Source organism: Ranitomeya imitator, chromosome 2 (assembly GCF_032444005.1).
Source record: "Ranitomeya imitator isolate aRanImi1 chromosome 2, aRanImi1.pri, whole genome shotgun sequence".
In the NCBI taxonomy this organism is placed as follows: Eukaryota; Metazoa; Chordata; class Amphibia; order Anura; family Dendrobatidae; genus Ranitomeya; species Ranitomeya imitator.
This window is the reverse complement of record NC_091283.1, coordinates 333,820,734-333,892,822: the sequence shown is the minus strand read 5'-3', so window position 1 is coordinate 333,892,822 and position 72,089 is coordinate 333,820,734. Positions and strand designations below refer to the sequence as shown.

Sequence of the window (72,089 nt, the reverse complement as noted above, 5' to 3'; positions counted from 1 at the left end):
GCACATCCAAACATAGACTAAGTGTGAACAGGTGCTGAACCTAGAGTCGCCAACTCGTATATAGTTAAGTAAATAAGGCAGCACACTGCAGTGCTAAAACATGTAAACTTGAAAACATGAAATTTGAACTGCATTACTGCACTAGAAATATGAAAAATGAGAGCTTTTAGCACATAAAAATGGCCAATTTTATGTGTACCTGGCAGCCCCTTTACGGCATCTCTCTTATACCAGGTCCTACACTTGCCTTACCTCGCTGAGAATAAACGTCTCCATCTGAATGGGTACAAGTGAAACCTCTTCTTAGACTAAAATTCTCTCTCTCTGTGGAGGGGTATTGGACCTGCTGTAATTAAAACACCTGAAGCTAGGAGGCGGAGTGCACGATCAGAAGGCTAAAGAATACATTTCAAAAACCTGACCGGCACATCCAAACATAGACTAAGTGTGAACAGGTGCTGAACCTAGAGTCGCCAACTCGTATATAGTTAAGTAAATAAGGCAGCACACTGCAGTGCTAAAACATGTAAACTTCAAAACACGAAATTTGAGCTGCATTACTGCACTAGAAATATGAAAAATGAGAGCTTTTAGCACATAAAAATGGCCAATTTTATGTGTACCTGGCAGCCCCTTTACGGCATCTCTCTTATACCAGGTCCTAAACTTGCCTTACCTCGCTGAGAATAAATGTCTCCATCTGAATGGGTACATGTGAAACCTCTTCTTAGACTAAAATTCTCTCTCTCTGTGGAGGGGTATTGGACCTGCTGTAATTAAAACACCTGAAGCTAGGAGGCGGAGTGCACGATCAGAAGGCTAAAGAATACATTTCAAAAACCTGACCGGCACATCCAAACATAGACTAAGTGTGAACAGGTGCTGAACCTAGAGTCGCCAACTCGTATATAGTTAAGTAAATAAGGCAGCACACTGCAGCGCTAAAACATGCAAACTTGAAAACACGAAATTTGAACTGCATTACTGCACTAGAAATATGAAAAATGAGAGCTTTTAGCGCATAAAAATGGCCAATTTTATGTGTACCTGGTAGCCCTTTTACGGCATCTCTCTTATACCAGGTCCTAAACTTGCCTTACCTCGCTGAGAATAAACGTCTCCATCTGAATGGGTACATGTGAAACCTCTTCTTAGACTAAAATTCTCTCTCTCTGTGGAGGGGTATTGGACCTGCTGTAATTAAAACACCTGAAGCTAGGAGGCGGAGTGCACGATCAGAAGGCTAAAGAATACATTTCAAAAACCTGACCGGCACATCCAAACATAGACTAAGTGTGAACAGGTGCTGAACCTAGAGTCGCCAACTCGTATATAGTTAAGTAAATAAGGCAGCACACTGCAGCGCTAAAACATGTAAACTTGAAAACATGAAATTTGAACTGCATTACTGCACTAGAAATATGAAAAATGAGAGCTTTTAGCGCATAAAAATGACCAATTTTATGTGTACCTGGTAGCCTATTTACGGCATCTCTCTAATACCAGGTCCTAAACTTGCCTTACCTCGCTGAGAATAAACGTCTCCATCTGAATGGGTACATGTGAAACCTCTTCTTAGACTAAAATTCTCTCTCTCTGTGGAGGGGTATTGGACCTGCTGTAATTAAAACACCTGAAGCTAGGAGGCGGAGTGCACGATCAGAAGGCTAAAGAATACATTTCAAAAACTTGACCGGCACATCCAAACATAGACTAAGTGTGAACAGGTGCTGAACCTAGAGTCGCCAACTCGTATATAGTTAAGTAAATAAGGCAGCACACTGCAGCGCTAAAACATGTAAACTTGAAAACACGAAATTTGAACTGCATTACTGCACTAGAAATATGAAAAATGAGAGCTTTTAGCGCATAAAAATGGCCAATTTTATGTGTACCTGGTAGCCCTTTTACGGCATCTCTCTTATACCAGGTCATAAACTTGCCTTACCTTAGTCTAGGTTTGGATGTGCCGGTCAGGTTTTTGAAATGTATTCTTTAGCCTTCTGATCGTGCACTCCGCCTCCTAGCTTCAGGTGTTTTAATTACAGCAGGTCCAATACTCCTCCACAGAGAGAGAGAGAATATTAGTCTAAGAAGAGGTTTCACATGTACCCATTCAGATGGAGACGTTTATTCTCAGCGAGGTAAGGCAAGTTTAGGACCTGGTATAAGAGAGATGCCGTAAAGGGGCTACCAGGTACACATAAAATTGGCCATTTTTATGCGCTAAAAGCTCTCATTTTTCATATTTCTAGTGCAGTAATGCAGTTCAAATTTCGTGTTTTCAAGTTTACATGTTTTAGCGCTGCAGTGTGCTGCCTTATTTACTTAACTATATACGAGTTGGCGACTCTAGGTTCAGCACATGTTCACACTTAGTCTATGTTTGGATGTGCCGGTCAGGTTTTTGAAATGTATTCTTTAGCCTTCTGATCGTGCACTCCGCCTCCTAGCTTCAGGTGTTTTAATTACAGCAGGTCCAATACCCCTCCACAGAGAGAGAGAATTTTAGTCTAAGAAGAGGTTTCACATGTACCCATTCAGATGGAGACGTTTATTCTCAGCGACGTAAGGCAAGTTTAGGACCTGATATAAGAGAGATGCCGTAAAGGGGCTACCAGGTACACATAAAATTGGCCATTTTTATGCGCTAAAAGCTCTCATTTTTCATATTTCTAGTGCAGTAATGCAGTTCAAATTTCGTGTTTTCAAGTTTACATGTTTTAGCGCTGCAGTGTGCTGCCTTATTTACTTAACTATATACGAGTTGGCGACTCTAGGTTCAGCACCTGTTCACACTTAGTCTATGTTTGGATGTGCCGGTCAGGTTTTTGAAATGTATTCTTTAGCCTTCTGATCGTGCACTCCGCCTCCTAGCTTCAGGTGTTTTAATTACAGCAGGTCCAATACCCCTCCACAGAGAGAGAGAATTTTAGTCTAAGAAGAGGTTTCACAAGTACCCATTCAGATGGAGACGTTTATTCTCAGCGAGGTAAGGCAAGTTTAGGACCTGGTATAAGAGAGATGCCGTAAAGGGGCTACCAGTTACACATAAAATTGGCCATTTTTATGTGCTAAAAGCTCTCATTTTTCATATTTCTAGTGCAGTAATGCAGTTCAAATTTCGTGTTTTCAAGTTTACATGTTTTAGCGCTGCAGTGTGCTGCCTTATTTACTTAACTATATACGAGTTGGCGACTCTAGGTTCAGCACCTGTTCACACTTAGTCTATGTTTGGATGTGCCGGTCAGGTTTTTGAAATGTATTCTTTAGCCTTCTGATCGTGCACTCCGCCTCCTAGCTTCAGGGGTTTTAATTACAGCAGGTCCAATACCCCTCCACAGAGAGACAGAATTTTAGTCTAAGAAGAGGTTTCACATGTACCCATTCAGATGGAGACGTTTATTCTCAGCGAGGTAAGGCAAGTTTAGGACCTGGTATAAGAGAGATGCCGTAAAGGGGCTACCAGGTACACATAAAATTGGCCATTTTTATGCGCTAAAAGCTCTCATTTTTCATATTTCTAGTGCAGTAATGCAGTTCAAATTTCGTGTTTTCAAGTTTACATGTTTTAGCGCTGCAGTGTGCTGCCTTATTTACTTAACTATATACGAGTTGGCGACTCTAGGTTCAGCACCTGTTCACACTTAGTCTATGTTTGGATGTGCCGGTCAGGTTTTTGAAATGTATTCTTTAGCCTTCTGATCGTGCACTCCGCCTCCTAGCTTCAGGGGTTTTAATTACAGCAGGTCCAATACCCCTCCACAGAGAGACAGAATTTTAGTCTAAGAAGAGGTTTCACATGTACCCATTCAGATGGAGACGTTTATTCTCAGCGAGGTAAGGCAAGTTTAGGACCTGGTATAAGAGAGATGCCGTAAAGGGGCTACCAGGTACACATAAAATTGGCCATTTTTATGCGCTAAAAGCTCTCATTTTTCATATTTCTAGTGCAGTAATGCAGTTCAAATTTCGTGTTTTCAAGTTTACATGTTTTAGCGCTGCAGTGTGCTGCCTTATTTACTTAACTATATACGAGTTGGCGACTCTAGGTTCAGCACCTGTTCACACTTAGTCTATGTTTGAATGTGCCGGTCAGGTTTTTGAAATGCCTCCGGTCACCTGACCGCGACGTCATCGAAGGTCCTTCACTCACTGCATTCCTTAGGAACGGAGGGAGACGCTAGCAGCGCTGTGAGCCAGGGCCCATCCGAGGGTGAGTATATCCATGTTTTTTATTTTTATTCTTTATTTTTTACATGAATATGGATCCCAGGGCCTGAAGGAGAGTCTCCTCTCCTCCAGACCCTGGGAACCATCCAGGATCACTCCCTGCAGCCGTACCCGACATATAAGACGACCCCCGACTTTTGGGACGATTTTTAGGGGTTAAAAAGTCATCTTATACGCCGGAAAATACGGTACTTCCTTGTTTGTACATTGGTGCAGTCGTTCCCTCTTGGACACAATTTATCTGCCTCCGTATTTTTTCTGTGAACGCAGGAACTGCCTCCTGATCAGGTTGTCTGCAGATTTTTTTAACACCCAAATTTCACAACAAGCTGCGTTTTGGGAGAACATGAAAATTCCTGATGCAAACGCAGGTCCATGCGTCCCTATGTTAAGTGTAGGGATGCAATTTGGATCATAATGCACCAAAGCGCTAGTGTGAAGGCAGAGCCACCCGTGCGGCCCCGAACCAGGAGCCCCCATGTTATATACAGGCTCCCAATGCATTTTACTACCATTAGCACGCTATAACATAGGGCACAGCAGGCAGAGTCTCCATTATGTCTGCATCCTGCTCCCGTACAGTTTCAACACTTTCCCATACAGCACATCCCTTGCTTCCCAGCATGCTCAGTCCCGCATAACGGATCCCTGCACACGGAATCCGTGCGTGTCCTGGATCCGTGCTCCATGGTAATTCCAGACGTGTAGCCACGGATCCGTCCGTGTCCCTGTGCCTGCGTGCAGCGTCGGACTGGAGCACCTTGTATCCACCAGAGAAAATCATTCTTGGGGCCTACTATGTAGCTACATAGAAATAAATACATGACCACCAACTGTGCGATAAAACACGCTAATATCAGGGTATAATATAATGTAGTACACGTCTTAATTATGTAGCAGGGGTTGGGGCAGCCCCCTCAAACAAAATAAAGTAGCCCCCTCATAGGATACAATGTATCCCACTCACAGAATATAATGCAGCCCCCTATAGATAATAATGTAGCCCCCCCATAGAATATAATGCAACCAGCCTCAGAGTATAATGCAGCCCCCATAGGGTATCATATAGCCCCTTTAGAGTATAGTGCAACCCCCCTCATAAGGTATAATGCAGCCCCTTGATGGAATATAATGTAGCCCCCTCATAGGGTATCATGCAGCTCCCCCCATAGGGCATCATGCAGTTCACCCTCCCCATAGGGTATCAGGCAGCTCACCCTCCCCATAGGGTATCAGGCAGCTCACCCTCCCCATAGGGTATCAGGCAGCTCACTCTCCCCATAGCGGGAAGCAGAACACTCCATCTGAGCACGCGTGGCCTCAGGAAGATGGCCGTGCCCACCGATAAACCGCTGAATAGCGCAGATCGCGCTCTTTTTCTACAGCTGCGCAGTGCATTCGGCACTTGCGCATGCGAGAAGCACTACGCCATCAACGGAAAGATAAGCAAGATGCGGGGGAGAAACAGCGCTGTGACCACGCCCTTTTGACCAGACCAACCTGATTGACAGGCGAAAACGGCGACTTTTGTAAGGTATTTCGGCAGCATAGGTGGGGAATCAGGAGACAAAAAATACCCTATTGTAAAGCACAGCTCAGGCCCTATTTAACGGTATTTTTATCTCATACTGAAAAAACGGGGTGACAGGTTCCCTTTAACTGTTAACCCCTTCACCCCCGGAGCTTTTTCCGCTTTTTCATTTTCGTTTTTTGCTCCCCTCCTTCCCAGAGCCATAACTTTTTTATTTTTCCGTCAATATGGCCATGTGAGGGCTTATTTTTTGTGGGACGAGATGTACTTTTGAACGATACCATTGGTTTTACCATGCCATGTAACAAAAAACGGGAAAAAAATTCCAAGTGTGATGAAATTGCAAAAAAAAGTGCAATCTCACACTTGTTTTTTGTTTGGCCTTTTTGCTAGGTTCACCAAATGCTAAAACTAATCTGCCATTATGATTCTCCAGGTCATTACGAGTTCATAGACACCTAACATGTCTAGGTTATTTTTTATCTAAGTGGTGAAAAAAAATTCCAAAGTTTGCTAAAAAAATAAAATAAAAAAAAAAATTGCGCGATTTTCCGATACCCGTAGCGTCTCCAATTTTTGTGATCTGGGGTCAGGTGAGGGCTTTTTCTTTGCGTGCCGAGCTGGCATTTTTAATGATACCATTTTGGTGTAGATACGTTCTTTTGACCGCCCGTTATTGCATTTTAATGCAATGTTGTGGCGACCAAAAAAAACATAATTTTGGCGTTTTGATTTTTTTTCTCGCTACGCCATTTAGCGGTCAGATTAATGCTTTGTTTTTATTGATAGATCGGGCGATTCTGAACGCGCCGATACCAAATATGTGTATGTTTGATTTTTTTTTAATTGTTTTATTTTGATTGGGGCGAAAGGGGGGTGATTTGAACTTTTATATATATATATATTTTTTTTTTTTTAAATATTTTTAATCACTTTTTTTTTTTAATTTTGGCATGCTTCAATAGCCTCCATAGGAGGCTAGAAGCATGCACAACTCGATCGGCTCTGCTACATAGAGGTGAAGTACAGATCCCCTCTATGTAGCAGAAATGCATGACATAGGGTATACGTGAGTTCCGTGACCTGGAAAAAATTACCCCAACCCCCTTAAACAGATCTCTTAACAATCTAAAGAATAAACTTCTAACGTACTCAAAACAGCAGACGGAGACATATGTTGGATTTAATTGGCCACAGCAGCCATTTTATTAAATAAAAGATAACAGAACTTTTATGACAACCCAGAATAGGAGGGGCGGTCCTCGAAGCCCCAAAGTTATAAAAAACTCAGTATCCCAAAAACTCCACAATGTTCAGCCCAGGATGAGTCTTACCCCCAGCCATAAAGCACCAGCTCAGGGATAGATAACAACCAATCCTGGTCCACCGAACCCACCCCCATGCCAGGGGTCCATAAATCCACCTCACGCGGAATAACCGTACCGCGCCTTGTTAAATTCTCTCATGGGGTGTCCAGGACCTCTCAAGATCCCCACCCCATTGAACCACGATTTACCATTTCCACCGACTTCGAGGACCTCCACCCCCGCCAACTGCCGTGACAATACCCTGACAGCATTCACATAACAAAATAAATACATTTAGACGCCTCTTAAAACAATACTCCAAAAGCCCACATATGCCGACTTCACCCCCCCCATTACCCTAACCAAAAAAGGGAGGGTGGGCGGGAGATTCCTCACTTGTCACGCAGGCACCTAAAATGGATGCCTGCGTGAGGAGTGTGCCCCTTTTTATGTGCCCCCTCCCCACAGTCCCCTAGTTCCACCCCTTATTTTCAAAAAATGCCCCTAAAGCCACCCCTCAAGTTCCCAGTTAACCCCTTACCACCGTATCCCTTCTAACTGCTCCAGCTCCCCAGGTCCCACGTAACCCCGTCATGGCGGCCTCCCTTTACGTGCCGTGGGCCCCCAGTACGGCCTTTCTTGACATAGGGTATACGTGAGTTCCGTGACCTGGAAAAAATTACCCCAACCCCCTTAAACAGATCTCTTAACAATCTAAAGAATAAACTTCTAACGTACTCAAAACAGCAGACGGAGACATATGTTGGATTTAATTGGCCACAGCAGCCATTTTATTAAATAAAAGATAACAGAACTTTTATGACAACCCAGAATAGGAGGGGCGGTCCTCGAAGCCCCAAAGTTATAAAAAACTCAGTATCCCAAAAACTCCACAATGTTCAGCCCAGGATGAGTCTTACCCCCAGCCGTAAAGCACCAGCTCAGGGATAGATAACAACCAATCCTGGTCCACCGAACCCACCCCCATGCCAGGGGTCCATAAATCCACCTCACGCGGAATAACCGTACCGCGCCTTGTTAAATTCTCTCATGGGGTGTCCAGGACCTCTCAAGATCCCCACCCCATTGAACCACGATTTACCATTTCCACCGACTTCGAGGACCTCCACCCCCGCCACGAACACGAATGGCCTGACACCTTAGCCATTCATGTCCCTCCACACCTTCAAGCTTAATTCAATGCCACTACGGATAGCCAAACACCACATATCATTACCCACCGCGTTCAGGTGCACGCCATCAGCTCTCCAGTAAGCTCCTTGACCCGATTCCAAGTCCACATGTCTCACGGCCAACGCGCCATTCCTCACCATAAACCGAGATATGGCCCTGTTTATTTTAATCCGGGCCCTGTTCACCCCCTCGTGTGATCTAGCACCTCTCCATCTTTTACGGGGAATGATGTCGGACCACACCAACAACACTTTTGGAAACATGACCCAGAACCTCAGGATATCGAATTTGATATCCTTAATCAGCTCCCTACAAGACCGTTTAGCCAAATCATTCCCCCCTAAATGTATCACCACGATCTCGGCACTCTATCCAGTCTAACAAAACGATGAAATTCAGGTAACCATTCCTTCCACACCATCCCCCTTTTACCGATCCATCGTAAAGTCACTGTCTCTCGAGAAAGACCCAACTGACGACCGTCCGGACGAACCGCAGCACGCAACGCAGCCCATACAACATACGAATGCCCCATGATCCAGACGAGCATCGGATCAGGCCCTGCAACACAGAAAGAAAGGCAACAAACAATTAACTTAACACAGCTTCTAACTCACAATAGGTTTGGGCGAACATACGACTGGAATCTTGAAGATTCCCACCTCCGAATTCTCCGAACCACATCCTCACCAAGGCCCCACCTAGCGGCCTCAGTCGCTGCCCCGATCCTGAAGGAGTGACCACTATATTGTGTTGCAGGTAAGCCCGCTGCCGCCAAACATTTCCTAAAAACTGGAAATAAACTGAAAACGGGACAAGAAAGACCCATTTTCGTGCACCAAGAATGGCTCGTCTAACACCCCGCCCTTTGCCATGTACTTCTTCCCGGATGCCACCGGGCACACCGGGGATCCTTCAACATTGAACAACACCACTTTGCACCCTTTCCCATACACGTCCGTTTTGGAAGCCTTAATAAACACTACCACCTTATTCCCTTCGACATCCACGTTTTCTCTTAACAAAATACCTTTTTTACTAACGGACGGGCTAACCAACTCACCTAACCGAAATGCCCCAAAGAAGGCCAAAGAAAAGGCTGCACAGAACAGAACCACTTCCCATTCGGAAAAACACACCTCTTGCAACTTCCGCTCAATGGCTGAGAGCACCTCATAAGATACGGGTCGGCGACCGTCCGAAGCCTTCCAGCCTTTCTTCCAACCCCGAACAAATTGCCGAACCAAGAAGGATTTCGTTATATCCTTACCCCCCCTCCATTTAAGGTTGAAGGCTAGCCCCGCCAGAAACTTATTCAAACGTGTCACAGACCAACCTGCCTCCCAATGATGACCTAAGAACAACAACAAACCATACTCCTCCTCCATATCCTGGTCCATACTTGACATCCAGGATTCCCATAAGCTCCAAGCCTGATTATAATGAGACCAAGATGAATCCGCGAGCGATTTGGTAAATAACTCTGTTACGGCCCTCGCGGCAGGTTCCACAACTCCACTGGACAATCCCGGCCCGCGCTCTCCGCCTGTGGTGCCAAATCCCGGAAAAGCTGCCACTGAAATTGAGAAAGAGCAACAACTATTGGATCAGGCGCTGACAAGCTAACTTCAGATACAATCCATAAGTTAAACTTAAGACCCAGGAAAACCAAGTGCTGCAAGACCTTCACTACTGCAGGCGTAGCCGCTGACAACGAGTTTACCGCCGTCACCGTTCCAACATGCTCACAATGAAAAGAAATCTTCAAATTCCTCAATTTGTCACCCCACAGGGCCAACGCAACTACCCTGGGGAACAAATGCAACAGTAGCCGGTTGTTTGTTAACCCCTCCTCCTTCCATTCTTCCGGCCAAGCCGCTGCTGACCAGCTACCATGAAAGAAAAGACCAAAGCCACTCATTTCAACGACATGCACCAAAATGCCCAAGGAGGTAGCATCTGCCACCGGCTGAATCCACAGAGATCTGCCATTGTACTCGTCCAGAAAATCCGCTCACATCTTCAAATCGTCCCGAAACTCTTTCTTTATCCTGATGAAATGCAAAGGGGACTTTACCCCTACTGTTGCCAAGGATAGGCGGCGGCAGAACGCTCGACCCATCGGCATGATCCTACATGCAAAGTTCAGTTTCCCTAACAACGATTGCAAACTGCGCAAATTTATCTTCTTCAAACCAATCGTATTAACCACATCTTGGCGCAACGCGGTAACCTTGTCTGCAGGTAGCCTACATTCCATTGCTACCGTGTCGATTTCAATGCCTAGGAAGCTCAACACTGTCACCGGACCAACTGTTTTATCCTCCGCCAAAGGCACCCCGAAGTTTTTTGTCACACTCTCCATTGTATGCAACAAAATCGAACAATCTGCTGATTCCGCTGGCCCTATAAACAGAAAGTCATCCAGATAGTGCGAACATGAGCGTATCCCAGACACATCTTTCACCACCATTCTAGGAACGTGCTGAAGGCCTCAAAGTAAGCACATGAAATCGAGCAACCCATGGGAAGACAACGATCAACAAAGAAGCCGCCATCCCAAAAACAACCCAATAATGCAAACTGTCAGGATGAACTGGCAACAAACGAAAGGCCGCTTCGATGTCGGTCTTAGCCAGCTTAGCCCCCTTTCCACATGCTCTAACCCACTCCATCGCTGAATCGAATGATAAGTACGACACCGAACTCAACTCGGGATCAATACCATCATTAACCGAAGATCCCTTCGGAAATGACAGGTGATGGATTAACCTAAATTTATTAGGTTCTTTCTTAGGGACCACGCCAAGAGGTGACACCCTCAGATTTGCAATCGGAGGGGCGACAAATGGGCCTGCCATTCTTCCCAGAGCAACTTCCTTATTCAACTTCTCCGACACGACCTCCGGGAATTGTAACGCCGATTTCAAATTTTTTCTTTTTAAACTAACATCCTGCTCAACATAAGGGATTTTGAAACCCTCCTTAAAACCGTCGCGCAATAAAACTGCAGCTGACCTATCAGGGTATCTACTTAGAAAGGCCTCCATCACGACCCACTGCACCGGAGTCACCCCTTTTGTCAGCTGAATCTCCAACTTTTTGCCTGTTACCCCTGAAACATTTTGAAGCGCTATGCACCCCCCCCGCAGGTTGAACACTCGTGCCTATATTTACACTTGCTCCCGAATCTGCATATGCCATCATTGAAGGCGAAACACAGTCCCTTCTGCAAAGCCGCCGAGTGTCCTGACTGCCCTGAACTCCCGGCGCCCCCGTGAAAAGGCTGGCTAGTCTGACCTAAACGGGACGGGACCATAACTCTCATCCACAACGCTATGTCCTTGTGATCCCACCTGATACTTGGCCTAAAAGCCTTACGCTGACGAAACTGTTCGTCATAGCGTAACCAACCCTGTCCCCCATAGGTCCTGTAAGCCTCCCCTATGGCATCTAAGTAACAAAATAGTGCCGAGCAATTTTCCGGGGCCTTCTCCCCGATTACGCTAGCCATAATAGCGAAAGCTTGCAGCCAATTTGAAAATGATCTGGGAATCAGCCTATATCTCCGTTTCTCCTCATCTTCTTTTTTAGAGTCCTCCCTTCTAGGTCTATCCAAATTAAATCTCTCTAGGGGTAAAAGAGAAAATATTTCTATGTACTCCCCTTTCCAGATTTTTTCCCTAACCTCTTGTTTTAAATGTGCCCCTAACGGGCCCTCGAAGCAGACATAGACCTCCCCCCTAGCCGCATCGTCTAGTTGCGGTACATCCTCCTTTTCCTTATCCTGCAAAGCTCCCTCACCTGGTGCATCAATTCCTGACCCAGGCCCTGGTGCTGTTCCGTCCTTCTCCCTTGATGAGCTCCCCGTGTCTGCCGCAGGACCCGCACTGCTGGATGTACCCGTAACTTCAGACAACTGTCTAGACCCCTCAAACGACCCCGTATTTCCCAACCAAGCAGCTGACGGCAAAGACCCCCTGCTAAGACCGGACCCCCACAAGCCCGCTAGCTCCCCTAAACCTCTAAGGATTAAACCCATACCCCCGCTAGCAACTCCCGAAGTAATGTCACTATTCCTAGCTTCAGGGGAAACTATGCCTGGCAAATTAAAGATAGGGAAAATGTTCTCACCTAGCTGCCTGGGTGCTGTGAGCCCAGCAGCCGAAGATCCAGCTCCCAGCCGAAGGTGTCCTGCATCCCGACCGGCTTGATCCGCGATGTTGCCCGCCGAACTCCTGGCGGCCGTATCCGTGTCCTGGCGACTCGGTGATGCCGTCGACTGCCCTGGTGCTGCGGAAAGGGAAAAGGCCGAGCCAGCATCCTGCCGCCCGATGGAAGATGTGCGGCTCCTTGCCACGGATACGTCCCCGGCACTGCGTACCGAAGCGACGGAATGTCGCCTGCCGGAATCCGGAAAATTTCCGCCACCACCAGCAGAGGACGCAGATCCAGGAAAGTTCCGGCCATCACCAGCAGAGGGCGCAGATCCAGGAAAATCCCGGCCATCACCAGCAGAGGGCGCAGCTGCAGGAAAATCCCGGCCAACACCAGCAGAGGGCGCAGAACTTGCAATATCCAGGCCACCACCAGCAGAGGGCGCTGCTGCGTTGAAGACTCCAGAGCTGTGCACTGCAGAAGGCCGCACGCTGATGCCAGGGCCAGCCGACTGCCGCCCGCATAATCCTCGGCGCTGAGGGGCCACCGCACCTGACCCCCGTCTCCTCGGCTGTCGCTGCCTCCCACGCTGAGCGGCGCCAGCGGGCATGCTGACGGCCGCCGTACCGGCTCCTGCTCCTGCCGCCCCACGTCGCCCGGACACTGAAGGAGGGGAGGAAGGATCCACCCCCCGTTGTAGGCCCCGCCGCACTGGAGGATTCCTCCCGGCGCCGCGCTGTGAGGTGGAGGGAACAGCGCTGCTTACCGGAGGGTCCGCAGAGGGGCTCCTATTTCGGCGCCGGGCCCTGGGGATGATGTCCGGGCTTAGGCGCGCCGGAGGCCTAGTCCTCCGCGGCCGGCGCCCGTCCTGCGGTGCCTGCGATGGTGCTCCCGATGTCCCCTGGAGAAGGCTGTTAACGGATGCATTCAGCCAATCTGTCCCCTGGGAGCTGGCTGCCGTCCGGAGACGCTGGAGGATCGCTTCAACGTCCATTCTGGTAAGTGTGACAGAGATTCCTCACTTGTCACGCAGGCACCTAAAATGGATGCCTGCGTGAGGAGCGTGCCCCTTTTTATGTGCCCCCTCCCCACAGTCCCCTAGTTCCACCCCTTATTTTCAAAAAATGCCCCTAAAGCCACCCCTCAAGTTCCCAGTTAACCCCTTACCACCGTATCCCTTCTAACTGCTCCAGCTCCCCAGGTCCCACGTAACCCCGTCATGGCGGCCTCCCTTTACGTGCCGTGGGCCCCCAGTACGGCCTTTCTGAATTGCTTTGAACGCCGACCACAGGGTGGCTGTTGTGAATTCTGTTGTCAAGCTCCCTCCTGTGGTCATGAATGGTACTTCGGCTGGTTCTGTCCATGGGCTTCCTCTGGTGGCTGTGAGTGGAGCTGCTGCTTCTGAGTTTCCTTCCACAGGTGACGAGGTTAATTCGTTAGCTGGCTGCACTATTTAACTCCACTTAGATCATTGCTCCATGCCACCTGTCAATGTTCCAGTATTGGTCTAGTTCACTCCTGGATCGTTCTTGTGACCTGTCTTCCCAGCAGAAGCTAAGTTCCTGCTTGTTTTTCTTTAGTTTGCTATTTTTCTGTCCAGCTTGCTATTTTGATTTTTGTCTTGCTTGCTGGAAGCTCTGGGACGCAGAGGGAGCGCCTCCGCACCGTGAGTCTGTGCGGAGGGTCTTTTGTGCGCTCTGCGTGGTCTTTTTGTAGTTTTTTGTGCTGACCGCAAAGTTACCTTTCCTATCCTCAGTCTGTTTAGTAAGTCGGGCCTCACTTTGCTAAATCTATTTCATCTCTGTGTTTGTATTTTCATCTTTACTCACAGTCATTATATGTGGGGGGCTGCCTTTTCCTTTGGGGAATTTCTCTGAGGCAAGGTAGGCTTATTTTTCTATCTTCAGGGCTAGCTAGTTCCTTAGGCTGTGTCGAGTTGCAAAGGGAGCGTTAGGAGCAATCCACGGCTATTTCTAGTGTGTGTGATAGGATTAGGGATTGCGGTCAGCAGAGTTCCCACGTCTCAGAGCTCGTCCTATATTATTTGTAACTATCAGGTCATTCCGTGTGCTCTTAAAGGGAACCTGTCACCCCGAAAATCCGGGGTGAGGTAAGCCCACCGGCATCAGGGGCTTATCTGCAGCATTCTGTAATGCTGTAGATAAGCCCCCGATGTTACCTGAAAAGGGAGAAAAAGACGTTAGATTATACTCACCCAGGGGCGGTCCCGCTGCTGGTCAGGTCGGATGGGCGTCTCCGGTCCGCCGCTGCGGCGCTTCCCATCTTCTTTCCATGACGTCCTCTTCTGATCTTCAGCCACGGCTCCGGCGCAGGCGTACTTTGCTTTGCCCTGTTGAGGGCAGACAAAGTACTGCAGTGCGCAGGCGCCGGGCCTCTGACCTTTCCGGCGCCTGCGCACTGCAGTACTATCCTCTGCCCTCAAGAGGGCAGAGCAAAGTACGCCTGCGCCAGAGCCGTGGCTGAAGATCAGAAGAGGACGTCATGGAAAGAAGATGGGAGGCGCCGGAGCGGCGGACCGGAGACGCCCATCCGACCTGACCAGCAGCGGGACCGCCCCTGGGTGAGTATAATATAACGTCTTTTTCTCCCTTTTCAGGTAACATCGGGGGCTTATCTACAGCATTACAGAATGCTGCAGATAAGCCCCTGATGCCGGTGGGCTTACCTCACCCCGGATTTTCGGGGTGACAGGTTCCCTTTAACCACCAGGTCCATTATTGTCCTTACCACCAGGTCATAACAGTACAGGTGGCCCAAAGTATTAATGCATCTCAATAGAGGGATAAGAGAAGTTCTGAGACCATTTTTTTTTTCTTTGCAGTGTGTTTTGTCTCTCTTTTCCCCTTTACCTCTGGGTGGTTCAGGATACAGGTGTAGATATGGACATTCAAGGTCTGTCCTCTTGTATGAATAATCTCACTGCAAGGGTACAAAACATTCAAGATTTTGTGGTTCAGAATCCGATGTTAGAGCCTAGGATTCCAATTCCTGATTTGTTTTTTGGGGATAGATCTAAGTTTCTGAATTTCAAAAATAATTGTAAATTGTTTCTTGCTTTGAAACCTCGCTCCTCAGGTGACCCTGTTCAACAAGTGAAAATCATTATTTCTTTGTTACGTGGCGACCCTCAAGACTGGGCATTTTCCCTTGCGCCAGGAGATCCGGCATTGCGTGATGTTGATGCGTTTTTTCTGGCGCTCGGATTGCTTTATGATGAACCAAATTCAGTGGATCAGGCAGAGAAAATCTTGCTGGCTCTGTGTCAGGGTCAGGATGAGGTAGAGATATATTGTCAGAAGTTTAGGAAGTGGTCTGTACTCACTCAGTGGAATGAATGTGCCCTGGCAGCAATTTTAGAAAGGGTCTCTCTGAAGCCCTTAAGGATGTCATGGTGGGATTTCCCATGCCTGCTGGTCTGAATGAGTCTATGTCTTTGGCCATTCAGATCGATCGACGCTTGCGTGAGCTTAAAGCTGTGCAAAAATTGGCGGTATTATCTGAGCATAGACCTGAGCCTATGCAATGTGATAGGACTTTGACCAGAACTGAACGGCAAGAACACAGACGTCGGAATGGGCTGTGTTTTTACTGTGGTGATTCCACTCATGCTATCTCCGATTGTCCTAAGCGCACTAAGCGTTTCGCTAGGTCTGCCACCATTGGTACGGTACAGTCGAAATTTCTTTTGTCCGTTACTCTGATTTGCTCTTTGTCATCCTATTCTGTTATGGCATTTGTGGATTCAGGCGCTGCCCTGAATTTGATGGACTTGGAGTTTGCTAGGCGCTGTGGTTTTTTCTTGGAGGCCTTGCAGTATCCTATTCCATTGAGAGGAATTGATGCTACGCCTTTGGCCAAGAATAAGCCTCAGTACTGGACCCAATTGACCATGTGCATGGCTCCTGCACATCAGGAGGATATTCGCTTTTTGGTGTTGCATAATCTGCATGATGTGGTCGTTTTGGGGTTGCCATGGCTACAGGTCCATAATCCAGTATTGGATTGGAAATCAATGTCTGTGTCCAGCTGGGGTTGTCAGGGGGTACATGGTGATGTTCCATTTTTGTCTATTTCGTCATCCACCCCTTCTGAAGTCCCGGAGTTTTTGTCGGATTACCGGGATGTATTTGATGAGCCCAAATCCAGTGCCCTACCTCCTCATAGGGATTGCGATTGTGCTATCAATTTGATTCCTGGTAGTAAGTTTCCTAAGGGCCGACTGTTCAATTTATCTGTGCCAGAGCACGCCGCTATGCGGAGTTATGTAAAGGAATCCTTGGAGAAGGGTCATATTCGCCCGTCGTCGTCACCATTGGGAGCAGGGTTCTTTTTTTGTGGCCAAGAAGGATGGTTCTTTGAGACCTTGTATTGATTACCGCCTTCTTAATAAGATCACAGTCAAATTTCAGTATCCTTTGCCGCTGCTGTCTGATTTGTTTGCTCGGATTAAGGGGGCTTGTTGGTTCACCAAGATAGATCTTCGTGGTGCGTATTATCTTGTGTGTATTAAACAGGGCGATGAATGGAAAACAGCATTTAATACGCCCGAGGGCCATTTTGAGTACCTGGTTATGCCATTCGGGCTTTCCAATGCTCCATCAGTATTTCAGTCCTTTATGCATGACATCTTCCGAGAGTACCTGGATAAATTCCTGATTGTATATTTGGATGATATTTTGATCTTTTCGGATGATTGGGAGTCTCACGTGAAGCAGGTCAGAATGGTGTTCCAGGTCCTTCATGCAAATTCTTAGTTTGTGAAGGGGTCAAAGTGTCTCTTTGGAGTTCAGAAGGTTTCATTTTTGGGTTTCATTTTTTCCCCTTCTACTATCGAGATAGACCCTGTTAAAGTTCAGGCCATTTATGATTGGACTCAGCCGACATCTGTGAAGAGTCTGCAAAAGTTCCTGGGCTTTGCTAATTTTTATCGTCGCTTCATCAGTAATTTTTCTAATGTTGCTAAACCGTTGACTGATTTGACCAAGAAGGGTGCTGATGTGGTCAATTGGTCTTCTGCGGCTGTTGTAGCTTTTCAGGAGTTGAAGCGTCGTTTTTCTTCTGCCCCTGTGTTGTGCCAGCCAGATGTTTCGCTCCCGTTTCAGGTCGAGGTTGATGCTTCTGAGATTGGAGCAGGGGCTGTTTTGTCGCAAAGAAGTTCTGATGGCTCAGTGATGAAACCATGTGCCTTCTTTTCTAGAAAGTTTTCGCCTGCTGAGCGCAATTATGATGTTGGCAATCGAGAGTTGTTGGCCATGAAGTGGGCATTCGAGGAGTGGCGTCATTGGCTTGAAGGAGCCAAGCATCGCGTGGTGGTATTGACGGATCACAAGAATTTGACTTATCTCGAGTCTGCCAAACGGTTGAATCCTAGACAGGCTCGATGGTGGCTATTTTTCTCCCGTTTTGATTTTGTGGTTTCGTACCTTCCGGGCTCTAAGAATGTGAAGGCTGATGCCCTGTCAAGGAGTTTTGTGCCCTACTCTCCCGGTGTTCCTGAGCCGGCGGGTATTCTCAAAGAGGGGGTAATTTTGTCTGCCATCTCCCCTGATTTGCGGCGGGTGCTGCAAAAATTTCAGGCTGATAGACCTGACCGTTGCCCAGCGGAGAAACTGTTTGTCCCTGATAAATGGACTAGTAGAGTTATCTCTGAGGTTCATTGTTCGGTGTTGGCTGGTCATCCTGGAATCTTTGGTACCAGAGATTTGGTGGCTAGATCCTTTTGGTGGCCGTCTTTGTCGCGGGATGTGCGTTCTTTTGTGCAGTCCTGTGGGACTTGTGCTCGGGCTAAGCCCTGCTGTTCTCGTGCCAGTGGGTTGCTTTTGCCCTTGCCGGTCCCGTAGAGGCCCTGGACGCATATTTCTATGGATTTTATTTCGGATCTCCCTGTCTCTCAAAAGATGTCGGTCATTTGGGTGGTTTGTGATCGCTTCTCTAAGATGGTCCATTTGGTACCCTTGTCTAAATTGCCTTCCTCCTCTGATTTGGTGCCATTGTTTTTCCAGCATGTGGTTCGTTTACATGGCATTCCGGAGAACATCGTTTCGGACAGAGGTTCCCAGTTTGTTTTGAGGTTTTGGCGATCCTTTTGTGCTAGGATGGGCATTGATTTGTCTTTTTCCTCGGCTTTCCATTCTCAGACAAATGGCCAAACCGAACGTACTAATCAGACTTTGGAAACATATCTGAGATGCTTTGTTTCTGCTGATCAGGATGATTGGGTGTCCTTTTTGCCTTTGGCTGAGTTCGCCCTTAATAATTGGGCCAGCTCGGCTACTTTGGTTTCGCCGTTTTTCTGCAATTCTGGTTTCCATCCTCGTTTCTCTTCAGGGCAGGTTGAGTCTTCGGACTGTCCTGGTGTAGATACTGTGGTGGATAGGTTGCAGCAGATTTGGACTCATGTGGTGGACAATTTGACATTGTCCCAGGAGAAGGCTCAACGTTTCGCTAACCGCCGGCGCTGTGTGGGTCCCCGACTTCGTGTTGGGGATTTGGTTTGGTTGTCGTCTCGTTATGTTCCTATGAAGGTTTCCTCTCCTAAGTTTAAGCCTCGTTTCATTGGTCCGTATAAGATTTCTGAGGTTCTCAGTCCTGTGTCATTTCGTTTGACCCTTCCAGCTTCTTTTGCCATCCATAATGTATTCCATAGGTCGTTGTTGCGGAGATACGTGGCGCCTGTGGTCACATTCGTTGATCCTCCTGCCCTGGTGTTGGTTGAGGGGGAGTTGGAGTATGTGTGTCACGCCCGCACATACTTACCCATCTTCTTCCATCCAGCGGCGCACTCGCGATCCCGTTCCTCGCCGCTCTGCTGCTTCTTTCTCTGGCTCCCGGCGTCCAGCGTCTTTGCGCATGCGCGGTCGCGTCTCCTCCAGCGCTGAGCCCTCTGGGAGGTCGCGACCCGATAGCTCCGCCCCAACATGGCGGCGCCCATCGGCTATTTCTTCCCGGCGTCTTCCTAGGTAAGACGCCTTTGCTTTGTAGGTGCACTGTCTGCTGTCAGTGTCCCTATGCCCTAGGCTCCCCTGTACCAGTGTCTTTTCTCAGCCCAGTCTTTACTTTGTCTCAGTATCCTGCCAGTCCGTGTTCCTGCTGTGTCCTGCCTGTCCGTGTTCCTGCTGTGTCCTGCCTGTCCGTGTTCCTGCTGTATCCTGCCAGTCCGTGTTCCTGCTGTATCCTGCCAGTCCGTGTTCCTGCTGTACCCTGCCAGTCCGTGTTCCTGCTGTGTCCTGCCAGCCCGTGTTCTTGCTGTATCCTGCCTGTCCGTGTTCCTGCTGTATCCTGCCAGTCCGTGTTCCTGCTGTATCCTGCCAGTCCGTGTTCCTGCTGTATCCTGCCAGTCCGTGTTCCTGCTGTGTCCTGCCAGTCCGTGTTCCTGCTGTACCCTGCCAGTCCGTGTTCCTGCTGTGTTCTGCCGTTCCGTGTTCCAGTCATTTTCAGTTAAGTCTTGTTTTCCTATTATCCCCTGCCATCCTTATAGCCTGTGGTTTCCTTCTTTATCTTGGGTCGCCCCTTTGGCTCTAGCTGTTGTGTCTCCATTCCCTCGAGGTCCTGCTCCTAACACTCCCTGTATAGGGGGTGATTCCATCTGGTCCGCTCGACCCCGGGGGCTCTAGAGTCACGACCCAGAGGGTCCACTCTCGGATTTCTGCCCGAGTACTTACAATGTGGTGGAGAAGATTTTGGATTCTCGTATTTCGAGACGGAAACTCCAGTACCTGGTCAAGTGGAAGGGTTATGGTCAGGAAGATAATTCCTGGGTCTTTGCCTCTGATGTTCATGCTGCCGATCTGGTTCGTGCCTTTCATTTGGCTCGTCCTGGTCGGCTTGGGGGGCTCTGGTGAGGGTTCGGTGACCCCTCCTCAAGGTGGGGGGACTGTTGTGAATTCTGTTGTCAAGCTCCCTCCTGTGGTCATGAATGGTACTTCGGCTGGTTCTGTCCATGGGCTTCCTCTGGTGGCTGTGAGTGGAGCTGCTGCTTCTGAGTTTCCTTCCACAGGTGACAAGGTTAATTCGTTAGCTGGCTGCTCTATTTAACTCCACTTAGATCATTGCTCCATGCCACCTGTCAATGTTCCAGTATTGGTCTAGTTCACTCCTGGATCGTTCTTGTGACCTGTCTTCCCAGCAGAAGCTAAGTTCCTGCTTGTTTTTCTTTAGTTTGCTATTTTTCTGTCCAGCTTGCTATTTTGATTTTTGTCTTGCTTGCTGGAAGCTCTGGGACGCAGAGGGAGCACCTCCGCACCGTGAGTCGGTGCGGAGGGTCTTTTGCGCCCTCTGCGTGGTCTTTTTGTAGTTTTTTGTGCTGACCGCAAAGTTACCTTCCCTATCCTCAGTCTGTTTAGTAAGTCGGGCCTCACTTTGCTAAGTCTATTTCATCTCTGTGTTTGTATTTTCATCTTTACTCACAGTCATTATATGTGGGGGGCTGCCTTTTCCTTTGGGGAATTTCTCTGAGGCAAGGTAGGCTTATTTTTCTATCTTCAGGGCTAGCTAGTTCCTTAGGCTGTGTCGAGTAGCATAGGGAGCGTTAGGAGCAATCCACGGCTGTTTCTAGTGTGTGTGATAGGATTAGGGATTGCGGTCAGCAGAGTTCCCACGTCTCAGAGCTCGTCCTATATTATTTGTAACTATCAGGTCATTCCGTGTGCTCTTAACCACCAGGTCCATTATTGTCCTTACCACCAGGTCATAACAGGTGGCGCTCAAAGCAATCGGCCATCAACAACCATAGAGGTCTCAAGGAGACCTCTGGTTGTTATCGCAATGCACTGCTGACCCCCGATCATGTGACAGGGGTCAGCAGTGCGAGCACCTCCGGCCGCGCGGCCTGAAGCGCTAGTTAAATGCCGCTGTCAGCGCTTGACGGCGGCATTTAACTAGTTAATGGGCGCGGGCGGATCGCGATTCCGCTCGCGCTCATTGCGCGCACATGTCAGCTGTACAAAACAGCTGACATGTCGCGGCTTTGAGGTGGGCTCACCGCCGGAGCCCACCTCAAAGCAGGGGATCTGCCAGCTGACGTACTATTCCGTCAGCTGGCAGAAAGGGGTTAATAAAGTTGGTATGTAATGGGGTTGCATTGCCATATTCTGTTTGACCTGCTGGGATTTGTAGTGCTGTGCACAGTGGCGTAGGAAAGGGGGTGCGGGGGGGGCGGGCCGCCCCGGGCGGCACAATGCAGGGGGCGGCACAATGCGGGGGGTGGGCCGGCGGTGGCTGAAGAAGAAGATGAGAGAGAGAGCGCTATCTGCGCTATACCATTTGCTGGTGGGGCGGCGGCGGCCATCTTACGGAGGCCGCGCGTGCGCAGATGATGGTAGTGCTTCCCGGGGCTTCAGGAAAATGGCCGCGGGATGCAGCTGGAGATCGCGGCGGCCATTTTCTTGAAGCCGTGTGCCCGTGTGTTCGCATCTTATTATTACCCGCCGGCCCTAACTTTCACTTTAACTTTCACTTTCACATCTCCTGAGGCGGCTGCCACTGCAGCGATTCCAGGAAGGCTAACGCTGGGGATCTCTGACTGGCTGCACAGCAGCAGCAGCTACAGTAACAGATCACATCACATCGGATTCGAATCGGATCAGAAGATTCATTCAGTCAGATCATCAGAGGCAGACTCGCTGCGCTGGGGTCCTGGGGATCTCTGCATGCACAGCAGCAGCAGGCAGCTACAGATCACATCAGATTCGGATCAGATTCATTCAGAGCATCAGACTCTCAGGCATGCTGCGCAGCTGCAGTCCCTAACAGGTATTTTTAAGCACAGTTTTTATGTGGAATTTAATATTGGTTTGTGACTTTAGAGAGGGCCAGGCATCTAGGGTTTATGTACCACTTCCTTATGGTACTATCTAAATGTATATTGTATGTTGTGACCAGTGCAACACTAAGGCTACTTTCACACTAGCGTCGGATTCGGCCGTCGCATTGCATCGGGCCGAGATTCCGACGCTAGCGTTTGATGCGCCGCACAACGGGTGCAGCGGATGCATTTCTCCGACGCATCCGCTGCCCCATTGTGAGGTGCGGGGAGGTGGGGGCGGAGAGTTCTGGCCACGCATGAACAGTCTGAAAAAGCAGTCCGTCGGCAGCAAAAAACGTTACATTTAACGTTTTTTGCTCCCGGCGGTCCGCCACAACACGGCACAACCGTCGCATGACGGTTGCGACGTGTGTCAATACCGTACGTCGCAATGCGTCGCTAATGTTACTCTATGGGGCAAAACCGCATCCTGCAAACAACTTTGCAGGATGCGTTTTTTCCCCTAAACGACGCATTGCGACGTATTAAAAAAAACGCCAGTGTGAAAGTAGCCTTAGGCTGGCTACTTTCACACTGGCGTCGGAATCTCCCCGTCGCAATGCGTCGGGGAGAGATTCCGACGCTAGCGTTTAACGCTTTGCACAACGGAGGCAGCGGATGCATGTCTCCGGCGCATCTGCTGCCCCATTGTAAGGTGCGGGGAGGTGGGGGCAGAGTTCTGTCCGCGCATGGGGGGGGGGCGCCAAACTCGGGAACAGCCCCGGGCGGCAAAAGCTCTAGCTACGCCACTGGCTGTGCACCACCAGCAGCAGAAGTTGATACCAAGGTATAGTAGCATTTATACATTTCTGTTCCAGGTTGTGTTGAAATAAACTGATTTTACTATTCCGTATGCTGTGTTTATATATTTTGGTGTGTGTACAGTGTGTGTGTGTGTATGTGTGTCTGTGTGTACAGTGTGAGTGTATGTACAGTGTGTGTGTGTAGTGTGTGTACCGTGTGTGTGTGTGTATACAGTGTGTGTGTACAGTGTATGTGTGTACAGTGTGAGTGTATGTACAGTGTGTCTGTGTAGTGTGTGTACCGTGTGTGTGTGTGTGTTTACAGTGTGTGTGTACAGTGTGTGTGTGTCTGTGTCCAGTGTAAGTGTGTGTGTATACAATGTGTACAGTGTATGTGTGTCTGTGTGTACAGTGTGAGTGTATGTACAGTGTGTGTTTGTGTAGTGTGTGTACCGTGTGTGTGTATACAGTGTGAGTGTACAGTGTGTATGTGTGTCTGTGTCCAGTGTGAGTGTATGTACAGTGTGTGTGTAGTGTGTGTACTGTGTGTGTGTATACAGTGTGAGTGTGTGTGTGTGTACAGTGTGTGTGCAGTGTGTGTGCAGTGTGTATATACAGTGTGTGTGTGTGTGTACACAGTGTGTGTTAGCACAGTGCTTGTAACATGCCTTTATTTTTACAAATTATAATCTTATACAGCGCCAACACATATCACAACACTAGACTATACAGGTGTATAATGAGGCTCTCACTGTACAGGCAAACACCTGGAACGAGGACAGAGGAAAATCTAATTTTATTAAAAAAAAAAAAAAGAGGCGGACTGCCCATCACTACTGAGGCCTCTGATCATGTGACCCCCTGACTCCTCCCCTCTGGTGACCTCATCACAGGTCCTGTGCACACAGAGCAGCCATAAACCTGGAGTGCCAACCTGCCAGTGGAGGTAGGTGGTGGAGATTCCCCATTACTGGGCGCAGGGGGACATTAACCCCTTCAGCACTGAGGCACTTTTGGGGTCTCTGTGTGGTGTGAACAGTGAGGTAACACAGAGGTGTAGCTGGGGTTTGGATTCAGGGGGGCGAAACTTCTGAGTGGGCCCCTAACCAGGTAAGCTTGATTACAACTCGGTGACGCCCCCTAATAGTGGAGGAGAACCTCAGCAGATGACCGCGCTGTTACTGAAGATAATCTCTATATAAAGACCAATATAGATATTACCGCCATATGGTCAGTGGTAGATACCAGCCCTACAGAACATATAAGAGATCACAGCACAGTTACAGATAATGTCTTACAGCTGATGTTGTTTCTGATGGAATCATTCACTTTTCCCGTCTTTTCCATCTGGCCCAGACCGACATGACAACTTCTTCCAGCCAGAACTCGTCTGCAGAGAATACAACAAAGACACATTTCACTTCTCATATTCCAACCCCATCACCATCTATCCCAACCTGCACAAACTCCTCATCCTGCTGATACCCCAATACTGAGCCGCTGCTGCCATATGTGTCCCTATTACTGCACCTGATACCCCAATACTGAGCCGCTGCTGCCGTATGTGTCCCTATTACTGCACCTGATACCCCAAAACTGAGCTGCTGCGGTATGTGTCCCTATTACTGCACCTGATACCTCAATACTGAGCCGCTGCTGCCGTATGTGTCCCTATTACTGCACCTGATACCCCAAAACTGAGCTGCTGCGGTATGTGTACCTATTACTGCACCTGATACCTCAATACTGAGCCGCTGCTGCCGTATGTGTCCCTATTACTGCACCTGATACCCCAAAACTGAGCTGCTGCGGTATGTGTACCTATTACTGCACCTGATACCTCAATACTGAGCCGCTGCTGCCATATGTGTCCCTATTACTGCACCTGATACCTCAATACTGAGCCTCTGCTGCCGTATGTGTCCCTATTACTGCACCTGATACCCCAATACTGAGCCACTGCTGCCATATGTGTCCCTATTACTGCACCTGATACCCCAATACTGAGCCGCTGCTGCCGTATGTGTCCCTATTACTCCACCTGATACCCCAATACTGAGCCGCTGCTGCCATATGTGTCCCTATTACTGCACCTGATACCCCAATACTAAGCCTCTGCTGCCGTATGTGTCCCTATTACTGCACCTGATACCCCAAAACTGAGCTGCTGCGGTATGTGTCCCTATTACTGCACCTGATACCTCAATACTGAGCCGCTGCTGCCGTATGTGTCCCTATTACTGCACCTGATACCCCAAAACTGAGCTGCTGCGGTATGTGTACCTATTACTGCACCTGATACCTCAATACTGAGCCGCTGCTGCCATATGTGTCCCTATTACTGCACCTGATACCTCAATACTGAGCCTCTGCTGCCGTATGTGTCCCTATTACTGCACCTGATACCCCAATACTGAGCCACTGCTGCCATATGTGTCCCTATTACTGCACCTGATACCTCAATACTGAGCCGCTGCTGCCATATGTGTCCCTATTACTGCACCTGATACCTCAATACTGAGCCGCTGCTGCCGTATGTGTCCCTATTACTCCACCTGATACCCCAATACTGAGCCGCTGCTGCCGTATGTGTCGCTATTACTGCACCTGATACCCCAATACTGAGCCGCTGCTGCCATGTGTCCCTATTACTGCACCTGATACCCTAATACTGAGCCGCTGCTGCCGTATGTGTCCATATTACTGCACCTGATACCCCAATACTGAGCCGCTGCTGCCATATGTGTCCCTATTACTGCATCTGATACCCCAATACTGAGCCGTTGCTGCCGTATGTGTCCCTATTACTGTACCTGATACCCCAATACTGAGCCGCTGCTGCCATATATGTCCCTATTACTGTACCTGATACCCTGATACTGAGCCGCTGCTGCCGTATGTGTCCCTATTACTGTACCTGATACCCCAATACTGAGCCGCTGCTGCCGTATGTGTCCCTATTACTGTACCTGATACCCTGATACTGAGCCGCTGCTGCCGTATGTGTCCCTATTACTGCACCTGATACCCCAATGCTGAGCCGCTGCTGCCGTATGTGTCCCTATTACTGCACCTGCTGTGTGGTTCTCTGTGCCTTCTAAATTCAAAAGCAACCCTCTATAATATAGTAATAGCGGGTGCAGGTGCCCTAGAAAACAGTACCCACATTTTGCCCCCTAGAAAGTATTAATGCCCCCTATGTGCTCCTTTGACAGTCACAGTAACCTGAGTTCCACTATAAAAATAAGTGCCCACTTTACATTTTACAATGTCCCGAGTCTCCCCCCTGTACAGCTCCCCTATACACAGGATGAAGCTCTCTTATGCAGTCTAATGCCCCCTCACTGCATATATACTAACCCCTTAGTATCCCCCAAACCATTTGATAGCTCCAACACTGTAATCTCCACACTGTACGATAACCCCATGGATAGTTTCCATATAGAATAACGCACCAGACAATCCTTAATATAGTCCTTAATATAGTATAATACACTCCCCATAGGCAAACTATATAATATAATGCACTCCCCATAGGCCTCCATGTAGTATAATGTACTCCCCATAGGCAGCCTCTATATTGTATAACGCACTCTCCCATAGGCAGATTCTATAGTATAATGCAGCCCCCCCCCATAGGTAGTCTCTATAGTATACTACAGCCCTTAATAAAATGCACCCCCTAGGCAGACTCTATAGCATAATGCAGCCCCTAATATAATCCACACCCAATAGGCAGCCTCTTTAGTATAATGCAACCCTTGAAAGGAACCTCTGACCAGTTTTGGCCTATATAAGTTACGGCCATCACCTTTCAGGGCTGATATACAGCATTCTATAATGTTGTATATCTGCCCCCAACCCGACCTGTAAGAGAAGAAAAAGATCTTTTATTATACTCACCTACGGGGCAGTCCAGTTGAAGGGGTGTCGCACTCTTTGGTCCAGCACCTCCCATCTTTTTGCGATGCCACCCTCCTGCTTGCTTCATGTGGCTGATGCGTCTCTGTGTCATCCAAACAGACTCTTTGGCACTGCGAACAGGTGTCGTGAAAGGTCAAAGAGCCCTGGCACCTGCACAGTGCAGTACTTTGCTCTGCCCTCAACAGGGCAGAGAAGTACGCCTGCGCAGGAGCGCGATGATGAGGAGACTGTGTGGATGACGCAGTGACGCATCATTCACACGAAGCAAGCAGGAGGACGGTGATCATAAGATGGGAGGCACTGGACCTAAAAGAGCGAGACCCCTCTGACCAGACCGCCCCACCGGTGTGTATAATAGAAGTTATTTTTCTTCTCTCACAGGTTGGGTTGTGGGAAGATATTCAGCATTATAAAATGCTGTATATCAGCCCTGAAAGTTGATGGCCGTATCTCTTATCTGCCAAACCTGGTGACAGGTTCCTTTTAATATAATGCACCCCATAGGCAGCCTCTATAGCATAATGCAGCCTTTAGTATAATGCACCCCCCTTGACAACCTCTATAGCATAATGCAGCCTTTCATATAATGCACCACCATAGGCAGCCTCTATAGCATAATGCAGCCCTTCATATAATGCACCACCATAGGCAGCCTCTATAGCATAATGCAGCCCTTCATATAATGCACCCCCATAGGCAACCTCTATAGCATAATGCATCTCTTCATATAATGCAGCCTAGATACTAGTGATGAGTGAGCCGCTCTCCACTACTCGATCCGGCATCGGGAGCTCGGACAAGCTTGTTACTGGAGTATCGCAGGTGATGGAGCGCCGTGCTCGCGTTCCCAGCCAATAAACATGCGGGGATTGCCTGCCATACACGGTAGTGTTGTAGTCATGTTGGCTACTGGCATTATGACAAGAAGATAACCAAATGTCAGAACCAGTACACAAACAGTGGGTACAGAAAGTATTAATAATAATAATAATAGTCTCTATATAGCGCCAACATATTCCGCAGAGCTTTACAGTTTAACAGTTTCAAACACAACAGTCATAAGAAACAATGTTAACAATACAATAATCAACACAAAATAAGACGACTCTGCTCGTGAGAGATTACAATCTACAATGAGGTGGGGAGATACAAAGTACAGGTGTGTATTTACAATGATGTATTTACAATGATGGTCCAGCCATCTTGAGGTGGTGGGGGATAAATAGAAGTAGTGAATGGGCTACACACACACAAACCTAAAATGACTGATTTGGGACTAGGCCGATCTGAACAAATATGTTTTGAGGGCACACCTAAAACTATGCAAATTGTGGATGGTCCTAATATCTTGGGGTAGAGCATTCCAGAGGATTGGCGCAGCGCGGGAGAAGTCTTGGAGATGGGAGTGGGAGAATTAGTGCAGAGGTTAGTCGAAAGTCATTTGCAGAGTGCAGCGGTCAGCTAGACCGATAGACAGAAATAAGGGAGGAGATGTAAGGGGTGCCGCACTGTGAAGAGCTTTATGGATGAGAACAAGTAAGGAATGAAATAAAGTAAGAGGCAAAAGCCTCAGCCAGCTCACCGACCACCACAGGTGCACGGAACTTCGTGTTGACTGGACGTGCAATGACTAGGGTTGAGCGAAACGGGTCGTTCATTTTCAAAAGTCGCCGACTTTTGGCAAAGTCGGGTTTCATGAAACCCGATCCGACCCCTGTGCGGGGTCGGCCATGCGGTACGCGACTTTCGCGCCAAAGTCGCATTTCAATGACGCGAAAAGCGCCATTTCTCAGCCAATGAAGGTAAACGCAGAGTGTGGGCAGCGTGATGACATAGGTCCTGGTCCCCACCATCTTAGAGAAGGGCATTGCAGTGATTGGCTTGCTGTCCGCGGCGTCACAGGGGCTATAAAGGGGCGTTCCCGCCGACCGCCATGTTACTGCTGCTGATCTGAGCTTAGGGAGAGGTTGCTGCCGCTTCGTCAGAAGCAGGGATAGCGTTAGGCAGGGTCCATTAACCACCAAACCGCTTGTGCTGTAGCGATTTCCACTGCCCAACACCACCTTCGGTGTGCAGGGACAGTGGAAGCTACATTTTTTTTTTTTTTCCTCAGCGCTGTAGCTCATTGGGCTGCCCTAGAAGGCTCCCTGATAGCTGCATTGCTGTGTGTACGCCGCTGTGCAAACCAACTGCTTTTTTCAAAGCACAAATCCTCTTGTTCCTTCCTTTCTGCACGGCTATCTTGTTTGTTTGTCCACACTTTTTATTTAATTTGTGCATCAGTCCACTCATTATTGCTGCCTGCCATACCTGGCTGAGATTACTGCAGGGAGATAGTAATTGAAGGACAGTTCCTTTTTTTTTTTTTTTTTTTTTTTTTTTTTTGTGGGAGATTAAGATTGGTATTTCTGCTAGAGTGCCATCCCTGTCTGTGTCATCTCTCACTCAGTGGGCCATAGAAAGCCTATTTATTTTTTTGCTTGATTTGGGTTCTAAAATCTACCTGAAAAAATCACTACATCAATCAGTGGGAGAAAAATATTGGCCTCAGGGCTTGTGTGCCACTCCTTACTCCTGTGTGTGCCATCTCTCACTCAGTGGGTCATAGAAAGCCTATTTATTTTTTTGCTTGATTTGGGTTCCAAAATCTACCTGAAAAAATCACAACATCAATCAGTGGGAGAAAAATATTGGCCTCAGGGCTTGTGTGCCACTCCTGACTCCTGTGTGTGCCATCTCTCACTCAGTGGGCCATAGAAAGCCTATTAATTTTTTTGCTTGATTTGGGTTCTAAATTCTACCTGAAAAAATCAATAAATCAATCAGTGGGAGATTAATATTGGCCTTTGGGCTTGTGTGCCAGTCCTAAGCGTGCCATCTCTCTCTCTCAGATAGTGGGCCATAGAAAGCCTATTTATTTTTTTGCTTGATTTGGGTTCCAAAATCTACCTGAAAAAATCACTAAATCAATCAGTGGGAGAAAAATATTGGCCTCAGGGCTTGTGTGCCACTCCTGACTCCTGTGTGTGCCATATCTCACTCAGTGGGCCATAGAAAGCCTATTCATTTTTTTGCTTGATTTGGGTTCTAAATTCTACCTGAAAAAATCAATAAATCAATCAGTGGGAGATTAATATTGGCCTTTGGGCTTGTGTGCCAGTCCTAAGCGTGCCATCTCTCTCTCTCAGATAGTGGGCCATAGAAAGCCTATTTATTTTTTTGCTTGATTTGGGTTCCAAAATCTACCTGAAAAAATCAATAAATCAATCAGTGGGAGAAAAATATTGGCCTCAGGGCTTGTGTGCCACTCCTGACTCCTGTGTGTGCCATATCTCACTCAGTGGGCCATAGAAAGCCTATTAATTTTTTTGCTTGATTTGGGTTCTAAATTCTACCTGAAAAAATCAATAAATCAATCAGTGGGAGATTAATATTGGCCTTTGGGCTTGTGTGCCAGTCCTAAGCGTGCCATCTCTCTCTCTCAGATAGTGGGCCATAGAAAGCCTATTTATTTTTTTGCTTGATTTGGGTTCCAAAATCTACCTGAAAAAATCACTAAATCAATCAGTGGGAGATAAATATTGGCCTCTGGGCTTGTGTGCCACTCCTGACTCCTGTGTGCGTCATCTCTCACTCAGTGGGCCCTAGAAAGCCTATTTTTTGTTTTATTTGTTTTCTAAATTCTCCCTGAAAAAATCATTTTATTTTATTTGGTTTATAAATTCTTCCTTAAAAAATCATTTTTTTTTTATTTTTTTTTCTAAAGTCTCCCTGTTAAAAAAACAAAAAACAAATCAGTGGGAGATTAATATTTACATTTGCGCTTCAGTGACAGTCCTGCGTGTGTGGCATCTCTCTCATTTGTTGCTACCAACAACAGAGTGTGTAACATTGTGCCTGATTTTCGTTGTGGTCTCACCCACCTGTAAAGGGGTAGCTAAATCATACTGAAGTTATAGCTCACCGTGTAAGTTGTGTGACAGCAGCAAATACCGTTAGTTTGGTAACGTTTTTAAAACAATGAGGAAGTCTGGTGGAAGAGGTCGTGGCCGGGGGCGTTCATTGTCAGCTGGTAATGAGGGTAGTGGTAGTGGTGGAGCATCAGGTGGTCGTGGGAAAAAAAATATTACACCTAAGTCTGGAGCTGTGGAGCCAGGTTCGTCGTCTGGCTACACAAGGCCTCGCACGCTCCCTTTTCTGGGAGTAGGAAAACCGCTTTTAAAGCCGGAGCAGCAAGAGCAAGTTTTGGCTTATCTTGCTGACTCAGCCTCTAGCTTTTTTGCCTCCTCTCGTGAAACTGGTAAAAGTAAAAGCAGCGCGTCGTTAGTGGATGTTCACGGTCAGGGACAAGTCGCTTCCTTGTCCTCTTCAGCAAAAACAACAACAGAGAAGAATGCAGCAGGCGACACAATGGGTTACTCCATGGAGCTCTTTACACATACCGTCCCTGGCTTAGAAAGTGAAGCAGTTAACAGTCCATGCCCATTACAAGTTGAATCTGACATGGAGTGCACTGATGCACAGCCACAGCCAGACTACTATGCTGGTCCTTTGACTCAGACCACAACATTGCCCTCGCAGGGTGCTGATCAAGAATCAGACCCTGATGAGACTATGTTGCCCCATCACGAACGCTATACCACCGACCGACACGGTGACACAGACAAAGTTGCACACGAGCTACAAGAAGAGGTAATAGATGACCCAGTTCTTGACCCCGATTGGCAGCCATTGGGGGAACAGGGTGCAGGCGGCAGCAGTTCTGAAGCGGAGGAGGAGGGGCCGCAGCAGGCATCAACATCGCAACAGGTTCCATCTGCCGGGCCCGTATCTTGCCCAAAACGCGTGGCAAAGTCAAAACCTGTTGGAGTACAGCGTGGCCATCCGGTTAAAGCTCAGTCTGCAATGCCTGAAAAGGTATCCGATGCTAGAAAGAGTGCAGTCTGGCATTTTTTTAAACAACATCCAATTGATCAGCGCAAAGTCATCTGTCAAAAATGTTCAACTACCTTAAGCAGAGGGCAGAATCTGAAAAGTCTCAATACAAGTTGCATGCATAGACATTTAACCACCATGCATTTGCAAGCTTGGACTAACTACCAAACGTCCCTTAAGGTTGTAGCACCCTCGGCCAATGAAGCTAGTCATCAACGCAACATCCCTTCCGGCAGTGTAGGGCCACCATTTTCTGCACCACCTGCAGTATCTGTGCAGGTTTCTTTGCCAGGCCAAAGCAGTCAGGGTCAGGGAATCACCAGTTTCGTAGTAGGAAACACTGCATCTAGGGCACCGGCGGCAACAATACCATCTCCCACCGTCTCTCAGTCTGCCATGTCCACCGGCACCCCCGCTAGTTCCACGATCTCCAGCTCTCCAGTCCAGCTCACCCTACATGAGACTATGGTTAGAAAAAGGAAGTACTTAGCCTCGCATCCACGTACACAGGGTTTGAACGCCCACATAGCTAGACTAATCTCGTTAGAGATGATGCCCTACCGGTTAGTTGAAAGCGAAGCTTTCAAAGCCCTGATGGACTACGCTGTACCACGCTACGAGCTACCCAGTCGACACTTTTTTTCCAGAAAAGCCATCCCAGCCCTCCACCAGCATGTTAAAGAGCGCATCGTCCATGCACTCAGGCAATCTGTGAGCACAAAGGTGCACCTGACAACAGATGCATGGACCAGTAGGCATGGCCAGGGACGTTACGTGTCCATCACGGCACACTGGGTAAATGTGGTGGATGCAGGGTCCACAGGGGACAGCAAGTTTGGGACAGTTCTGCCTAGCCCACGGTCTAGGAAACAGTTGGCTGTAGCCGTTCGCACCCCCTCCTCCTCCTGCAGAAGCGAGACCTCGTCCACAGACCGCAGTCGCACAACCACTCCATCCGCAGCTGCCACTGTTGCACACCAGGTCTCCCATTATGGGGCAGCTACTGGCAAACGTCAGCAGGCTGTATTGGCTATGAAGTGTTTGGGCGACAACAGACACACCGCTGAAGTTCTGTCCGAGTTCTTGCAGAAAGAAACGCAGTCGTGGCTGGGCACTGTAGATCTTGAGGCAGGCAAGGTAGTGAGTGATAACAGAAGGAATTTCATGGCTGCCATCTCCCTTTCCCAACTGAAACACATTCCTTGCCTGGCTCACACCTTAAACCTGGTGGTGCAGTGCTTCCTGAAAAGTTATCCGGGGTTATCCGACCTGCTCCTCAAAGTGCGTGGACTTTGCTCACATATCCGCCGTTCGCCCGTACACTCCAGCCGTATGCAGACCTATCAGCGTTCTTTGAACCTTCCCCAGCATCGCCTAATCATAGACGTTGCAACAAGGTGGAACTCAACACTGCACATGCTTCAGAGACTGTGTGAACAGAGGCGTGCTGTTATGTATTTGTGGAAGGATACACATACACGGGCAGGCAGTAGGATGGCAGACATGGAGTTGTCAGGTGTGCAGTGGTCGAAGATTCAAGACATGTGTCAAGTCCTTCAGTGTTTTGAGGAATGCACACGGCTGGTTAGTGCAGACAACGCCATAATAAGCATGAGCATCCCCCTAATGCGTCTGCTGATACAAAGTTTGACGCACATAAAGGATCAGGCGTCTGCAGCTGAGGAAGAGGAAAGCCTTGATGACAGTCAGCCATTGTCTGGCCAGGGCAGTGTACAGGACGAGGTAGCGGGCGAACAGGAGGAGGAGGACGAGGAGTATGATGGGGATGATTATATTTTTAATGAGGAAGCTTTTCCGGGGCCAGTGGAAATTGTTGGCGCGGCAAGGCCGGGTTCTGGTTTTTGGAGGGACACAAGTGACGTGGATTTGCCTGAAACTGCCCCTCAACCAAGCACAACCACAGATTTGAAAACTGGAACTTTGGGCCACATGGCGGATTATGCCTTACGTATCCTCAAAAGGGACACACGCATAACAAAAATGATGAACGATGACGATTACTGGTTGGCCTGCCTCCTTGATCCTCGCTATAAAGGCAAATTGCAAAATATAATGCCACATGAGAACTTGGAACTAATATTAGCAACCAAACAATCAACTCTTATTGACCGTTTGCTTCTGGCATTCCCTGCACACAGCGCCCGTGATCGTTCTAACACGAGCTGCAGGGGCCAGCAGACCAGAGGTGTTAGAGGGGCAGAAATCAGAAGTGGCGTTGGCCAGAGGGGTTTTCTGACCAGGTTGTGGAGTGATTTTGCGATGACCGCAGACAGGACAGGTACTGCAGCATCAATTCAAAGTGACAGAAGACAACATTTGTCCAGTATGGTTGCAAACTATTTTTCATCCCTTATCGATGTTCTCCCTCAACCGTCATTCCCATTTGATTACTGGGCATCAAAATTAGACACCTGGCCAGAATTGGCAGAATATGCATTGCAGGAGCTTGCTTGCCCGGCAGCTAGTGTCCTATCAGAAAGAGTATTCAGTGCTGCAGGTTCAATACTAACAGAAAAAAGGACTCGTCTGGCTACCCAAAATGTAGATGATCTAACCTTCATTAAAATGAACCACAACTGGATTTCGAAATCTTTTGCCCCACCTTGCCCGGCTGACACCTAGCTTTCCTATGTAAAGGTCTTGCCTGTGGACTATTCTGAACGACTTTTCCAATCTCGTAATTTGCAGCACCTGATTGTCCAGCATCCGACATGTTAACACCTCCCTAAATGGCCAAAGTCCCCACACGGGGCCGTGGTATCGCCACTTGGCGCCAGCACCCGTGAGAGTACTGTTTGTCTGAAGAGGTGGGTGTGCCCGCTTTTGGTCGACGGCACTGCCACTAGGTCCCTCATAGTACAATAAAGTGTCTGGCGGTGGTGGTGCGCACCCAACGTCAGACACACCGTTGTAATATGAGGGGCCCTGGGCCTGTACCGCCGGCCACAAGACAGTCCCCCCCCCCAGGTCAAACAGTGCTCTACCACTTGCAAAATTTTCTCTCACAGCTCCACCAATGTTTAGTCTATGCGCTGACATCCTTCAATGCCTGGCACTGTCAATACCATTGTATTGACATTTTTCTTATGTTAGGCCTTCGAAGCCTGTCTGCGGTCACTCCTTCCACTAGGCCTCCACTGACCTGTCTACTGCTGCCCGTGTTCCCCTGGAACCAATTGTAAATTGCCTACATCCCAATTTTTGTTATGTTAGGCCTTCGAAGCCTGTCTGCGGCCCGTTCTTTCCACTACTACTACACTGACCAGGCCACTGCTGCCCGTGTTCCCCTGGAACCAATTTAAAATTGCCTACAGCCAGCCCAATTTATTATGTTAGGCCTTCAAAGCCTGTCTGCGGTCCCTCCTTCCACTAGGCCTCCACTGACCTGTCTACTGCTGCCCGTGTACCCCTTGAACCAACATCAGAAAATATAAAAATAAGTATTTTGCTTATAAAAAAGAAAATACTGGAGAGATATCAAATGCAGACATTTTAACATTAAAAACAAACACATACAACAAAAATCTGGTACAGTACTAAAAATGGCCACCAGCTACAATAACTTTCTCCTGCAAGTAGTTAACTGAAAGTTTTTTTCAATTTAAAACAGGTATGGCATCCACCGAGTGTTGTCCTGTCGCGTCTTCTTTATATTATTGCCAAGAAGATGCAAAACAATGAAAATAATAAAATCATTATTTACCAAAAAAATAGAGTAAGTCAAAACCACATTGCAAATAAACATTCATTACAAATAAAGAAGCAGGGCGCGTCCGAGGGCGAGTATATACCTAATAAGAATATAATCACCCTCGGACGCGCCCTGCTTCTTTCCGACAGCCTTCCTTCCTAAGAATCAGCCCTTCCGTGGTGTAGAGAGAGGGTGTGTTACACTCCAAGGTGTTCCCCAGGTTGCCTTTCCTGAGCTTCGATCTTCATGCTCTCGTTTAGTAGTTGTCGGAAAGTAGGCTGCATTAGGCCTACAAATTGGGTATGGGGTGGAGAGAGATGGTGTGTTACACTCCAGGTGTTCCCCAGGTTTCCTTGCCATTGCTTCGGTCTTCCGACTCTCGTTTAGTAGTTGTAGAAAACTACACTGCATTAGGCCTACAAAATGGGTATCAGGTGGAGAGAGATGGTGTGTTACACTCCAAGGTGTTCCCCAGGTTTCCTTGCCATTGCTTCGGTCTTCCGACTCTCGTTTAGTAGTTGTAGAAAACTACACTGCATTAGGCCTACAAAATGGGTATGGGGTGGAGAGAGATGGTGTGTTCCACTCCAAGGTGCTCTCCAGGTTGCCTTTCCTGAGCTTCTATCTTCAGGCTCTCGTTAAATTGTGGTTAAATGGAACAACTGCATTTGGCGTACTAGTTGGTTTGGGGCCTACTAACAGTGTCTGCCGCTCCTTGCTGTTCTCCTGGTTTCCTGTCCTGAAATTCCGTTTTCAGGCGCTCGTTAAGTAGTTGTTAATGTTAGACTGCATTTGGCCTACTAGTTGGGTTGGGGCCTACTATCGGTGTCTGCCACTCCTTGCTGTTCTCCTCCACTGAACAAAGCTGTGCCGCCTGTTTACTACGGTTGCCAATTTTGAACTGCATTTCGACTACTTACTGATTTGGGCCTACTCTCTGTGTCAGCCTCTCATTCCAGTTGTCCTCCACTGCAATGCCCCCTGGTTATTCCTGTGTTACCAATTTTGAACTGCATTTAGCCAACTTTATTCTTTGGGCCTATATCTGTGTTTCCTCCTCATCCTGCCCATTGCCCAGCCAGTGATAGAAGAGTCTGCTGGTACATTGACCCATAACGCAACATTCCCCGTGCACGCTACACAACAACATTGTGACCCTGCTGAAAGTCAGGTTGCTCTTCCCGCATACCATACCACCTTACACGGGGACAAAGAGGAAGGTGCAGATGAAAGTGCAGGTTCCTTCATCAGGTGGGGGGAGGAATACTAGTTGGCGACGTCACTGGCACAGGGCCTCTCATAGTACGCAAAAGTGTTGCTGCCGGTGGGAGGCGCCCCCGCCGTGCAAACACACCGCTGTACTTTGAGGGGCCCTGTGCCAGTGCCAATGCCAACGAGTGGGCCCCCCCTGCTTGCTCAGGTTCACAGCACTTGCAAAGTTGAAATACTTACCTCTCCCTGCTCCACTGCCGTGACGTGGTCCAGATTTCCTGGGCCCACTAATTACTTGAACCAGCCCTACCCACCACAACTTTAGCCAAATGACCCCCAATTTCAAATGCCTTCCAATTATTATAAGGTAAATTACGCTTGACAAGCTTCATTAAGAAGAATGGATGGTTTTGACATTAAAATGGGCACTCTAGGTGTTTTCCTGGCCCCCACTCACTGCCGACTATGCTGCCCCATTGACTTGCATTGGGTTTCGTGTTTCGGTCGATCCCGACTTTACGTCACAATCGGCCGATTTCACTCGACCCGACTTTTGAGATAGTCGGGTTTCGCGAAACCCGGCTCGACTCTAAAAAGGTCAAGGTCGCTCAACTCTAGCAATGACTAGGAAAATGAAAAAAGTCGTTCCAACTCCTTAAAAATGAAAATTCTTTATTTATCCATTAAAATTCCATGACACAGATGAAAATCCTTGTATAAAATGGATGCAAGCATATCAGAAACAGATATAAACGACGTGTTTCGATCTATACAGATCTTTATCACATCTTAGCTCTATCTCTTACACACTCTATTTTGTAAACTACATTAGTTGTATGACAATTTATAAACTGTTTTATGTGATATGTTTGAGAATTTTCGGAATTGTTAAATATTTTACTTGTGTGGTCATATTTGCACGTACTACATGTAGATGTTCCACACTTAAAAAACCCTTACTTTCTAACCACGTTCTGGATGTGGTTCTAGATAAAAAACAATCCTGGGGAAATCATATTTCCAATTGTTGGCCCTCTTCTGGCTACTACATGTATACCTTCCTCCAACAGATCTGAAAGAATACATCTTCATCTAAAATAGGTAACCATTTATTATTATTATTATTTATTTATATAGCACCATTAATTCCATGGTGTACATGAGAAGGGGTTACATACAAATTACAGATATCACTTACAGTAACCAAACTAACAATTACAGACTGATACAGAGGGGCGAAGACCCTGCCCTTGCGGGCTTACATTCTCAACAATAGATTGAGGCTTTCAGGAGCTCCGGTGTTGGTGAGGTGGTAGCTCCGGTAGTGGTGAGGAGGCAGCAGGGTCAGTGCAGGCTGTAGGCTTTCCTGAAGAGGTGAGTTTTCAGGTTCCATCTGAAGGATCTGAATGTGGTTGATAGTCAGACGTGTTGGGGCAAAGAATTCCAGAGAATGGGGGATATTCTGGAAAAGTCCTGGAGGCGATTGGGTGAGGAGTGGATAAGTGTGGAGGAGAGAAAGAGGTCTTGGGAGGACCGGAGATTACGTGAGGGAAGATATCGGGAGATTAGTTCAGAGATATATGGAGGAGACAGGTTATGGATGGCTTTGTAGGTCAGTATTAGTAATTTGATCTGGATACGCTGAGTGAATGGGAGCCAGTGAAGAGATTTGCAGAGAGGGGAACGGAGGAGTAGCAAGGGGAGAGATGAATTAGTCGGGCAGCAGAGTTAAGGATGGACTGGAGAGGTGCAAGGGTGTTAGCAGGGAGGCCACTGAAAAGGATGTTGCAGTAGTCAAGGCGGGAGATGATGAGGGCATGCACAAGCATTTTAGTAGATTGACGATTGAGGAAAGGATGGATTCTGGAGATGTTTTTGAGCTGGAGGCGACAGGAGGTGGAAAGAGCTTAGATGTGCGGTTTGAAGGACAGGGCAGAGTCAAGGGTTACTCCGAGGCAGTGGACTTCCGGTACGGGGGAAAGCGTGATGTTGTTAATTGCTATAGGTAGGTCAGGTATGGAAGATCTATGAGATGGAGGAAAGATGATGAGTTCAGATTTGTCCACATTGAGTTTGAGGAAGCGAGAGGAAAAGAAGGAGGATATGGCCGATAGACACTCCGGGATTCTGCACAGCAGAGAGGTGACGCCTGGGCCAGAAAGGTAGATTTGAGTCTCATCAGCATAAAGGTATGTAGAGAAGCCGCGGAGACACCATCACGTGTTTCTCAACGCAAGCAATAAGTAGTGAGGTCTTTCACCGGGAAGGAACAACCACAGGAAGGGCAGCATCCAAAAGAAAAAACACCTATGCCTAAACATGGTATCCATCCACAGACAGCTGTTTCGGGGTATTTGTCCCTCATCAGTGTGGAGTAGGAAACTGGCTATTAGGAGCAGTGCCTAGTAAAAGGACTATAAACATAAGGATGAATGACCTCGGGGAGATCAAAACATCCAACACCGCGGAGACACCATCACGTGTTTCTCAACGCAGTGATCCAGAACACTGCCCCCATCCCTTATGGGAAATATGCAAATGCATGTAGAAAAGCTGCATAGACACCATCACATGTTTCTCAACGCAAGCAATAAATAGCCAGGTCTTTCACCGGGAAGGAACAACCACAGGAAGGGCAGCATCCAAAAGGAAAACCACCTAGGCCAAAACATGGTATCCATCCACAGACAGCTGTTTCAGGGTATTTACCCCTCATCAGTGTGGAGTAGGAAACTGGCTATTAGGAGCAGTGCCTAGTAAAAGGACTATAAACATAAGGATGAATGACCTCGGGGAGATCAAAACATCCAACACCGCGGAGACATTATCACCTGTCATTCATCCTTATGTTTATCAGCATAAAGGTGGTATTGGAATCCATGGGACTTTATGAGTTGTCCCAGGCCAAGTGTGTAGATTGAGAAGAGTAGGGGTCCTAGAACAGAGCCTTGGGGGACTCGAACAGAGAGAGGGTGGGATGAGGAGGTAGTGTGGGAGTGGGAGATGCTGAATGTGCGGTTGGAAAGGTATGAGGAGGTCATTAGTGATTTTGGTCAGGGCTGTCTCAGTTGAGTGATGGGGGCGGAAACCAGATTGTAGATTGTCAAAGACCAAGTTAGATGAGAGGTGGGAGGAAAGTTCAGCGTGGACGTGCTGCTCCAGGAGTGTGGAAGCAAATGGGAGCAGCGATATTGGGCGATAGCTGGACATAGCAGTTGGATCGAGGGATGGCTTTTTAAGGATAGGTGTGATTGAGGCATGTTTGAAAGCAGAAGGGAAGGTGCCAGAAGTTAGTGATAGATTGAAGAGGTGGGTTAGGGATGGTATAAGTGTGGTGGTGAGGTTGGGGAGGAGGTGGTTTTGGAATGGGGTCAAGGGCACTGGTGGTGAGGTGCGATTTGAAGAGGAGACAATTAAGCCGCCCTTCAGTGATCTTGGCGACGGAGGTCATGGGATTTGGGCATTGGTCTGGTATACAAAGGGGTTTTGGTGGTTGAACAATGAAGACTTGCCTTGTTTGGTCGATCTTATTTTTAAAGTGTGTGGCAAAGTCCTCAGCAGAGATGAGGGAGGTTGGAGGGGAAGTGGGGGGGGGGGGGGCGGAGGAGGGAGTTAAAGGTTTTGAATAACTGTTTGGGGTTGTAGGATAGGGAGAATATGAGGGTTGTGAAGTAGGCCTGTTTAGCAGAGGTGAGAGCAGATTTAAAAGCGAGTGTTGCCTGTTTGAATGCAGTGACGTCGTCTTGTGAATGTGTTTTCTTCCAATGCCGCTCTGCAAGCCAGGACAGTTGCCGGAGCTTTTTAGTGGTGTTATTGTGCCAGGGTTGTCTATTGATATGTTGCACTCTGCCATGAACGAGATGGGCGAACGTGTCAATAGCTGATGCGAGAGTGGCATTATGTTTTTTTATTTGGCTAAATTGAGGACTATATTGTAAGCAGATGTATGGTTTCTTATTCTTATAATCTTTAACAAGGGAGGCATTTTGGATATACAATTTAGAGACAAGATACCCAGTGTATTGAAAAAGAGAAATGAGATTATGTACCATTATTGTTAGGTGTTTTAATATGTAGGATGTTAAAATGTAGATTATCTTATATTAGTCACAAAGCTATATACGGTGTTTAATACCATTAAGGACCTTAATTAGAATCATGTGATAATGTGACAATCATGTGATCACACCAGCTGATGCGATAGGCTGAGGAATACTAGATAAGTCCTTTGTGTAAGAGATGGCGCTAAGCCTTGATAAAGATCTGTATAGATCGAAACGCGTCGCTTATATCTCTTTTTCTGATATGCTTGCATCCATTTTATACAAGGATTTTCATGTTTCATGGAATTTTAATGGATAAATAAAGAATTTCCTTGAGAACAAGTACTTTGAATTGGATCCTATAATGAACGGGCAGCCAGTTCAACGACTGGCGAAGAGCGGCTGCATCTGAATACTGATTAGCCAGGTAGATGTTGCATTAAGGATAGACTGGAGAGGGGATAGTCGAGTGAGGGGGAGGACAATTAATAGAGCATTACAGTAGTCCAGGCAGGAGTGGATCAGGGCAACAGTGAGGGTTTTTGCTGTTTCCATGGTGAAAAAAGGGCGGATTCTAGAGATGTTCTTTAGGTGTAAGCGGCAGGAACGGGCAAGAAATTGTATATGGGAGGTGAAGGAGAGATTGGTGTCAAACGTAACACCTAGACAGCGTTCCTGCTGCCGGGATGTTATTATGGTGCCACCTCAATTATTCAGACCCCTTTACATTTTTTCACTCTTTGTTTCATTGCAGCCATTTGGTAAATTAAAAAAAGTTCATTTTTTTCTCATTAATGTACACTCTGCACCCCATCTTGACTGAAAAAACAGAAATGTAGAAATTTTTGCAAATGTATTGAAAACGAAAAACTGAAATATCACATGGTCATAAGTATTCAGACCCCTTCCTCAGACACTCATAATTATGTTACATGCTGTCCATTTCCATGTGATCCTCCTTGAGATGTTTCTACTACTTCATTGGATTTTCTCGCCGGCTTGCAAAATGGACATAGAATGGATCCATAGTTACATAGTTACATAGTTACATAGTTATTAAGGTTGAAGGAAGACTATATGTCCATCTAGTTCAACCCATAGCCTAACCTAACATGCCCTAACATGTTGATCCAGAGGAAGGCAAAAAAAACCCATGTGCAAAGAGTAAGCTCCACATTGGGGAAAAAAATTCCTTCCCGACTCCACATACGGCAATCAGACTAGTTCCCTGGATCAACGCCCTATCAAGGAATCTAGTGTATATACCCTGTAACATTATACTTTTCCAGAAAGGTATCCAGTCCCCTCTTAAATTTAAGTAATGAATCACTCATTACAACATCACACGGCAGAGAGTTCCATAGTCTCACTGCTCTTACAGTAAAGAATCCGTGTCTGTTATTATGCTTAAACCTTTTTTCCTCCAACCGCAGAGGATGCCCCCTTGTCCCTGTTTCAGGTCTATGATTAAAAAGATCATCAGAAAGGTCTTTGTACTGTCCCCTCATATATTTATACATTAAAATGAGATCACCCCTTAGTCTTCGTTTTTCCAAACTAAATAGCCCCAAGTGTAATAACCTATCTTGGTATTGCAGACCCCCCAGTCCTCTAATAACATTGGTCGCTCTTCTCTGCACCCGCTCCAGTTCAGCTATGTCTTTCTTAAACACCGGAGACCAGAACTGTGCACAGTATTCTAAGTGTGGTCGAACCATGGCCCCAAATATTTGTAAAAACATATATACGGTATATATATACATATATATTGCCCCCCCCCCGGCTAAAAATGTCTGCCCCCAGCCACCCCATAAAAGGCACATCTGTAAGATGCACCTATTCTGGCACTTAGCCTCTCTCTTCCCACTCCTGAGTAGTGGTGGGATATGGGATAATAAAGGGTTAATGTCACCTTGCTATTGTAAGGTGACATTAAGCCAGGTTAATAATGGAGAGGTGTCAATAAGACACCTATCCATTATTAATCCTATTTTCATAAAGGGTTAAAAGAAACACACACACATTAGGAAAAAAGTATTTTAATGAAATAAAGACACATGGTGTTGTAATAGTTTATTAAACGCTCAATCCAATTGAAGACACTTGTCACTTGAAACAAAGTTAAAATAAAAAACAACAATATCCCATACCTCTCTGGCATTACAGTCAAGTCCCACGAAGTAAATCCATGAGAAGGACTTAATTAATTTTACAAGCAGAAGCTCTGCTAATGCAGCTGTGCTCCTGACTGTAAAAAGTGGGGAATCAATGGAATGCAGGGGAACGTAGCTACCTAGACTTGCAGTGCTGCGCCCCCTGCTGGCATAATCTCATATGAACTCGAGCGTGAGAAAATATTCAGAAAAATTCCCACGCTAGAGTTCATATGAGTTTATACCAGCAGGGGGCGCAGCACCACAAGTCTAAATCTCGCCATACGGATGACACACGGATAATTTTTGCAGCAAAAATCGCATCCTCGCATCGAATACGGATCACTGTTCAGGAAATTTTCTGCGTATCTCGGCCATCAAAAACGGACCGTATTTTTATACGTTGTGTGTGACTCAATCCAGATAACAGAATGGAGAAAGGCAGCACTCGCCCCTTTTAGAAGATAATTCAGTTTTTCTACTGGTTCACGTTCATAGACCAGTGGAACATGGACAAGTAGAAATGCAAATTAAGTCCGAAACATTCGTTGTCCGTCATGTCTTTTTTTTTTAGTTAAATCACTGCACCTGCCGTCACACTGCTAGCACTGTTGCACTTTGTCATTGTCCTGAATCATATGAAAATTAAAAAGGACTGAAGTATCTTCTAAAAGGGGTTAGTGCTGACTTTCTTCATTCCGTTGTCTTGATTAGGTTGGGGTCACACTAGCGTATAACATGGACAAGTGCTATGTGAGAAAACATCGCATAGCACTCGGATCAATGTTACTCTATGGGCCAACTTATATCTGCAATTATTTTCTCATGCCGAATCAGCATGCGAGAACAATCACAGCATGCTGCGATTGGCACCGAGACTCGTCCGAGTCTTGGGTCATTTGCACCCATAAAAGTCTATGGGTGTCGGTGACACCGCGCACAGCACTCGGATATCATCTCAGTGCTGTGCGATGTACACCGACCCCGGCAATGGAGGAGATGGAGAAATTAGTTTCTTTGCCTCCTCTGCATGTGAGAGGCTCGGAGCACAGTAGCATGACACTCAGCTCCGATCGCAGCAGAGCAGGAGCTGAGAGTCATTAGTATATCACATTCGATGCTCTCGCGTCGAATGCCATACGCTAGTGTGACCACGGCCTTATAAATAGTCTCAAGTCTATGCCCCACCCTGAAGATTTATTATAGTGGAGGATGTAACATTGGTTCAAGGTGTCCATATCCTGGGTAAAAATGTTCTATTTGGTGCCTTAACACTTCACTATAATTATTTTTGGAATATTTTCACACCTGTGTTTTTCATGTAATAAATGGAAACCTACATAGAGACATTGGCATCAAATAACTACTGTCTTTTTGTTGTTACAAAATATCTACTATATAATTGTCTAAGGGTCACTTCCGTCTTTCTGTCTGTCTGTCCTTCTGTCTGTCACGGATATTCATTGGTCGCGGCCTCTGTCATGGAATCCAAGTCGCTGATCGGTCTCGCCAACTGCCTGTCATGGCTGCCGCGACCAATCAGCAACGGCCACAGTCCGATTAGTCCCTCCCTACTCCCCTGCAGTCAGCGCCCGCTCCATACTCCCCGCAGTCGCCGCTCACACAGGGTTAATGCCAGCAGTAACGGACCTCGTTATGCCACGGGTTACTCACTCCGTTACTGCCGCTATTAACCCTGTGTGACCAAGTTATTACTATTGATGCTGCCTATGCAGCGTCAATAGTAAAAAGATCTAATGTTTAAACTAATAAAAAAAATAAAAAATCATCATATACTCACCCTCCGGCGCCTTTCCCGCTCCTCACGACGCTCCGGTGCTAAGGATGGTATGCGACAAGGACCTTCCATGACGTCACAGTCATGTGACCGCGAGGTCATCACAGGTCCTGCGCGCCTGCACGAGAAGGACCTTCCATAACGTCACAGTCATGTGACTGCGACGTCATCACAGATCCTGCGCGCCTACGCGAGGACCTGCCATGACATCACGGTCATGTGACCGCGACGTCATCACAACCTAGGACCAGAAGCTGGCGACAGAACTACAAGGGGCCCTCGGATCGGAAGGTGAGTATATGTTTATTTTTAATTTTTTAACCTGTGACATACGTGGCTGGGCAATATACTACATGACTGGCCAATATACTACGTGGCTGGGCAATATACTACGTGGCTCTGTGCTGTATACTACGTAACTGGGCAATATACTACGTGGTTGGGCAATATGCTCTGTGCTGTATACTACGTCGCTGGGCAATATACTACGTAGCTGGGCAATATAGTATGTGACTGGGCAATATACTAAGTGGGCTGTGCAATATACTATGTCGCTGGGCAATATACTACGTGGCTGGGCAATATACTACGTGACTGGCCAATACACTACGTGGCTGGGCAATATACTACGTGGCTGGGCAATATACTACGTGACTGGCCAATACACTACGTGGTTGGGCAATATACTACGTGGCTGGGCAATATACTACGTGGCTGGGCAATAAACTACGTGGCTGGGCAATATACTACGTGGCTGGGCAATATACTACGTGGCTGGGCAATATACTACGTGGCTGGGCAATATACTACGTGGCTGGGCAATATACTACGTGGCTGGGCAATATACTACGTGGCTGGGCAATATACTACGTGGCTGGGCAATATACTACGTGGCTGGGCAATATACTACGTGGCTGGGCAATATACTACGTGGCTGGGCAATATACTACGTGACTGGGCAATATACTACGTGACTGGGCAATATACTACGTGACTGGGCAATATACTACGTGACTGGGCAATATACTATGTGACTGGGCAATATACTATGTGACTGGGCAATATACTATGTGACTGGGCAATATACTATGTGACTGGGCAATATACTATGTGACTGGGCAATATACTACGTGGCTGGACAATATACTACATGGCTCTGTGCTGTATACTACGTTGCTGTGCAATATACTACATGGCTCTGTGCTGTATACTACGTTGCTGGGAAATATACTACATGGCTGGGCAATATACTAGGTGGCTGGGCAATATACTACGTGACTGGGTAATATACTACGTCATTGGGCAATATACTACGTCATTGGGCAATATACTACGTGACTGGTCAATATACTACGTGACTGGGCAATATACTACGTGGCTGGGCAATATACTACGTGACTGGGTAATATACTACGTGGGCTGTGCAATCTACTACCTGGACATGCATATTCTAGAATACCCGATGCATTAGAATCGGGCCACCATCTAGTCTCTTATAAAAGCCTCAAACGTCTGTGTGTGAATCAGACCTGAGATCTAACGTGATAGAAGATTACAGTGCGGGGAAGACGGGAAACCTTCATATAGACGGCCGGTGGTGATGGAGTCCGTGACGGACTCTGGACAGATATGTTCCTAGAGCCGTAGTAGAAGATGAAGATGTCGTCCTCATCATGAAGTAGTTATTTCTCCTGTCACGTGTAATGAATATCTCCTGCAGTATTGCTAATGCCGATTCCAGTGTCGGTAAATGAGATGAGAATTAGCGTTATGGAAGATGAGTCTATGAGAAACGTATTCAGCTGCCGACTCCGAGGGAGAAACTGCTTGTTGTCTGTGGCCTAAATATATAGGTTTATTAGTAGATGTCAGTGAAAAAACAAAATGTTGTAAAATAATAAAAATACCATTTGTGCTTGGGTTCCCGCCAGTCTCTATTTTCTGGTCAGTCTTAACGAACTTGTAATTCCTACAGCTAATCAGATGCCGAAGCAGTGAGTAACATAGCCAGTGACTGGTAGCATGGAGGAGTCAGCAATTCAGCTTATGTTCCAGTCCATACAAGACTAGAGAATACAACATTTACACGTTCTATCTCATATGTTTCCCTTATTATCTCCAGTAATTGTATTATTATTCCACAGGATTGTTATGATGTTACATCGGCTCATCATCTTCTCATTCAGGTCTCTACAATATCGGATCCTCTCAGTGAAGATATTCTATATAAGAAAATTTTCCTGATTTACCAAAGGTGGATATGGACAGAGACAAGATGGTGGAGAGGATATTAGACCTCACCCTAGAGATCCTTTTCCGGCTTACTGGAGAGGTGAGAGATTCTGATGACGTCACATTACATCATTCTTATCTATGGGAATAACAGATGAACAGAACTGGAGAGGTGAGGACTCTAGAAATGTCTGTAGTGAGAGTTATTAATGTGTCTCTCATTAACCAGGATTATACAGTAGTGAAGAAGACCTCTAGTGAGCGCTGTCAGGACCCTGTGTCTGAGGGATGGGGAGGACCCCTGAGCCCAATCACAGGGCCTCCACCTCACCCCCTGATACATGAGAACATCAATGACCTGAAGATCCTAGAACTCACCTACAAGATGATTGAGCTGCTGACTGGAGAGGTGACACTGTTGGGAATGCTGGGACATTATACAGTAACGCTATGAAGGGATCGGGGGATGACGGTATCATTGTATGTGTCAGGTTCCTATAAGGTGTCAGGATGTCGCTGTCTATTTCTCCATGGAGGAGTGGGAGTATTTAGAAGGACACAAAGATCCGTACAAGGACGTCATTATGGAGGATCCCCAGTCTCTCACATCACCAGGTAATAGACAGAACTACAGTCATGACCAAAAGTATTAACACCCCTGCTATTCTGTCAGATAATACTCAGTTTCTTCCTGAAAATGATTGCAATCACAAATTCTTTGGTATTATTATCTTCATTTAATTTGTCTTAAATGAAAAAAACACAAAAAGAATTGTCCTAAAGCCAAATTGGATATAATTCCACACCAAACATAAAAAAGGGGGTGGACAAAAGTATTGGCACCGTTCGAAAAATCATGTGATGCTTCCCTAATTTGTGTAATTAACAGCACCTGAAACTTACTTGTGGCACCTAACAGGTGTTGGCAATAACTAAATCACACTTGCAGCCAGTTGACATGGATTAAAGTTGACTCAACCTCTGCCCTGTGTCCTTGTGTGTACCACATTGAGCATGGAGAAAAGAAAGAAGACCAAAAAACTGTCTGAGGACTTGAGAAACCAAATTGTGAGGAAGCATGAGCAATATCAAGGCTACAAGTCCATCTCCAAAGACCTGAATGTTCCTGTGTCTACCGTGCGCAGTGTCATCAAGAAGTTTAAAGCCCATGGCACTGTGGCTAACCTCCCTAGATGTGGATGGAAAAGAAAAATTGACAAGAGATTTCAACGCAAGATTGTGCGGATGTTGGATAAAGAACCTGGACTAACATCCAAACAAGTTCAAGCTGCCCTGCAGTCCGAGGGTACAACAGTGTCAACCCGTACTATCCATCGACATCTGAATGAAAAGGGACTGTATGGTAGGAGACTGTTATGATCCGGTGACCTTGGAGCCGCATGAATAACTTTCACTGGAGTAGGTGGTAACTGTACCTGATCTAACACCGCAACTAGAAGTAGCCGTGGGGTGTGCCTAACAATCCATAGACACCTCGTCACAGCCGTAGGACTAAATACCCCTATAGATGGAAATAGGAATACTATCTTGCCTCAGAGCAGAACCCCAAAGGATAGGCAGCCCACCACGAATATTGACTGTGAGTAGGAGAGGAAAGGCACACACAGGCAGAAAACAGGATTTAGCAAAAGAGGCCACTCTAGCTAAAATAGGAAAGGATAGGACAGAATACTGTGCGGTCAGTATGAAAACCCTTCCAAAAATATCCACAGCAGATTATACAAAAAAATCCTCCATCTAACTAAAGACGTGGAACGTATATCTGCAACTCCAGAGAATCCTACACACAGAGCAGAAATACAATCAAAAATCAAGCACACAGCATGTGTGCCATAGAAAAAAACCAGACACTTATCTTTGCTGAATTGGCAACTAAGCAGGAGAAACCAGACAGAGGTCCAACACCTCCCAAAAACCATTGACAACTGGCAAGGACAAATGAATCCTGCAAACCTAAATACCCCAGTTAGAATTGCAATCAGCAGATACACCTGACCAGGACTGCAGCCCAGGGACAACTGCATTACCACCTACAATCACCAGAGGGAGTCCAAAAGCAGAATTCACAACAGTGCCCCCCCCCCCTTGAGGAGGGGTCACCGAACCCTCACCAGAGCCCCCAGGACGATCAGGACGAGCCAGATGAAAGGCACAAACCAAATCAGCAGCATGGACATCAGAGGCAAAAACCCAAGAATTATCCTCCTGGCCATAACCCTTCCATTTGACAAGGTACTGAAGCCTCCGCCTCGAAAAACAGGAATCCAAAATCTTCTCAACAGCATATTCCAACTCCACATCAACCAACACAGGGGCCGGAGGATCAACAGAGGGAACAACGGGCTCCACATATTTCCGCAATAAAGATCTATGGAAGACATTATTGATCGCAAAAGAGGCCGGAAGCGCCAGTCGAAAAGACACCGGATTAATAATCTCAGAAATCCTGTAAGGACCAATAAACCGAGGCTTAAACTTAGGAGAAGAAACCTTCATAGGAACATGACGGGAAGACAACCAGACCAGATCCCCAACCCGAAGCCGGGAACCAACACACCGACAACGGTTAGCAAAACGTTGAGCCTCCTCCTGAGACAACACCAAATTGTCCACCACATGAGCCCAAATCTGCTGCAACCTGTCAACCACAGAATCCACACCAGGACAGTCAGAAGGCTCAACCTGCCCAGAAGAAAAACGAGGATGAAAACCAAAATTGCAAAAGAAAGGCGAAACCAAAGTAGCCGAATTAGCCCAATTATTAAGGGCAAACTCGGCCAATGGCAAGAAAGCCACCCAATTATCCTGATCAGCAGACACAAAGCATCTCAAATAAGTCTCCAAAGTCTGATTAGTTCGCTCGGTCTGACCATTTGTCTGAGGATGAAACGCAGAAGAAAAAGACAAATCAATGCCCAGCCTAGCACAAAAGGCCCACCAAAACCTAGAAACAAACTGAGAACCTCTGTCGGACACTATATTTTCTGGAATACCATGCAAACGAACCACATGCTGAAAAAACAACGGAACCAAATCCGAAGAGGAAGGCAATTTAGGCAAAGACACCAAATGAACCATCTTAGAGAACCGGTCACAAACAACCCAGATAACTGACATCCTCTGGGAAACCGGAAGATCAGAAATAAAATCCATAGAAAATCCATAGAAATATGCGTCCAGGGCCTCTCAGGGACCGGCAATGGCAAAAGCAACCCACTAGCACGGGAACAACAAGGCTTGGCCCGCGCACAAGTCCCACAGGACTGCACAAAAGAATGCACATCACGCGACAAAGAAGGCCACCAAAAGGACCTACCAACCAAGTCTCTGGTACCAAAAATGCCAGGATGACCAGCCAACACGGAACAGTGAACCTCAGAAATCACTCTACTAGTCCATCTGTCAGGAACAAACAGTTTCCCCACAGGACAGCGGTCAGGTTTGTCAGCCTGAAATTCCTGAAGAACCCGTCGTAAATCAGGGGAAATGGCAGAAAGGACCACCCCTTCTTTCAGAATACCGACCGGTTCCAAGACCTCAGGAGAATCAGGCAAAAAACTCCTAGAGAGGGCATCAGCCTTAATGTTCTTAGAACCCGGAAGGTACGAGACAATGAAATCAAAACTGGAAAAAAACAAGGACCATCGAGCCTGTCTAGGATTCAGCCGTTTGGCAGACTCGAGGTAAATTAAATTGTAATGATCGGTCAAGACCACAATACGATGCTTAGCTCCCTCAAGCCAATGTCGCCACTCCTCAAATACCCACTTCATAGCCAACAACTCCCGATTGCCGACATCATAATTGCGTTCAGCAGGCGAAAACTTACGGGAAAAGAAGGCACACGGTTTCATCAAGGAATCAACAGGATCCCTCTGAGACAAAACGGCCCCTGCCCCAATCTCAGAAGCGTCAACCTCAACCTGAAACGAAAGAGAAACATCCGGTTGGCGCAACACCGGAGCAGAAGTAAATCGACGTTTAAGCTCCTGAAAGGCAGAGTCAGCCGCAGAGGACCAATTCGCCACATCAGCGCCTTTCTTCGTCAAATCGGTCAAGGGTTTAACCATGCTGGAAAAATTAGCAATGAAACGGCGATAAAAATTTGCAAAACCCAAACATTTCTGAAGGCTCTTCACGGATGTGGGCTGAATCCAATCATGAATGGCCTGAACCAGATCCATCTCTATAGACGAGGGAGAAAAAATGAAGCCCAAAAAAGAAACCTTCTGCACCCCAAAGAGACACTTAGACCCTTTCACAAACAGGGCATTGTCACGAAGGATCTGAAATACCATCCTGACCTGTTCCACATGAGACTCCCAATCATCGGAAAAAATCAAAATATCGTCCAAATATACAATCAAGAACTTATCAATATAAGTCCGGAAGATATCATGCATGAAGGACTGAAAAACAGATGGAGCATTAGTGAGCCCGAATGGCATCACAAGGTATTCAAAATGGCCTTCGGGCATGTTAAACGCAGTTTTCCATTCATCACCCTGCTTAATACGAACAAGATTATATGCCCACCGAAGGTCAATCTTCGTAAACCAACTAGCTCCCTTAATCCTAGCAAATAAATCGGTAAGCAAAGGTAAAGGGTATTGAAACTTGACCGTGATCTTATTCAAGAGGCGATAATCAATACAGGGTCTCAATGAGCCATCTTTTTTAGCAACAAAAAAGAATCCCGCTCCCAACGGTGAAGAAGGTGGCCGAATATGCCCTTTCTCCAAAGACTCCTTAATATAGCTCCGCATGGCGGTATGTTCAGGCACAGACAGGTTGAAAAGTCGACCCTTAGGAAACTTACAGCCTGGAATCAAGTCAATCGCACAATCGCAGTCCCTGTGCGGTGGAAGGAAGCTGGACTTGGGCTCATAGAATACATCCTGAAAATCAGACAAAAACTCTAGAATTTCAGAAGAGGAAGAAGAGGAGATTGACATCAAAGGAACATCATTATGAACCCCCTGACAACCCCAACTAGTCACAGACATGGACTTCCAATCCAACACAGGATTATGTACCTGCAACCACGGAAAACCCAGCATGATGGCATCATGCAAATTATGCAACACCAGAAATCGACAATCTTCCTGATGGGCTGGCGCCATGCGCATGGTCACCTGTGTCCAAAACTGGGGCTTATTTTTAGCCAAGGGTGTAGCATCAATGCCCCTTAAAGGAATAGGGTTCTGCAAAGGCTGCAAGGGAAAACCACAACGCCTGGCAAACTCAAAGTCCATTAAGTTCAAGGCGGCGCCTGAATCCACAAACGCCATGACAGAAAATGATGACAATGAGCAGATCAAGGACACCGATAACAGAAATTTAGGTTGTACAGTGCTGATGGTAAATGAACTAGCGATCCTCTGTCCGCTTAGGGCAGACTGAAATGACATGAGAAGCGTCGCCACAATAATAACACAACCTATTCTGACGTCTGAATCCTTGTCGTTCCGTTCTAGACAGAATCCTATCACACTGCATTGGCTCAGGAATTTGCTCTGAGGACAACGCCACAGCGCACACAGTTCTGCGCTCCCGCAAGCGCCGGTCAATCTGAATGGCCAGAGACATAGAATCCCTCAGACCGGAAGGCGTGGGAAACCCCACCATAACATCTTTAATGGATTCAGAAAGACCCTTTCTGAAAATTGCCACCAAAGCATCATTATTCCATTTAGTCAACACAGACCATTTTCTGAATTTCTGACCATACAATTCTGCCGCCTCTTGATCCTGAGACAGGGCCAACAAGGTCTTCTCAGCTTGATCCACAGAGTTAGGTTCATCATATAATAATCCTAAGGCCTGAAAAAAGGAGTCTACATTAAGCAAAGCCGGATTCCCAGATTCCAGGGAAAACGCTCAATCCTGCGGATCGCCACGTAGCAGGGAGATGACGATTTTAACCTGCTGAATGGAATCACCGGAGGATGGAGGTCTCAGAGCAAAAAACAGTTTACAGTTGTTTTTAAAACTCAAAAATTTGGACCTGTCACCAAAAAACAAATCAGGAGTAGGAATCTTCAGCTCTAAAACAGGAGTCTGAACAATATAATCAGAAATACCCTGTACCCTAGCAGCAAGCTGGTCTACACGAGAAGCTAATTCCTGAACATCCATGCTAGCACAAGACTCCTCAGCCACCCAGAGATAAAGAGGGAAGAAAAGACAAAGCAGACTGCAGAGAAAAAAAAATGGCTCAATATCTTTCTTCCCTTCTTCTGAGATGCATTTAACCCATTATGGGCCAGTTGTACTGTTATTATCCAGTGACCTTGGAGCCGCATGAATAACTTTCACTGGAGTAGGTAGTAACTGTACTGACCGCAAATCCTGAACTAACACCGCAACTAGAAGTAGCCGTGGGGTGTGCCTAACAAACCCTAGACACCTCGTCACAGCCGGAGGACTAAATACCCCTATAGATGGAAATAGGAATACTATCTTGCCTCAGAGCAGAACCCCAAAGGATAGGCAGCCCCCCACGAATATTGACTGTGAGTAGGAGAGGAAAGGCACACACAGGCAGAAAACAGGATTTAGCAAAAGAGGCCACTCTAGCTAAAATAGGAAAGGATAGGACAGAATACTGTGCGGTCAGTATGAAAACCCTTCCAAAAATATCCACAGCAGATTATACAAAAAAATTCCTCCATCTAACTAAAGATGTGGAACGTATATCTGCAACTCCAGAGAATCCTACACACAGAGCAGAAATACAATCAAAAATCCAGCACACAGCATGTGTGCCATAGAAAAAAAACCAGACCCTTATCTTTGCTGAATTGGCAGCTAAGCAGGAGAAACCAGACAGAGGTCCAACACCTCCTAAAAACCATTGACAACTGGCAAGGACAAATGAATCCTGCAAACCTAAATACCCCAGTCAGAATTGCAATGACTAGGACTGCAGCCCAGGGACAACTGCATTACCACCTACAACCACCGGAGGGAGCCCAAAAGCAGAATTCACAACAGGAGACCCATGAAGACCCCACTTCTTACCCCGAGACATAAAAAGGCCAGGGTGGAGTTTGTCAAAACTTACCTGAAAAAGCCTAAAACGTTTTGGAAGAATGTTCTCTGGTCAGATGAGACAAAAGTAGAGCTTTTTGGGCAAAGGCATCAACATAGAGTTTACAGGAAAAAAAAGAGGCATTCAAAGAAAAGAACACGGTCCCTACAGTCAAACATGGCGGAGGTTTCCTGATGTTTTGGGGTTGATTTGCAGCCTCTGGCACTGTACTGCTTGACCGTGTGCATGGCATTATGAAGTCTGAAGACTACCAACAAATTTTGCAGCATAATGTAGGGCCCAGTGTGAGAAAGCTGGGTCTCCCTCAGAGGTCATGGGTCTTCCAGCAGGACAATGACCCAAAACACACTTCAAAAAGTACTAAAAAATGGTTTGAGAGAAAGCACTGGAGACTTCTAAGGTGGCTAGCAATGAGTCCAGACCAGAATCCCCCCAAAAAAACCTGTGGGGAGATATAAAAATGCCAGTTTGGAGAGGGCACCCTTCAAATATCAGGGACCTGGAGCAGTTTGCCAAAGAAGAATGGTCTAAAATTCCAGCAGAGCATTGTAAGAAACTCATTGATGGTTACCGGAAGCGGTTGGTCGCAGTTATTTTGGCTAAAGGTTGTGCAACCAAGTATTAGGCTGAGGGTGCCAATACTTTTGTCTGGCCCATTTTTGGAGTTGTGTGAAATGATCAATGTTTTGCTTTTTGCTTCATTCTCTTTTGTGTTTTTTCATTTAAGACAAATTAAATGAAGATAATAATACCAAAGAATTTGTGATTGCAATCATTTTCAGGAAGAAAATGAGTATTATCTGACAGAATTGCAAGGGTGTTAATACTTTTGGCCATGACTGTAAATACACATGGCCTATAATTATCTGTATGTAAAGAATGAATTCAGTCCCTGTATGTGTTTCCTCCAGATCTATCCAGTAAGAGGACAACACCAGAGAGATGTCCCCGTCCTCTTCTTCCAGAGGACTGTAAACAAGAAGATCCCAATGTTCCTCAGGATCATCAGGTAGATGGAGAGAAGGTGTCATGAGATCTCACCTATGATGTGTACACGGCTGTGAAGATCTTCTGCTCAGTCTTGGTCTTTCCCCCATTATTATATGTTTTATACTTGTGTAATGAGGACGGTGGAGATGGCAGGATTAAGGCTGGAGACACACTAGTGATTTAAAAATCAGTTTGATTTTGATGCAGGACAGTCGGACGAGTGCAATGCAATTGTCATGCAAGTGTCATGCGTTTTTTATGCGAGTATAATCTGATTTTTCACACTTATCATCCGATTTAGATAGAACTAAAAAAGACGGTAATTCGTGTGCGCATGCAGTAAAACCACACTGACAGCTTAGAATAGAAAAGATAGAAAACATACTGTATACTCATAGAATACATATATATTTGTGTCACTGACATATATACAGTATATATACAGTGGGGCAAAAAAGTATTTAGTCAGTCAGCAATAGTGCAAGTTCCACCACTTAAAAAGATGAGAGGCGTCTGTAATTTACATCATAGGTAGACCTCAACTATGGGAGACAAACTGAGAAAAAAAATCCAGAAAATCACATTGTCTGTTTTTTTTTTAACATTTTATTTGCATATTATGGTGGAAAATATGTATTTGGTCAGAAACACACAATCAAGATTTCTGGCTCTCACAGACCTGTAACTTCTTCTTTAAGAGTCTCCTCTTTCCTCCTCTCATTACCTGTAGTAATGGCACCTGTTTAAACTTGTTATCAGTATAAAAAGACACCTGTGCACACCCTCAAACAGTCTGAATCCAAACTCCACTATGGTGAAGACCAAAGAGCTGTCAAAGGACACCAGAAACAAAATTGTAGCCCTGCACCAGGCTGGGAAGACTGAATCTGCAATAGCCAACCAGCTTGGAGTGAAGAAATCAACAGTGGGAGCAATAATTAGAAAATGGAAGACATACAAGACCACTGATAATCTCCCTCGATCTGGGGCTCCACGCAAAATCCCACCCCGTGGGGTCAGAATGATCACAAGAACGGTAAGCAAAAATCCCAGAACCACGCGGGGGGACCTAGTGAATGAACTGCAGAGAGCTGGGACCAATGTAACAAGGCCTACCATAAGTAACACACTACGCCACCATGGACTCAGATCCTGCAGTGCCAGACATGTCTCACTGCTTAAGCCAGTACATGTCCGGGCCCGTCTGAAGTTTGCTAGAGAGCATTTGGATGATCCAGAGGAGTTTTGGGAGAATGTCCTATGGTCTGATGAAACCAAACTGGAATTGTTTGGTAGAAACACAACTTGTCGTGTTTGGAGGAAAAAGAATACTGAGTTGCATCCATCAAACACCATACCTACTGTAAAGCATGGTGGTGGAAACATCATGCTTTGGGACTGTTTCTCTGCAAAGGGGCCAGGACGACTGATCCGGGTACATGAAAGAATGAATGGGGCCATGTATCGTGAGATTTTGAGTGCAAACCTCCTTCCATCAGCAAGGGCATTGAAGATGAAACATGGCTGGGTCTTTCAACATGACAATGATCCAAAGCACACCGCCAGGGCAACGAAGGAGTGGCTTCGTAAGAAGCATTTCACGGTCCTGGAGTGGCCTAGCCAGTCTCCAGATCTCAACCCTATAGAAAACCTTTGGAGGGAGTTGAAAGTCCGTGTTGCCAAGCGAAAAGCCAAAAACATCACTGCTCTAGAGGAGATCTGCATGGAGGAATGGGCCAACATACCAACAACAGTGTGTGGCAACCTTGTGAAGACTTACAGAAAACGTTTGACCTCTGTCATTGCCAACAAAGGATATATTACAAAGTATTGAGATGAAATTTTGTTTCTGACCAAATACTTATTTTCCACCATAATATGCAAATAAAATGTTAAAAAAACAGACAATGTGATTTTCTGGATTTTTTGTTCTCAGTTTGTCTCCCATAGTTGAGGTCTACCTATGATGTAAATTACAGACGCCTCTCATCTTTTTAAGTGGTGGAACTTGCACTATTGCTGACTGACTAAATACTTTTTTGCCCCACTGTATATATATATATATATATATATATATATATATATATTATATATATGTCAGTGACAAATATATACAGTACAGACCAAAAGTTTGGACACACCTTCTCATTTAAACATTTTTTTTTTATTTTCATGACTATGAAAATTGTAAATTCACACTGAAGGCATCAAAACTATGAATTAACACATGTGGAATTATATACTTAACAAAAAAGTGTGAAACAACTGAAATTATGTCTTATATTCTAGGTTCTTCAAAGTAGCCACCTTTTGCTTTGATGACTGCTTTGCACACTCTTGGCATTCTCTTGATGAGCTTCAAGAGGTAGTCACCGGGAATGGTCTTCCAACAATCTTGAAGGAGTTCCCAGAGATGCTTAGCACTTGTTGGCCCTTTTGCCTTCACTCTGCGGTCCAGCTCACCCCAAACCATCTCGATTGGGTTCAGGTCTGGTGACTGTGGAGGCCAGGTCATCTGGCATAGCATCCCATCACTCTCCTTCTTGGTCAGATAGCTCTTACACAGCCTGTAGGTGTGTTTGGGGTCATTGTCCTGTTGAAAAATAACTGATGGTCCAACTAAACGCAAACCAGATGGAATAGCATGTCGCTGCAAGATGCTGTGGTAGCCATGCTGATTCAGGATGCCTTTAATTTTGAATAAATCCCCAACAGTGTCACCAGCAAAGCACCTCCACACCATCACACCTCCTCCTCCTCCATGCTTCACGGAGGGAACCAGGCATGTAGAGTCCATCTGTTCACCTTTTCTGCTTCGCACAAAGACATGGTGGTTGGAACCAAAGATCTCAAATTTGGACTCATCAGACCAAAGCTCAGATTTCCACTGGTCTAATGTCCATTCCTTGTGTTCTTTAGCCCAAACAAGTCTCCTCTGCTTGTTGCCTGTCCATAGCAGTGGTTTCCTAGCAGCTATTTTACCATGACGGCCTGCTGCACAAAGTCTCCTCTTAACAGTTGTTGTAGAGATGTCTGCTGCTATAACTCTGTGTGGCATTGACCTGGTCTATAATCCGAGCTGCTGTTAACCTGGCCTCCACAGTCACCAGACCTGAACCAATCGAGATGGTTTGGGGTGAGCTGAATGAAGGCAAAATGGCAAACAAGTGCTAAACATCTCTGGGAACTCCTTCCAGATTGTTGCAAGACCATTTCCTGTGACTACCTATTGAAGCTCATCAAGAGAATGCCAAGAGTGTGCAAAGCAGTCGTTAAAACAAAAGGTGGCTACTTTGAAGAACCTAGAATATAAGACACATTTTCAGTTGTTTCACACTTTTTTGTCAAGTATATAATTCCACATGTGTTAATTCATAGTTTTGTGTGTGTCAATGGTGTGTATATATATATATATATATATATATATATATATATATATATATATATATATATATATATATATATATATATATACTGTATATCTGTCTCATTTTGCCTTTAGGTCCGATTGGCAGAACCCATCTTTGATGGGCATCATTGGTTTTAGATGTTTTTAAATTTGGTCTTTTGGTATACTCAAAGTATTGAATTATATGTCTTCTTTGGTGATCTCCGATTTAGCATAGCCCTCCATTCTTTTCTTAAACTTAATAATAAATCTCATCCTATGTTTCCCTTATTATCTCTAGTAATTGTATTATTACACTGGATTTTTATGATGTTACATCGGCTCATCTTCTTCTCATTCAGGTCTCTGCAACATTGGATCCTCTCAGTGAAGATCTTCTATATAAGAAAATTTTCCTGATTTACCCATCAAGGATGGATATGGACAGAGACAAGATGGCGGAGAGGATATTACACCTCACCCTAGAGATCCTCTTCCGGCTTACTGGAGAGGTGAGAGATTCTGATGACGTCACATTACATCATTCTTATCTATGGGAATAACGGACAGAACTGGAGAGGTGAGGACTCTGGAAATGTCTGTAGTGAGATTTATTAATGTATCTCTCCATAACCAGGATTACATAGTAGTGAAGACCTCTAGTGAGCGCTGTCAGGACCCTGTGTCTGAGGGATGGGAAAGACCCCTGAGCCCAATCACAGGGCCTCCACCTCACCCCCTGATACATGAGGACATCAATGACAAGAAGATCCTAGAACTCATCTACAAGATGATTGAGCTGCTGACTGGAGAGGTGACACTGCAGGGAATGCTGGGACATTAAACAGTAACACTATGAAGGGATCGGGGGATGATGATATCATTGTATGTGTCAGGTTCTTATAAGGTGTCAGGATGTCGCCGTCTATTTCTCCATGGAGGAGTGGGAGTATTTAGAAGGACACAATGATTTGCACAATGACGTCATGATGGAGGTTCCCCAGCCCCTCACATCACCAGGTAATAGACAGGACTATATACAGACGGCCTATAATTATCTGTATGTAAAGAATGAATTCAGTACCTGTATGTGTTTTCTCCAGATCTATCCAGTAAGATGACAACACCAGAGAGATGTCCCCGTCTTCTTCTTCCACAGGACTATAAACAAGAAGACCTCAATGTTCCTCAGGATCATCAGGTAGATGGAGAGAAGGTGTCATGAGATTGCCCCTTTGATGTGTAGACAGCTGTGACGGTCTTGTGCTCAGTCTTGTTTTATCCACCAGTATTATATGATTTATACTTGTATAATAAGAACGGTGGAGATGGCAGGATTAGAGCTGATCATAGATGTGACTTCTCCATCTGTCTGTGACTTTTACAATATTAGTTTCAGGGTGAAGATCTGACCCATATTAATACTACAGAGACATATGTGAGGGGTGATGAGTGGTGTAAAGAGGAGATTCCTACCTATGACTACCCAGGTGAGTAGTGACCACTAAATGCAGAGAAGTCACAGATTCTTCTCAGTCACCGGCTGTGGCTGCTTTATCGGTGGTGTAGTCCGCCGGCCTTAATACAATAGTGTGATCACAATTTGGCCTCAAGTCCACAACATTCTCCTCCACCCAAAACTGTTCAAACTTTGGGCATTGAAACCCCTTTTCTAAAGAACTTACCTCCTAGAGGAGCCACCTACCCTCTGGGATTAGAAGACACTGACCCTTACCTGCCCAGATCTGTAAACTACAAAGCCAAATGACAGCGTACGTAGAATGTGCTGACAAGTTAGAAAATCACTTGAAGAAAAATATTATGATGGTCTGTAAGAGAAAGCGGAGGGTAATGATGCTGTTGGCTTCCTAGAACTCTGATATCTTATTGGATGAATCTACCTTCTCCCCCTTCTGTCCTGCTGAATGTGCTCATATAGTCCCTACAAGACCAGGTCCAGTCTTTCTGGTTAAATTCTGCTTTTATGAGAGACAACTAAGGTCGGGGAACATCTTCGTTGGAGTAGCGGGTTACAGAGGCTAGAGCCGGCGGCACCAGCTAACTCCTGTTGCCGCTGCTAAAGATAAATGAATATTCACTGCATTCCACGCCAGTGGGCTTAGAGGGCAATGAATATTCATTTCTCTTTAATAATAATATCTTAGTATGTTTTGGCCCCCAACCCCGGTCCTGGTATGCATTGCCCCATCCTTATAATTGGCCCACACCCCCATCCCCAGCCTGGTATGCATGGCCCCATCAGAAAACATTAAAATAAACTATTACACTTACCTTCCCGGCGCTCCCTTCCAGCGTCCTACTCTGGTGTCAGCAACTGTTATATGCTTGTAAGCAGCGCGTGGCAGGGACGTCCTATCCTGCTCACAAGCAGAGCACAGCCGCCAGGACTGTGTGCGCAAAGAGTAGTGAGTATTCATTGCTGTTCAGTAGCGCTCAGTGTCAGCCGCCGGCTTTCTGCTGCTACCGGCGGTCACGTGTGCCGATACTTAAGAGAAATGAATATTCATGAATACTAACTGTTCTCTGCGTTGCTTACAAGCATAAAGCAGTTGTTGGCACTGGAGCAGGAGGCTCTGAGGGAGCGCCGGGTAGGTAAGTGTAATGGTTTGTTTTTTTTATTGTTTTCTGATGGGGCCATGCAAACCAGGATAGGGATGGGGGTGGGGGTCACTTATAAGGATGGGGCCCTGCATACCAGGATGAGATGGGGCCCTGCATACCAGGACGAGATGGAGGCCCTGCATACCAGGATAGTTATGGGACCATGCATACTAGGACAAGATGGGGGCCCTGCGTACCAGGATAGGGATGATGGGACCATGCATACCAGGATAGGGATGAGGTGCCATGCATACTAGGATGGGATGGGACCATGCATATAAGGATGAGGGGGCCATGCATACCAGGGTAAGGATGAGGGGACCATGTGTATCAGAAAGGGGATGAGGGGACCATATATACCAGGATAGGGGATATTAACTACAGAATTAACCACATATTGTGCTTCAATTGTTTTTCCTCATTTCCTCCTTTAAAACCTAGGTGCGTCCTATGGTGCGGTGTACATTTCAAAAACCTGACCGGCACATCCAAACATAGACTAAGTGTGAACAGGTGCTGAACCTAGAGTCGCCAACTCGTATATAGTTAAGTAAATAAGGCAGCACACTGCAGCGCTAGAACATGCAAACTGGAAATATGAAATTTGAACTGCATTACTGCACTTGAAATATGAAAAATGAGAGTGTTTAGCGCATAAAAATGGCCAATTTTATGTGTACCTGGTAGCCCCTTTACCGCATCTCTCTTATACCAGGTCCTACACTTGCCTTACCTCGCTGAGAATAAACGTCTCCATCTGAATGGGTACACGTGAAACCTCTTCTTAGACTAAAATTCTCTCTCTCTGTGGAGGGGTATTGGACCTGCTGTAATTAAAACACCTGTGGCTAGGAGGCGGAGTGCACGATCAGAAGGCTAAAGAATACATTTCAAAAACCTGACCGGCACATCCAAACATAGACTAAGTGTGAACAGGTGCTGAACCTAGAGTCGCCAACTCGTATATAGTTAAGTAAATAAGGCAGCACACTGCAGCGCTAGAACATGCAAACTGGAAATACGAAATTTGAACTGCATTACTGCACTAGAAATATGAAAAATGAGTGTTTAGCGCATAAAAATGGCCAATTTTATGTGTACCTGGTAGCCCCTTTACGTCATCTCTCTTATACCAGGTCCTACACTTGCCTTACCTCGCTGAGAATAAACGTCTCCATCTGAATGGGTACATGTGAAACCTCTTCTTAGACTAAATTTTTAGCGCATAAAAATGGCCAATTTTATGTGTACCTGGTAGCCCCTTTACGGCATCTCTCTTATACCAGGTCCTACACTTGCCTTACCTCGCTGAGAATAAACGTCTCCATCTGAATGGGTACATGTGAAACCTCTTCTTAGACTAAATTTTAGTCTAAGAAGAGGTTTCACATGTACCCATTCAGATGGAGACGTTTATTCTCAGCGAGGTAAGGAAAGTTTAGGACCTGGTATAAGAGAGATGCCGTAAAGGGGCTACCAGGTACACATAAAATTGGCCATTTTTATGCACTAAACACTCTCATTTTTCATATTTCTAGTGCAGTAATGCAGTTCAAATTTCGTATTTCCAGTTTGCATGTTCTAGTGCTGCAGTGTGCTGCCTTATTTACTTAACTATGGTGCGGTGTGTCTTATAGTCTGAAAAAATACGGTAATTTCAAGGAGGATTGTGATAAACTACAGGAAAAACATTACATCTGTGCCATGTGTAAGATAGCGCTTACTGAAGGAATTGGGGGAACACGCTAATCCAAAGCAAACTTCATAACCCCGCCGAGTTACAGCTATCACCTCCACAAGTGCTTCCTGGACCGTTGATCACAGTCTAGCACCATATGTAAGATAGCGCTTGCTGAATGTATTGGGGGACACTTACTTGGCTGCGAGATTTAAGGCACACAGGAACACTTTCCCCTTAAACAGTCTATGCAGTTTATTATGCAGTCATAAACCGTACCGCGAACATTCCATTACACACTGTACCGAAACATGACATTCAGTTGCGCTCACTAAACATGCTGGACCTTACTCCGTCCAGTTACCATGGGTGACCGCACAGTTCATTAACTGACCCCCGTCAGAAAACACAGTCCTCCAACCCTGAGTTACCTTCCTGAAGCTCCTGCTCCAGACGCTGACCTCCTGTCAGTCCTCTCTTGTGGGGAAACTGTCTTACCGGGATCACCGTCCTTGTGACCAGGGCACTCACGACAGTCCAGACCCGCAGAAGAAACAGTAGCTTCCCCAATACAGTACCATCATAAACTCTGCACATACGGCCTCTCCATGTGCTATTCAGGAAGTCCTACTTCCAGGATCTTCCAACACAGCTTGTGCTATTCAGGAAGTCCTACTCCCAGGATCTTCCAACATAGGCCTTTAGATCCATAGGCTCACCATGTGCTCTTCAGGGATCTGATCCTACTTCCAGGATCTCCCAACACTCAGGGCATCCAGGATCTTAGAACACACAGACCATTCAGGTCCATACACTCTCTCCCCCAGAGACATGTGACCCAACCCATGGTCACATTATGTAACCACTCCCATAGGTGGGATGCGTGTGTGGTTAGTCAGACCCACCCAGCTCTCTGACTTACCCTGTAAGACTCCCTTTAAAGCTACACAAACACAACTCTTATGGAACTACAAGTCCCAGAACAACAATACTGGCTTACAGCGCAGACTCCCTCTGCGACACATACTGGCCATTTACAATCACGCCAGACACTGGTTCAAAAACCTAGTTACACCTCCATGCGTATCCTGAGGAGTCCACAGCGCACCCTAGCTGCAGCATGGCTCACTGCATCACACATGGTATATCTCTAAGCTGTACATGGCTGATGGCTGTAATATACATTTATTCACGCCTGCAGGAGATGTGTTGGCATGGCTCGAGCCCTGGTTTCATAGATTTATTTAAACGTCATGAGTTCCATTATGTTTTCCATCCTAAGGAATTCAGATTATTACACAATCTCTCCTGAAATGGGGGCGCTAATACATTCTCTATGCTTTTGGTCAGGACTCATAGTAGCTCTAATTATCCACCATGAATGAGTGCAACTCTGGTTTAGTGTTCTCCCCTCTTACATACAGTGTTGTTGGGAATGTAACTTTTTTTTTAATTCTGTCTTTTTTTTTTACTTGTTCATTCAGTATGATAGTTTGATTGTGGTGGGATCGGCCTTCATGACTAATGTGAGTCTGTAACTCCCTGTTAGTCTTGAAAAAAAAAAAGCTCTCCATCGCCTCTTTCAAATGCTTAAGATCTAAATTTAAAGGGAACCTGTCAGCAGGATTGTGCACAGTAACTTACACACCGTGTCAGGTCAGTGCTGTTATTCTACTTAAAATGATACCTTGGTTGACGAAATCCGTCTTGCGGTTGTTGTTTAATCGTTATTTGTAGTTTTCAGTTAATGAGATTCTCGTGCTCTGGGGCGGTGCTGTGGGTGTGGCTGTGGGCGGTGCTTTGTGTTGCTCTGCTTACATATTCATCTGTATTGGCTTATGACAGGTCACTGATCCCTCAGTGACCTGCCCCCTAATTTACATAATGCATATAATAGTGTTAATATTATTGTTGATTATGTATATAATATTGTGGCTATTGTGAGGAAAATTTTTTTTACAAATGACACTGGATGCACCTGTTCAGTAGTATATATCTCTTACTTACAGATGCTACTGCGCAGGCGCCACCATCTTCGGTGACATTTTGCTGGATGTAATTTTTTATGTAAAATAGGTGGCAGGTCAGTGAAGGATCAGTGACCTGTCATAAGCCAATACAGATGAATATATACGCAGAGCACCACCTAAAGCCCCACCCTGAAGAACAAGAATCTCATTAACTGAAAACTACAAATACAGATTAAACATTTACCAGCCCCCAGCTACACAGAGAAGGCATATCTATTAGATGCGCCAATTCTGGCACTTTGCCTGGCTCTTTCCACTTGCCTGTAGTGGTGGCAAGTGGGGTTTATATTTTTGTGGTTGATATCACCTTTGTATTGTCAGGTGACATCAAGCCCATGGCTTAGTAATGGATAGGTGTCTATCCATTACTAACATCATAGTTACATGGTAAATAAAGACACAGCCAGGATAAAGTCTTTTATTCGAAATAAAACAAAACACAGTTTTCCATTTTTATTTAAGAATAACAAACACAGTTATACTCACCTAACACCTATTTCCACCGAAGCACTCGTTCTCCTGTAATAAAAATAAAATAAAAAACAACAATATACCATACCTGTCTGTCGTTCTGTCCCACGCCGTAATACATGTCTGGGGGATAATTAATTGGCAACCTGGATGGTGCCAAATTGTGACTGTCCAGGCTGAGAACTACTGGTGAATGAGCTGCTGCGAGTGCAGCATCATTAACCAGCTCTGACATCATCGAGGCTCCCAGTCGGGCTGAACTGCAGTGACCTCAGGACCATGGGAAATATTCAGTGATGAGGTCACCACGGTTCCAGCTAAGTGACTTCACAGCAGATCACCATGAGAATTCTGTGTTTCTTATTTTTAAATAAAAACGAAAACTGTGTTTTGTTTTAATTCTAATGAAAGCCTTTATTCTGGCTGTGTCTTTATTTACCAAATAGCTATAGGATTAGTAATGGAGAGGTGTCTTATAGACACCTTTCCATTACTAAGCCGTGGGCATGATGTCACCTGGAAATATAAGGGTGATATCAACCCCACAAATATGAACTCCACTTTCCACCGCTACAGGGCAAGTGGAAAGAGCAGGGCAAAGCACCAGAATTGGTGCATCTAATAGATGCGCCATTTCTGGGCAGCTGCGGTCTGCTATTTTTAGGCTGGGTTGTCTATATCCATGGCCCCTTACCAGCCTGAGAATACCAGCCCCCAGTTGTCAGCTTTTAAGCAAGGCTGGTTGTCAAATATGGGAGGACCTTCATATAATTTTTTTAAATTATTTATTTAAATAATTAAAAAAAACTGTGTGGGGACCCCTCTATTCTTGACAACCAGCCTTTGCTGAAGCTGACAGCTGAGGGTTGCAGTCTCCAGTTATGAGTTTTGCCAGACTGGTTAAAGAAAATACAGGGGAACCCACGCCGGGTTAGTTATAGTGCAGGTGGCGGGTAAAAAATACCCCCATCATCCACTCCTGCTGTCACTGTTTTTAGCAGCAGGTAAAGGTTGATTGGAGTAATAGTCCCAAAAGCCCCCACCTGCTGTCATCATTCTGACTTTAATATAACTCTCATAATTCTCCTCCCAGCAGGCGGAGACTAATAAGAGCATCTTCAGCACCCGCCGCTGGAGAACAGTGCTTACTGTAGCGCTTCTTCCCTGCCAGCCGTCCATGTGGTTACTGATGCTGCACACAAGTGGCACACGGTTGCCACACGTGTGCCACAAGTATTACACACATGGACATCTCTGGTACCAGTTTTTCCGATACCGGAAATATCAGGACGTGTGCAACCGGCCTTATACACAGTTCTCTTTAAATGCCTAATATTTCTTCTTGAAACTCATCTGACCGAAAATATTGGAACTTACGATAGTTTAGATTGTGAAGTCTCCGAGACCCATATGCTAATTAAACCATAGAAGTTTCACCACTATTAAGAGATAATCCACTAGCGCTTGACACAAAAGAAATAATGAAGTTTCCAGCTGCCTATCTGGGGTACAGCCACCACCTTATGTTACTAAATGAAAAGGTTTCACCACTAGCTACTCATTTATTACTGATGAAGACTGTTGAGCTTGATCATTTCAGTAGTTCCTAATCAGGCCCCATTTTTCATATCTGTGTCACTTTATGTGGTGGTAAGTTTGGAATTCTTCACAAAGAATAATAGAAAATAAATGGATCTTTCAAATTATTTTCCAGCTTTGCACAATACCCTATATACAGTTGTACACTACTGCCTGGCCACATGGCAGTGTTCAGAAGGGAAGGAGCACCATTTAGCTATTTGAATGCAGATCTTACTGGAGTACTTAGCAGACACAATGTATTGGGAGCACTTTTCGTGGTCACTTGGCAGCTCAAAAGATGTCCACAATGAACATGCTTGGCACTATCTTCTCTGCTTTCAATATCCCAAGGATTGCCTTGCTCATGACCCTTTAGCACCCTTACATGGAATCTGGACTTACAAAGGGACCCCTAGGCTTGGACCATGGTGTTACCTGCTATGCTGTGGTGTTAGATGGTGAGAAGAATAGTCAGGTAGCTGGGTCAGAACCAGAAGGACAGAATACAGAATCAGAAGATGCGAGTAGACAGTAAATGGGTCATGGTCTGAACAGGAAACAAATACACAAGCCGCTAGCTGAGCACAGAGGACGGAGAACAACGCTGTATCAGGCAGATTCTGACAATATGCTTTGAGCTTTAGTAGGGGGTAGAACTTTCCAATTGGCTGAAGTAGGGAGCAGATTTCTCCAGCTGAACAGCAGGAACAGATCTCAGATGAGTTTGGACACATCAAATGCAGAAGCCCAGAACAGTCCAAATCCCCACAAAGTGATTCCATTTTATAAATTAATTCACTGAGGGTTATAATCCTTGGGCGGAGTGAATATTTTGACTCCACAGCCACTTTCTGTAAATTAACACACGGTGTATGTTGGAGAGTGAAAAATTACACACTTGCCATTTTATTACCCAACAGATAGTGCCCAAATTGTGCTTCAGGAGACACACACTTTAAATTAAGTGGATTCTACTCACTATAGTATTGCTAAATACAGTGATACTAAATGTTGTTTGCTCACTGCAAGACTCAGATGTGAGAGTGGATTTTGCTGAATTGGTTTATGGAAACCTTGTTGCTTTTCAACAGCCTTTGAGCCACTAATAGTGTGGGAACCTCTGCTTTTCCATTGACAGATAATAGACCTGAGTGGATACTTGTTTTTTGTGAGAGGAGAATTGGTATTTTTTTTGCTTACATAACATTGGTTTCTTTTTATTTGATATTTGGGAGGCATAATGAACAAACAGTTGAACACCATGCATTACTGGTTCATCCAACAAGGTTTTCTATTAGACTGTGAACTGTCATTGTCTTGGTAGTGATGTTGGAGAGTGAAAAATTACACATTTGCCATTTTATTACCCAACATATAGTGCCAAAATTGTGCTTCAGGAGACACACACCATAAATTAAGTGGGTTATTCTCGCTATAGTATTGCTAAATACAGCGATCCTAAATGTTGTTTGAGCACACTGCAAGACTGTCATTGTCTTGGTTAATAATTAAAGTTTTTTTTACATAGCTTGCCATTTTTATGGACAGTTTAAGTAGAAATGTTCAAAAATATAAAACTCACGGATTTTCTATTAAAAAATAGTTTTTTATCTTAGCAGATGACTGTACCAGATTAGAGGGACAGCTGACTTCTTCAATTTTTAAATCCAATGATCTTGAGATCCTACAAGGTACAACTGAAATGATTGCTATTACTCCAGATATACCATCCTTCATTCTCATCAAAGATCTGTCATCCGATCCTATGAAGCAGGTCCCTTCTGATTTATTACCGACTACTAAGGAAAATCAAAGTCCAAAAAGAGGCAATAAAAAACAAACTTCTCCTAAAGCAAATAAGCCATTTTCATGTTCAGAATGTGGGAAATATTTTACATGGAAATCACATTTTGTTACTCACCAGAGAATTCACACAGGAGCTAAACCTTTTTCATGTTCAGAATGTGAGAAATGTTTTAAACAGAAATCAGCACTTGATATACACCAGAGAACTCACACAGGGGAGAAGCCTTTTTCCTGTTCGGAATGTGGGAAATATTTTGCGCAGAAATCAAATTTTGTTACCCACCAGAGAACTCACACAGGGGAGAAGCCTTTTTCCTGTTCAGAATGTGGGAAATGTTTTAATCAGAAATCAGCTCTCGATAGCCACCAGAGAGCTCACACAGGGGAGAAGCCTTTTTCCTGTTTAGAATGTGGGAAATATTATGCATATAAATCAAGTTTTGTTACCCACCAGAGAACTCACAAAGGGGAGAAGCCTTTTTCTTGTTCAGAATGTGGGAAATGTTTTAATCAGAAATCGTCTCTTGATAGCCACCAGAGAAGTCACACAGGGGAGAAGCCTTTTTGCTGTTCAGAATGTGGGAAATGTTTTATCAATAACTCAGGTTATATTAATCACAAGAGAATCCACATAGGAGATAAGCCTTTTTGCTGTTCAGAATGTGGGAAATGTTTTATCAATAACTCAGATTGTGTTAAGCACCAGAGAATCCACACAGGAGAGAAGCCTTTTTCATGTTCAGAATGTGGGAAATGTTTTGCACGTAAATCACAGTTGGTTATCCACCAGAGAACTCACACAGGGGAGAAGCCTTTTTCCTGTTTAGAATGTGGGAAATGTTTTAACAATAAACCAGATCTTGTTATGCACCAGAGAACCCACACAGGAGAGAAGCCTTTTTCATGTTCAGAATGTGGGAAATGTTTTGCACATAAACCACATTTTGTTATCCACCAAAGAACTCATACAGGGGAGAAGCCTTTTTCCTGTTCGGAATGTGGAAAATGTTTTGCACAGAAATCACATTTGGTTTCCCATCAGAGAACCCACACAGGGGAGAAGCGTTTTTCCTGTTCAGAATGTGGGAAATGTTTTAACAATAAATCAGATTGTGTTAAGCACCAGAGAATTCACACAGGAGAGAAGCCTTTTTCCTGTTCAGAATTCAGGGAAATGTTTTAATCGGAAAGCGCTTCTTGTTAGACATCAGAAAAGCCTTTTTCATTTTCTTAATGTGGGAAATATTTTACTTGAAAATCAACTGTTAATAAACATCAGAGATGTCACATAGGGGAGAAGCCTTTTTTATGTTCATAATGTTGGAATAGTTTTATCCAAAATCGGATCTTCTTAAACGGGTTGTCACTTGTCATTCCTCATGTTTGCTGACAAAAGGATAAAACTAAACGTTATTAATTCCAATTGTAAAACTATATGCATAAATCACCCCCTGAAGGTTAGTCAGAATGTGACTAATAGAAAAAAAACATATACTCAACATCTCAGTATATAGGTAGCGGTGACGTTAATATACTCACTCTCCAAGCTTCTCATTTCTTTGGGTTTCATCGACCTCACCAAGGACGTCTCATCAGGAGACTTTATGTAATATTGACCTATATTCAAACGAGACTAGACAAAAAAACTAAAATCCCTGAGCGGTATATACTGTATTTTCACATACTATCTATTCCTGACACTGGAGTGGCTTATAAACTTCCGAAGCATATAGTTTGAAGTCTGGGATCTGCCAATATATGGCTAGTTTTCTGACTTTTGGATAACATGATACATGATTTTAGTTTTTTTTTTTTTTTTCATTTAGTCTCGCTTGAATATAGGTCAATATTAATCTCTTGATGAGTCATCTTTGATGAGGCAGACGAAACCAGTAGAAATGAGAGATTTGGAGAGCGAGTGTGTATATGTAACCTCAACCTATATACAGAGACGTGGGGTATATGTTTTTTCTATTAGTCACCTTCTAAATAACTTTCAGGGAGTGAATTATGGGTATACTTTTACATTTGGAAATAATAAAGTTTAGTTTCATGCTTTTCTCAGTGAATCTTCTAATGAAGGGATAATTATATATACAGTGGGGAAAAAAGTATTTAGTCAGCCACAAATTGTGCAGGTTCTCCCACTTAAAAAGATGAGAGAGACCTGTAATTCACATCATAGGTTGACCACAAATATGAGAGACAAAAAGAGAAAACAAATCCAGAAAATCACCTTATCTGATTTGACAAGATTTTTTTGCAAATTATGGTGGAAAATAAGTATTTGATAATTAACAAAAGTTCATCTCAATATTTTGTTATATATCCTTTGGTGGCAGTGACACAGGTCAAACTTTATCTGTAAATCTTCACAAGGTTGGCACATTCCTCCATGATCTCCTCTAGAGCAGTGATGCTTTGGGCCTAAGCAGGGGGACACGTCTGGCACTGCAGGCGTAGTGTGGCACTGAGTCCCCAGCGGCATAGTGTGTTACTGATGGTAGCCTTTGTTACGGTGGTCACAGCTCTATGCAGGTCATTCACTATGTCCCCCCCGTGTGGTTCTGGGATTTTTGCTCACTTTTCTTGTGATAATTTTGACCCCACAGGCTGAGAATTTGCGTGGAGTCCTAGATCAAGGGAGATTATCAGTGGCCTTTAATGTCTTCCATTTTCTTATTATTGCTCCCAAAGTTGATTTTATCAAACCAAGCTGCTTGCCTATTGCAGATCCAGTCTTCCCGGCCTTGTGCAGGGCTACAATTTTGTTTACGGTGTCCTTCAACAGCTGTTTGTTCTTCACCGTAGTGGAGTTTGGAGTGTGACTGTTTGAGGTTGTGGACCGGTATCTTTATACTGATAAGTTCAAACAGGTGCCATTACTACAGATAATGAGTGGAGGACAGAGGAGCCTCTTAAAGAAGAAGTTACAGATCTGTGAGAGCCAGAATCTTGCATGTTTTTAGGTGACCAAATACTTATTTTCCACAATAATTTGCAAAAACAAATCTTGCCAAATCAGACAAGGTGATTTTCTGGATTTGTTTTCTCATTTTGCCTCTCGTAATTATGGTCTACCTGTAAATTACAGGCCTCTCATCTTTCTAAGTGGGAGAACATGCACAATTGGTGGCTGACAAAAAAGTTCATTTTTTTCTCATTAATGTACACTCCGCACACCATCTTGACTGAAAAAAAAACAGAAATTTGTGCAAATTTATTAAAAAAAGAAAAACTGAATTATCACATGGTCATAAGTACCGTCCTTTTCACTTTATAAGACGCTCCGGATTATAAGAAGCATCCCAAATTTTGAGGAGAAAAATAAAATTGTTTTTTTAATAAATTAATGGTGCTTCTTATAATCCATGAGTCTTATTGCTTACTGGGGGTGGTGGCTGCGGTGAAGCGGGGACCCAAGGTCGCTGCTGGAGGAGGCAGGAGTGG

General features: G+C 45.6%; 1 protein-coding gene across 2 annotated transcripts; it reads left to right on the top strand.

Annotated features, from left to right (window-relative positions):
- Positions 1 to 23,891: 23,891 nt before the first annotated feature.
- On the top strand, positions 23,892 to 69,930 carry LOC138663606 (zinc finger protein 300-like). Of its 2 annotated transcripts, XM_069749868.1 has the most exons (11): positions 23,892 to 23,935; positions 46,911 to 47,098; positions 47,228 to 47,407; positions 47,490 to 47,613; positions 54,985 to 55,082; positions 58,814 to 58,963; positions 59,089 to 59,265; positions 59,348 to 59,471; positions 59,555 to 59,652; positions 59,845 to 59,941; positions 68,450 to 69,930. In XM_069749868.1, the coding sequence occupies exons 2-11, from the start codon at positions 47,027 to 47,029 to the stop codon at positions 69,820 to 69,822; spliced, it is 2,493 nt and encodes an 830-aa protein (XP_069605969.1). In that variant the 5' UTR covers positions 23,892 to 23,935; positions 46,911 to 47,026; the 3' UTR covers positions 69,823 to 69,930. The 2 variants fall into 2 exon arrangements, with proteins under 2 accessions (XP_069605969.1, XP_069605970.1); XM_069749869.1 differs by lacking the exon at positions 23,892 to 23,935 and having other exon boundaries at positions 46,927 to 47,098; positions 68,453 to 69,930.
- The last annotated feature ends 2,159 nt before the right edge of the window (positions 69,931 to 72,089 follow it).

Coding starts and splice junctions, on each gene's coding strand:
- LOC138663606 (XM_069749868.1), top strand. CDS start 47,027: ATGGACAGAGACAAGATGGTGGAGAGGATATTAGACCTCACCCTAGAG. Junction 47,099..47,227: donor TTTTCCGGCTTACTGGAGAG/GTGAGAGATTCT, acceptor CTCATTAACCAG/GATTATACAGTAGTGAAGAA. Junction 59,472..59,554: donor CCAGCCCCTCACATCACCAG/GTAATAGACAGG, acceptor TGTTTTCTCCAG/ATCTATCCAGTAAGATGACA.